Genomic DNA, 72,089 nt, shown 5'->3' on the forward strand with positions numbered 1-72,089 from the left:
AAGTTGAAGAGCATTGAGTAATTGAAAAGGTATCAACTAACTGGTTGTGGATGGTAAGTATTACTTTTTATTTTACAGCACTCACTTCTTACTAACAACATTTCACTTGAGCAATCTGCTAAAATATTTTACCAGTTGATCAGTTAGTTGGAGTAAAAATCTAACTGCAATTTGGTAAACTGTTTTAGTCTTTGCTAATTTGATACCCCAAAGGTCACTGGATAAGCACAGTAAATAATCAAACCTGCCTTAGATGTCACAATTTAAAGGTTTCTTTCTTATCAATTTATAACAAATACATCTAATTTTTCAGTCTGAAATTATAGTCTGTCAGCCATAAATAAGATTCACAAAAGCATCACTGAGGGATAATGCCTTACATACTGAAAACACATATGAAGGGTTCATGCTGTATATGTATTGTATTTCTACTACTATTTCATAAGTTTCTACAACGTTTATTTTATTGGACAAATTGAGACTAGATAGGTTTCCCAAAACCCAAAACTTGCATTTTAAAATTTTGCAATATTTTTAGAATGTGCATACAGCAGAGAACTATCCAACATGAAGGTCAGATTATTACATCTGGTATGGCAAATTTGATAATGCCTCTACACCTGTTTGTCTACATAACTAGAAAAACACATTTTTATACATATATTTCCATATACTCCTGGTGGTTGTAAACAAAGACAAATACACTAAGGAGAAAACAAGCAAGTATAATCTCAATCAATATAAGCATAAAGTCAGATATCTGTTGACAGATAACACATTATATCCACTGTTAACAGATAACATATCCACTTAAAGTATTGCACTAATCACACATATGTATTTTCTCTATTTCAAAGTTATTCATTCTTTACTTTGAAAATTAATAGTCCATCCTAGTACTTGTCTATCAAAACCACATGAGAAGAGATTGCACACTGTATTTTCTGTCTCAGACCAGCATACTGATGTCACCATCTTACTATGACCCTGAAAAACAATAGAGAAAGCTTTAGCCTTATTTTATTTACATTTCTGTCTCAGACCAGCATACTGATGTCACAATCTTACTATGACCCTGAAAAACAATAGAGAGAGCTTTAGCCTTATTTTATTTACATTTCTGTCTCAGACCAGCATACTGATGTCACAATCTTACTATGACCCTGAAAAAAATAGAGAAAGCTTTAGCCTTATTTTATTTACATTTCTGTCTCAGACCAGCATACTGATGTCACCATCTTACTATGACCCTGAAAAAAATAGAGAAAGCTTTAGCCTTATTTTATTTACATTTCTGTCTCAGACCAGCATACTGATGTCACCATCTTACTATGACCCTGAAAAACAATAGAGAGAGCTTTAGCCTTATTTTATTTACATTTCTGTCTCAGACCAGCATACTGATGTCACCATCTTACTATGACCCTGAAAAACAATAGAGAAAGCTTTAGCCTTATTTTATTTACATTTCTGTCTCAGACCAGCATACTGATGTCACCATCTTACTATGACCCTGAAAAAAATAGAGAAAGCTTTAGCCTTATTTTATTTATATTAGTTTTTACTTCTAACTTAACCACCACTTTATTGTTATCCATTCATTTGATGTGTTTGAGATTTTGATTTTGTCATTTTGTAATAGACTTTCCATTTTGAATTTTCCATGGGGAGTTATGTATTTTTGTTAATGACTTTTCCTGAACCTCTGAGTAAATTTTAAAATATGAAAGACAATCACACCTCAAACTACTATCAGAAGTTGAGTATTTTTATTTTAACAAACTGTTCCACTTTTCCATACTTAATGAAAACTGACAGAATGAACAACTTAAGGTGGTATGGGAGTCTAAAATAAAAATGATTGAATTTGTTCATACTTTGCCAAAACGTAGTATCTATTGATATATGTTGAAAAATATAATAAAAATGTTAGGTCACCGTGCATTTTGTCAAGCTTCAGGACAAGACAAAATGACACATTTTGTATAGATTATACAGGTAAAAACACCATTTTGTGATTAAAAGTTAAACAAAATGATAGAATTGTTAAATACTTAAGGAAAAGATAGCTCTCAGACAATGCTTTGAAAATATCAAAAGAAAAGATAGGGCCACCCTACATTTTTTCTGATTAAAATACAAAATAGGAAAATTTCACGTAGAATCCTTCTTGATTTGCAAATTTAAAAAAAAAACAAAAAAAACAAAAAAAAAAACTAATCAACATTTGCAAGTTTATCAATATTTGTAAGTTATATTCTTATAAATTGGTTCTTTTAAATGAAAATTCACAATAAATTTCTGCATTCCTGCATCGAATTTTGCTAACTTGATAGAAAATATGGACCTTTGGTTCTCTGTTTTTTACAATCCAAGATAGAGGAAGACACCATTACCACCTTAATAGTTACAACATTAAATTTTAACCATTTTGAAATATTCCAGTCTGAATGTCTCCAGGAATATTGCTTATTTCTGTCATGTGAAAGATTCTAAATAATAAATTTACATTTGAAATAAAAGGTATGTTGGCAACCTTTGATATACTTTATTGAAAAAGCCAATGCTTATCACATCACATTTTGGTTCAGTGATTTTCATAATTTAGAATCCTAAATGTCCAAATGACTTTAATTTACTATATATCTGCATTAACAGTATAATTTGTCAATCAGTGGTTTCAAAGTAGCATATGTAAATTTTCTTATGAAATTTATTTATTTCATTTTTTATTACATTGGCGAGATGAAACCTATCTTTTTTATTTCCTGACATACAGGAATGATACAATCAGTGTACTAGGAGGGTCCTCTAAACATACTTCTTTGGACTGCTTATGGTTATTATATATCTGGTGTTAAACAATAATGTGTTAAAATTATAAAAAAGAAAATGCTCTTAAGGAGGCTCGCGGTTATAAGATTTTCCGAAAAAAAATAAACTTTAATTTTTCATTACAAATTTTATTCCCTTCCTTAAGTAGTTGTTACTTTTTCATATGATCCAAAATTCATTCTGAAAAATCAATTCGTGTTGGCCCCAGGTGACTTTTAAAATGTTGATATCACTGAAAAAGCTCAAAATTATCTCCCTTTGGTGCAAAAATGCCATTTTTTGGCATTAAAATTGAAATATCTTTGTTAACTCATCGGTGACCTATATTTTTTATTGTTGTTTTCGAATAAGCTGTACATAAACTAAATAATTGTATAATTTAAGCGATTTCTGTAATTTAGTTCTTTTTTTATTTCGATATTACCGATATTTCTGCTATTAGTTCAACAGAAAGAAAGGACATTAACAAAAATGTATGCTTCTTTCGAAGGCAGATAGTGCACATAAATGCAGGGTGACCCCATTTTGTTTATTTCATTTTTCTATTAAGAATAAGTTAAAGTTCGTTTATAGAAAAATATAGGTATATCCTATATTAAATAAAAAAAATGATTTAGACCCGCGAGCCCCCTTAATATAGAAAATTGAGTTTTTTCCTATTGTTTTATCTTAACTAGACATATTTGATTGTAAAATCGATGATTGATCTGACCAACTATCTATTTAGGTGTACTTTAGAAAAAAAATTGGAAATAAATTATAGTGCATTTTATTTCCTCACTAAGTTGATGATTTTTCACTAAATGACATCAAGAGTATCAAGATTCTTTTTTATGATACACATGTCAAACTAAATACCTCAGGTATTTATCTAAATATAGTAACACAATAGTAATCACAACAAACCTGTCTATTACTTCTTGGCAACCTCCCAATTCTGTTACCATGGATATCATACAACCTTATATGTCTATTATCATGAGGTATAGCTATACAATTGTGGCTACCTGATACTGCTAATCTATAAACATATTTAAAAGAAGGTCATAATAATTTTCACAATCAAAACAGTTATTTAATGTCTAATTATAACAATAAGATGTGAGATGATTGCTAAGGAGACACAAATCCTCGAAATACTAAACGACTAGTAATCAATCAACAACAAGTCATTATAACATCTTCATCAATACTGTATAGTGTGCCAAGGGATAACAGAATTTACAAAATTAAAATGAAAACTAAATGTCTACTATGAGCCTTAAAATTATGACAGACAGCAACCAATCACAACCATTTGATTATGTGACTCATTTTTAACAAACACATCATAAGTTGAAATTCTTTTCCTTTTTTATAACTTAACAAGCCTTATTCATGCGTAACCCATATCTAGCTAAAAAGTTGAATTGAAGGTCACATGAAAACAGATTCAATGAGGTTGATTATTCACTTGCAAGTAAAAAAATCATCAACAATGTTTCTTAGTGTATTTTGACAAAATTGAACAAAACTGGCTGCTAAAAGTGAATTATTATTTCTTTTTTTGGCTATTATTAATGAGTGAACAAAAAAAAATCATTAAATGAAGAAAATTTCATAAAATTTATTGATCTACCTGTTTTGGTGTCTAGGGTACCATATTTAGGATAAAAACATGGATCCTGATGACAGTGTTCTAGGCACCAAAACATTGAGATCAATAAATTTGATGCAGCAGTCCCTAAAGTGATACACATATAACCTTCAAAATATTATTCTACTTTAATTCCGATGACTGTGGTTGTAATTTCCTAAGGAAGCATCTTATATTAAAATGTAAAATTATCAACTTTAATTTAAAATGCTCTCTTATGCACAAAAGTTTTCATTTCTATTTTATTTTTCTGACCTTCATTGTTTGTGAGAAGGTCAAATGAAGTTTATTCAAACAAAGCACCTAGTCTGAAATCCAATTAAAAAACCTAAAATGTTTAATTACCTATTTACTGATGAGTCTGTTCTAATGGTTGCTATGGGTGATCTCATATTTTTCAGATCCCATACTTTTACAGTTCTATCATCACTACCAGACACAACATTTTCACTTCCAGCAAAAACAGCACTTGTTACAGGTCTGAAATAGATAATCATTACTGTATAAAAAAGATGTGGTATGATTGTCAATGAGTCTACTTTTCACAAGAGACCATGAGACACAGAAATTAACAACTGCAATAAACTGATGGGCCTTTAACAAAGAACAAAGCCCATACAGCATAGTCAGGTTAAAAAGGCCCTGAAATGACAAATGTTAAACAATTCAAACGAGAACTATACATGTTATTGCCTGAAAGGTATAAATATAAAACTTTACAGTTAAACATACATATTTGTTTAATTATTGCTTATAATTGCTCACGTTACATATAAGACTTTTAAACATCTTACTGTAATGAAATAACATAGATATATATTATACAGAGTCCATCATTTTGTATTATTAAGAAATAAAATAAATCATGATAAAAAAAATGTCAAGCTGGCACAAATATTTTTTGGAAGCTGTGATCAAACAACACTCTTTTTGGGGTTTTACTGGAAAGAAGATTCTTGTAAAATTTGTACAATAGGACTTGACATTATCCTGACAAAGGGTTTTCAAACGTAAATTAACTATAATTCAAGAAATACAGCAACAAAATAAACAACATCCCTTTAAAATGTTTACTTGGAATGCAATGCTGCAACCCACCATACAAAAACATTGTCAAATTCAAGGAGCAAAACAAGGTTCAACTTACATTATTTCAAAATATGATTTAAAGTTAAGAATTCAAACTGAAATTACTAAAAATCCTTTTTCTTTCATGAATTAACCATTTTGGTTATTTAACCTTACCAAAACATTCCTCATGGACCCAAAATTCATGTTATAAATATTTTCCCCATTCTGGGGTTTAATATATTTTCAGCAAACACAATCTAAGGCTAACATACTGTGAGTGTCCCTGGAAGACATTTACAAGAAGATTTGGATCCCTCATATCAAACAATCTGAAGGTTGTGTCCTTTGATGATGTCACAGCCAATCTCTGTGTAGGATGAGCTCTCACATCAGTTAATTCTTGGTCATGACCTAAAACAAAAACAATCAACCATTGCTCAATAATAATACAACTTTATGACGAAAATAACATATATGACACAAAATCAATGTATACAAAGAAACAGAGCTTTTTTTATATTATTTATCTCAAAGTCTCATCAAGGGCTAAACAACAAAGCAAAAACGTTCATCTCACAGCAAGTTAAGACACCCCTTAGCACCAGTTTGACCAGCCAAAATCAGTCATAATTAAGCAAGACAACCACACTTAGGTGTGCAAAAGATATAACATTTAGATAACCATGGGGCACTTCAAAATGTATGTTAGATATCTTGACAGTTTTTTTGTTAAATGAAACCATATATGTTCACATATGGTTACATCTATAAAAAAAAAAGTACTGTTACAGTTTGCCTATAGGGCTACCATGTTACACTTTTGTCACAAAACCCTTTTAAAATTTAACCTTACTGTTAGCTAAATGAAAGCAATTTACCAGTTAATGTTATGATTTGTTCCCCAGTTTCTGCATCAAACAGAATGGCTGATCTATCCCATGATGCAGTTATCACCTGACTTCCTTCTGCCATCCAATCAGCAGCTACTACGACTCCCATGTGACCAGACAATTCCATAGTTGGTGTTCTTAATGTGCTAACCTCCTGAATCTGATCACACATATCTGTAATTCAAAATAATCAATTAAACCAGATTTCTTTAAATGAATAAAGCATATTTTATAAGTACTTTCGAGTTATCTAAATCCTTATGTTCCTAGTTTCAGCCAATACAAATTTTGTTTGCCACCGGCTTTCTTGAGAACTATTCATGTTGAGAAAGTTCCCGAGTCTAACATTATACATTAATTTTACATACTGTTAATTCTGTTTTTTTCAAAATAAAAAGGATAATCAAGAATCTAACAAATGATTAAAATGTGAATTGTTCAAAAGTAAATAAAAAATGATAACACCCTCAATTATTCCTGTCATTATTTGTCCTAAATTTGAGACACAAATATCAGTTGCTTGCTGAAAACTTTAATCTGCTTTAAAATTGTATAACAACATCAAAATCATTCACCATCTTATGATTTTTAATTGTTAAAACAGTATGCAAAAAGGTTATCTTATAAAAAAATACTTGTTTTCATTCAAAACAAATTTTACATTAGAATATTTCAAGTTCTTTTTTTCAATGAATTTAGGTGTTTATAATTGATAAATCTTCAACTTGACAGATGGTATAGAAAATTATAGAGGGTAATCTTTTGACCTCTAAATGTCTGGACTTTTTAGTTTGAAAGAAAGGTTAAGAAATAATCTACAACTTATTAACATAAAAACAGGTTTGGTAAGATGGTCATCTTAAAAATAATAAATTTAAAGAAAATAAAAGACATATAAAGAATATTTTATAAGTACTAAATCGATCACTTATCTAATCTTTAATTTTCTCAGGGTTCAGTTTATAGAGATTTAACAGTAAAATTTGTTACCATCAACAACATCTTCTTTTTCAGATCCATCAATATCATCTTCTCCTGAAGAGTGGGATTTCTGAAAAAGAGGAAATAATTACATTATTAGGTCTAGTACTATGGATTTATTGTGGGATATAAGCTTTAAGTGAATCACTAATTCAAATGCTCAATTAATTACAAATTTTTCGATAGAAATGAATGTCAAATCTGGCTAAACCAAGGAGTCAAATATCCACAAAAAGGCAAATCTATATCAATGTATGAAAATTAAAACCAAAAATAAAATGAATCCACAATATAATGGCTAGAGTTATTCTCCTGATTTAATTTAATCATAAATGATGAATAGAAGAGCAGGAAAATATAATTGACTGATAATTTGCATCACACATATCACTTCAGCTTCTTATTATAACAAAAGACAACAATGTCGTTAGTAATAAATAGCAATTTTGTTCTGGATATTTTTTGTATTGGTGAAAATCAGATTCTTGTATCATTTCTTATTTTTATTGGCTAGTGATTATTTCCTTATATATTTTACACTGCATCTTTTTATAAAAAAAACTTGTAAGGTGTTTTGCAGAACCCAGAGTCGTGTCTGAGATTGCTGCTGTCAGTGTCAAAGTGTAATGTTGAATTAAAAAGTCGTCTATTTATCAGTTAAATACAGAATTTAAAAATAAGCTTCTGTCCAAGTTTCACAGGCAAATATTTACTCATACATCTATATACAATGTATATAAACAGATCATTTCTATAAATTGTGTTTGATCAAGTGTGTATATAGTTCAAAAATGATGTTTTCTCATTCCTTAAATAATTAAACTGAATCTTAAATAAATCTTACAACAACATTCTGAGACAATGGACTGACATGTGCTCCCCATATATGTGCTGTCTGATCTCCTGAACCAGTTAAAGCCAGTTCCTGGTTTGGATGGAATCTCATTGAGTTGACTGACCCCTGGTGACCAATGTATTGCAGTAAACATTGATTGGTACCAATGCACCATATTCTTGCAGTGTTGTCTAAAATATAGATTTATGTATGTTATTATCAATGGGAGATGTATAAAGGTTTACTGGTACCGTATTATTGATAAAGTGTATTTTTCTGAACAAAGATTTTAGTCTGTATGTAATGGGTAATAAGTTGTACCCTTTCTACAACTTTTTTAATATGCATTGTTAAATATGCATCTTGTCATTTGTTATATAGATCCAAAAGAATATAACTGTATTTAAATCATCACATATAGTAAAAAAACAGCATCGTGTTTGCCCTACTGCTTTAAAGATTTTTGTACAACTTTTACCATGAGTAGGGTAAAAATTCAAGGTAATAAAGTGCTACGGAATACCCCCCTTTGTTTTCCATCAGCTATCAGTTATGGATGTTACTACTGTGATAGAAGAAGTATAGGTGCCCATATTTCTAGTACCATTATTGCTCATTGTGGTAAAAAATAATTGATTTGTAAGACAATGACTTTCGTTTCATAAGAGGAAAACTCATTCAAATGAACAGTGGTATCATTTTACAGAATAGGAACAGGAATGCAAGACTTGAAGTAATAATTGCTTTAACTAAAATAAATTAAAGACAAAATATAAGTTCATGAAGCTGGAACTTTTATGTATTATATTAGAAGATAGCAGAAATGATTAATAATCAAAAACTGTTCTAACCATATGTGACAATATTTTTCTTTATTTCCATGGATAATTTTTTTTCTTCAAAATAATCAATGTCAGAGAAATTTTGATAGAAGCCAAGATATAAATCCTTTTTGAACCATGTTTTTTACCTAGTAACCAAATTAACAATAACAAAAGAATTATTTTAGAAACAACAACATCAACATTTAATGTTGTATAAGTGTTGAAAAAAACCTGCTGAAGCTGTTCCAAGGACTGGTTGACTTGACCTTGACACACTGACCTCCCATACACCATCTCTGTGACCTCTATAACTCCTAATAACAGAATAATTAGGGGAAGGATTTCTAAAACTGGAGACTATTTTACTGGTAGAAGCTTTGTAGGTTGTCTTTATCTTCTGTGATATTTGTGTAGCTGAAATTAGAATACAAGACATTCAAAATGAACATTTTTAATATATACATGTATACAATGCTTTAGTGATAAAGTTTTGCTTTTACAACCAAGAAAGATCAAGTAATTGTTACAGTAACATATCATACAAAATCATGCATCTAATTTGTATCACTAATTCTATTCATAAATCAGTCAAATCAGCTTGTGATATTTGAATACAATTCTATGGAATTGTGCCGTGTAGAGATGCTGTCAGCATAGTGCCTCCCCCCCCCCCCCCCCCCACCAGACTCAGGTTCATGCTCTTATGATATACAAAATAATGAATTGTGTGTCTTTTTTGGATATTGAGAAATGTGAACTTTTCAAAGAAAATAACAGCAGCATCTACAAAATAATATTATACCTCTTTTAGGTTTGCTGGCACCAAGATCTGGTGCATCTAGACTATCTGTTAATGTTTTTTCACTTTCAAGTCTTTCTAGAACTTCTATTCTTTCACTCACTGTAAAATAATAGATCAAAATAGTTAGTAATACCTCAACTTTGTTTATAAAGAATATATTTACAAAATTAAAGCTTCATGTTTTAACCCAAACAAGAGCTGTTCAAACAAATGGCAAGTGTAAGAAGTCAATACTTTTCTAGTAAAGCAGCTTGGTTAATGTGACTTCACTTTTAAATTAATATATACTTCAGTTCCTTTTAGACAATTTTAGATTTAATATTTTAATTCCTAGGAAAGAAAATTGGTTGTTTACATTCTCATCATTTGGTAATGGATGAATAATTTTCTCATTGGCAATCATATCATATATATTTTTTTGTTGTAACCTGAATTTATTTTCGTCGTAAACTAAAATACTTTTACAAAACACAATTAAATATACTACTAGAATAAACTTACATGCCTGGTTTTCTGCATACAAACTTTCAAATTCTTTTTCAATCTGACCAAACAAATTGTGAAGTTTTTCTCTACAAATAGAGATTTTAAATGCATTCATATCTGAAGTAAACTGGCATCTCAATATAATAAACCTGTTTCTGTACATTAAATAGCATGTCAGTAAATTTTTAAAGCATGTACGCATGGCCTGGCTAAATCATCATGTAAGGGAAATAACTCCTGTAATGGGTTAATTGATAGTTTCAGTTATGTAAGTATTAAGTAGATCTAATATTGTTGATCATGATACCTGTATTATTACAACATATTTTTTATTTAATCAATACAAATACCTCTATCTACCTACATGTAGTATAGGACTATCAATTATCCCCTACAGGAGTTAATCACCATTTATCTTAAAAACTCTATGGTAAATAGCAAGAAACTGTAGCATGATAATTAAGGATCAATAGGAGATAGCTTTAAGAATTCCAACATTTATCAAGTTTGTGATAATGAAATAATTCACCATACCTTTGTTCTGTAGGTAAGAACCCTTCGCATTCTGACTCATATCTACTCATTCCTGTCACGTCAGTTCTCATTTGATGTCGTCTGTTCCCACGTTCCAGCTTCTGTTTAGCTTTGTTTGCATTATCTCCAGGCATGCTCAGTTCCGGATCATATATCTTTTACAAAGACGTAATCTTTTGTCTTCAATCTATATACTGTAATGAAATTAGTGAATAATGAATTAGTTTTGGTGTCCTATTATTGTCCTAATCATATCCCCTGGAGTGAAATGTGTTGAAAAGTTCTCAATTATATCACGAAAGAAACTCATTCATTTCAAAGGTGAAATTTACAACACAAAAGAGTATGTAAATGACAGATATGTCCTGTTCCAAGGATGAAATTGATCTTTAAAAGCTGAATTCTTCAGAGGGATAATTAAATCATCCTTGCAAAATAAATCTGATACTTAATTCTCAAAGAAACCAATAATTGATATATATCTACTGTGAAAACTTTTCTCCTTTAAACTCAGTAGTAAGTATTGATTTCTTGTTTTGTAACTTGCTTCTTAGAAATAAATCAAGTAGCACTTTTAAAAATAGCATGCACATAGCTTATTTATCATTGAACCAAAAGTTACTAACATGTAAATAAATTACAAATATTTAATTATTTGCACATGTATTACATTTCCATCTCTCACCTGCATGTACTTGTACTCTATGATAGCAAAATATATATCTTTTTATTATCATGGTTATGCCAAATTGAAAAGAAAAAAATAGCTCTATTCTATGAGGTTTAATAGGCTGCAATCGATAAAAGAAACATATAATTATATTGTGTAAGTATGAAATACAAATCTTACAACACTATCAGCATGATCAGGTTACATGTATACATGTAAGTAATTATATAAGTTTATAAACAACCCAGATTTATAATTATATAAGCTGCTATGAGCATGATTTGTACAACATGTATAAGAATACAAATGTTATAACACTAACCCCTGTATAAACATGATAAATGCTTCTACCTACATGACAAAGTATGTAACACATGATTTAAAATAAATAGATGAACTTTTAATTTCCAAGCATCTATAGATATTCAGTCAAAATTACTTAGAATAATATTTTAGACAATGCACTTATTTTTTGCATCTATTTTTCCTACATTTGTCAATTTTGACGATTTTGTTATGCTTGGAAAAATAAATCTTCAGGCAGTGATGAGGTATACTATTTATTGATTTTTTTTTTACAATGTCTTTCAGAGAGATAAGAATTAAACATGTTAAGAATAAACTTTTAGACGTAAACAACAAATTAAGTATACCATGCATTAAACAAATATTAATTATTTATTTTTTCTTCAATAGAAAATTTACATTTCCAGTATTCTCAATATACATGTACAAATACCTGATATAGTTATTAAACAGCAGTACTACTAGTATAATCATGATAATAGAGAAAAAACAAATCAATTTCATTACAGAAAATTATCAGGTTATGCTATTAGTATATTGTATCATGTGTATTAAGCTTCAGCAAATTGCTGATTATTGTAACTAATAAATTAACATTAGTTTTGGACTAATCAGGGAAAATATAATACCATTGATTTTACAAGTAAATGCCAGTGCATGTGTCCATGGAACACTGCATGTTTCCATGGAACACAAATGATGCCCCTGCTTGCATACATGTATCATATAATGTTGTAAAGGGACATAACTGAAGAACAGCAGGGGTGGATCCAGCCATTTTATAAAGGGAGGATTCCTAACCCAGGACAAAGGGGGGTTCCAATTACATGTCCCCATTCAAATCATGAAATGTATTGATCGTCCAAAAGAAGGGGGGTTCCAACCCCAGGAACCCCCCTCTGGATCTGCCCCTGAAAAGTTAAAAGTCACTCAGATGCTACCCAAATTGGCGATGATCTGAGTTTAGTAGTTATACATGTAAGTATTGTATAATATACATGATATACATGATATATAAGCATGATAAGTCTCATAACATTTGGTTGAGGCAAACTTTGGTTAAAGAACGGAAACGAAAAATTAAGCAATTTAACCTTTTGCAAAGGGGCATACATGTAACTCTACAACAGTAAAAGTGACACCACCAAAAAATCATACTTGATCTGTATTACATATATATATATGTGGTAATAAGCATTGTGTATAAGTTTCATAACATTTGGTTGAGGCAAACTAAATCTAGAGAACAGAAACCAACTTTTGGACGTACATTTTACGGAGCTACGGACAAACAGAAGGACAAGGGTAAAAATTAACCTCTGCTAATTACTATGTTCAAAATACATGAAGTGGTAAACAGGTGAAAACAAAATGGTCGAGAGTAACAAAAAATAAATAGGAAACAACTCATGAATAAGTGAAAAGAATGTATCCGATATAAACAGAAACAGAAAATGATACCACTTAGGTCATCAATGTATGTACCATTTGAACACCATGAACACAGGCACTTATTTCTATCCAATAAAGACCCCTCTAAACAGCTTATTACTGGAAAGAAATGTCTTGGCGTTTTACACAAAATATCTAAATGCTGGGCTTTAAAACTTTGCCAGTTGCAGTTTTGTTTGTAACCACAAAATAATTTATTGAGTAATAACTGGCATTTTTGTCATAGAATGATGTACCCATACATGTAGTAATGATAAACATTAATCAGCTAAAACAAATATTCTTCTTCTTCTTGGGTCAACAAGGCTTTAATACTGAAGAATACATACTATTGTGTATCATGAGTATGTGCATAAATAGCATAATGCGTGATTAACAAAAAATTATGCAAATCAATAAAAATATTTAATAACAATTGAAGTGTTTGTATATATATACAGATTGTGAATAAAAATATAACTTTAGTGTTTTGGTTTGAATTTATTTATTTGGGGCTGGAGAGAACAGCTGATGTAAGCTAATCTCTAATGCTGTCAACAGAGGTGGATTCAATAATAATGAGCAATGATCAATACATGATGAGGTAGCCAGTTCCATCGTGCAATTGTCCACGGTGAGTATGTGTCCTTGGAAGTTTGGATATATGTCTGTTTCTCTTATCATATACGTTAGAACAGCTACAAGTGAAGACAAGTACTTTATAATTATAAAACAAAATCAGACCGATTTAAAAACAATGAGAGGAACTTTAACAAGTTTGACCCTCTTGCTGCCAGTTGATTTTCAGGGTTGCATTTCATATTCCAGAAAATGAGACCACTCGACATTTGTGACGTGACATGCCAAACAATTACATCATTCTATACATGTATATGACGTCATGCTGTAATGACCGTTATATTTGACTAAAAGAGAGCCATTATATTGTAGAAATGTATTACACTTTTCAATTTTCAGTCTTGATTTTGAAAGAAATACAGCAATGATGTGAAGCCTAAGGGATGATAGGAGGGGTCCTGATCCTGAAATCCTGGGCTTAAAAACACGAAATCCTGAGGACCTGAAATTGGAAAAAGGAATTCCTGAATCCCGAAGGGTCAATCCCTAAATCCAGAGCTTAAAAACACCCGATCCCTGAGTCCTGATAAAGGTCATATCCCCCTCAAGCTTGCATAAATTAAAACATGGACATATATATGTGTCCCTACAGCCACAATGCCACAGGCGCATACATGTAGTTGGTGTGAACATATGTGTCCCTCCAGCAGCAAGCATGCAACTGTGCAAGAGGGTTAAGGAGTATTAAAAACTTTAAACAAATATTGCAATATTTACACCACAAATTTAAATGCATATTAAGTTTCAACATATCAAATACTTCACTGGATGTGGCATTGTTGCTATCTGACAGTCTGACTTCTGTGTTCATTTTTTTCATTCCCCCTTAAATCAAATGCTGTGTCCAATCAAAAGCTCTGTTGACAAAAACGAACTCAAACAGCCCCAACCTAAATGAACGGCTATAACCATTAGTATGCTTTCAAAATTCTTACTAAAAAGATAAAACTTACGCATAAACAGATAAATAAGTAGATCGAATTTTTTGACATTTTAACTTCCGGTGAGAAAAATAATATAAATTTGGGAACAAGTTCGTATAACCTGGGTTATAATACGATATGGCATGGTATTGGTTGCAAAAATTTGATATTTTTCATTCAAATGCAATATTTTTCATTTAATTGGTATATTTTTTCATTTATATGCAATATTTTTTCATTTATATGCAATATTTTTTCATTTGTATGGTATATTTTTTCATTTATATGCAATATTTTTTCATTTATATGCAATATTTTTTCATTTATATGCAATATTTTTCATTTGTATGGTATATTTTTTCATTTAAATGGTATAATTTTTCATTTATATGCAATATTTTTTATTTTAATGGTATAATTTTTCATTCAAATGGTATAATTTGTCATTCAAATGCAATATTTTTTATTCAATTTGTATAACTTGTCATTGTAATGCAATATTTTTCATTCAATTGGTATAATTGTCGTTTTTTTTATTTATATGCAATAATTTTTATTTATATGCAATAATTGCATTATGGGAAATTGTTTGACGTCACAAGGTCAAATTTGCAACAACGTTTGTGATTGGTCGATATAGTCGGGCAGCCCCTGCTTGACTCACATGTTGAAGTTGGCACGTTCTCTATGAACTCCCCTGGTTTGATTAGCTGTTGATATCTATATATGAGAAGGTAACGTTTTGTATAACTGTTTGCATTCCCCCTTTCTTTCTCAACACGAATGCATGACCAAGAATTAAAAAAACGCGTCGCCCCACTAACTAAATCTTGCGTTCATGCGAGTCCGGCATTGCAGGCTGATACTGTTAGTGTTACTGTTAGGATTATGTACCCTTGTGTTGATTCAATACTAAACATATGGAAAGTTTATAGAAAATCCATAGTCCAAATAATTATGACGTCTGGCAAGGCTATTTTGATTTTTTTTCTTGGACGCCTTCCTGCGACCAAAATAGCCTTGCCAGACGTCATAATTATTTAGACTAGAACATGGATCCACAGCCTTTTCTTTTTAATCTTGTTCCCTCAAATAAGGCAATTTAATAACTGATAGATATCGGAGTATTGCTCGAAATTTCCTCAAAACAAGTTTATTACTGTAGTTATAATAATGGTTAAAACAAATAAAAAATGAGCTCAAATTAAGTACACCTTTTAGGGTGCACTTGACTGGCTCAGCACCACTCCAGATGTTTGGGAATTTACAGGTTGCTTATATTTTTTTGTAAACAATTAATAAACACAAGCAAATTTTCGAAAAGCAAGTGAGTAATCTATGTTTGAAATTTTATAACAAAAATCTCTGTATTGAAGGCTGTGGATTTTCTATAAAATCTTGGTTTATTTGCCACAAAGTACTTGCTTTGTTTATAAAAAATCCGTAAACCAGAACTGGAAGTTGACAGCAGGTTCATCAGATGGAAACACTTGTTGGAAACAGTTGGGGTACATCTAATAACCAATGTAAAAAAGTGCCGAAATATGCACCACAATGGCCGTTTATGGAAAAATTGGAATGTGTTCTAGTTCCCATCTCTGAATCCCCGAATTAGATTTTTTTTCAACGTCCCACTGTAGTTAATAATTACTATATGTCTTTGCATATTTTAAAACATATTTTTCTTCAGGAATTGTTAGCTCTCTAGAACTTTTATTTGTCAGCATATTTTGTTCATATTTATACACATAATGCAAGCTATATACAGTGAAACTTCTCTAAACCGGTCCCTCTTAATACCGGTTCTCCCTTCATACCGGCCAAAACAACAAGTCCCGGCCAGCGTGTATGTAAATAAACGGTCAGGTAACCTTATAAAACCGGCCACCCCTTTAAACCGGATACCGGCCGTCATGTGTGTATTTGTGTAATCAAAATCAATAAAATATCACCTCATAAAACCGGCCCTCTAATTTGTAATCATTAGTCCATATATAATACTTTTGTATAAACAAACAAGTTAATCCGGTCAATTAGACACCTGCATGGCCACTGAGTAGTGTTTACCTGTCAATTTCAAATGAATACCCGAATAAATTATCGAATAAATTATCGGTTGAGAGATTATGATCTTCACCCACGCTAATCAAGGAGGATGACAATTAATTTTCATTAAATGTTTTAGCTTGGCTACTTTATTTGATCATTTCAAAAAGATATTTGTTAGGCAATTTTTGAAAAGTTATAGTCACTTATTCTTTTAATGTTATCTTTAAAACATTTGTTACATTTTTTGAAGAAGTTGTGTTCTGTCAACGTATGGTACCGATGATATGTGTGTGACTATGCCATTTGATTTGATAACATAATATATTGATATTAAAACTGTTTTGTTATAAAGTTGCATTTTATTTGTTATCCCTGCAAAATAAAAAATAATAAAGATACAAATGATGTTTTAATATTTATTTCATAATCAATTTAGAATACAAAGCTTAATTTTCACAATAAAACAAACTTTATGATTGAGGTACAATACATGATAAAAAAAAACAAATCCACACAAATTGAAGGGAAGTAACTCTTATATTGAAGGGAAGTAACTCTTGTTAAACTCAAATTCAATAAACCGGCCACCCCTGAAAACCGGCCGAATCCCGTGGTCCGACGGGCGGCCGGTTTTGAGAAGTTTCACTGTATATTCATAGCCTCTCATACACCTTGTATCATCTTACAGCGAATATAGGTACTATCCAAGCAGGCGTGAGCGATTTTGATCTTACACGGTAACGACAAATCTTTCTTTTGTTCACATAATATCAATGTGACTACTTCAATCTAAACATAATTGCTGTTTTAAGAAATGATTTGATCGTAGCTTGACTAATTAGAGATGTCTCATTATTTTCCCAAAACAAGAGGGATTACTAAAAGCATGTGCAAATACTTGTAAAAGAAGTTGGCCCTCGTCTCATCCGATAGAATGTCAATGTGTGTGTATAATAAGTATAGCTGTTTCAATAATTGGCACTGAAATCTTTTCGATATTTTATCCCTAAAGAAGCCTTGTGTATGGTGTTTGGCTGACCACATACATCCTTATGTACGGTGCATAGTTAAGTTGTTGTACACCGTACACAAAAACTTTATTTTCATACTCGTTTATTACCCAAACAGTTTCAAAGAATGAGTAATCACAGGTAGCTTTATGATTGGTAACCATTACTGTTACCCTGTAATAGGTTTCTTTCAGATAAAACATGTAAATGTCTCAACAACTGTATCGAAATTGAAAGTGGGTGTTGACTTTCACAACTATTTGCGCATGTTATTTGTTCTTATTTGAATATCAAAGTTTTTTTATGAATAGGAAAAAATCGATGCAAAAATTATTTGGGAGCAGGAATTTCAAATGTTGAGAAATGTACATTGAATAATGAAAAAGCAAAACAAAGATTTCCGTTACCTTGTAAGGTCAAAATTGATCATGCCCGCTTGGTTAGTACCTATTTCCAGTGTACTGATGATACACGGTGTCATAGGACAATTTCGAATTTCGGCCAGATTCACTTTTATTTCAAGGAGAAATTGCCCTTTAATTATATGAATGGAAATTTGTTGTTTCCAACTTGTTAGCACTGACTAGAATAATGCTAAGTAACATAAAACTAAGATTAAGTTCAAATTCAGGTGGTGTCACTTTGACTGTTTCTGAGTTATGTCTTTTCCAATTTGCACTTGTTCACCACCTATTTAAGCATGACAATCAATCCATTTTGCCAGTGGAGGATCCATGTCATCAGACACAATCTTGTTTTATTATGCGACCACAAAAATATATTTAGGATCATAATAATGGTATGATGAAGTAATTGTTGTCCATGTTGTCTGCGTCGTTGTCCTTAGACACATTACGTTTCTAGACAATAACCATGATAACTTTAGTTTAAGTGTGGATCTAGATATGATTTTTTTTTAGAAGGTTCAATACCACAAGGTTGGGATTAATTTTGGATGATGGTCCCAACGGTTTTGGAATTCAGACTCAAAGGGGGCCAAAATAAGCATTTTTCTTTAAGTTATTACCATGAACTTAGAAAAATGCATAATATATATAAGATAAACACATAACAAATCAAAAACAAACAAACTGTGCGCATCAATGAATACATTTTATGATTTATAATCACCAGAGCATGAAATGAAGTACTATGCAAGCTTCCAAGTCATGCAAGTAATTCCAAAGTGTCCCATGTAAAAAGCATTATCGCTATTTTAGGAAATTTTCCTTTGATCTTGCTGACTGGTGATTTCCTTTCTCAGCAGGAGTCAAGACAAGTGATATGAACAATGATGGCAAGAAACTAAATTAAATGAGGCACATGGATCCTAATGAAACTGACAATGTCGTCATAGTTACAAATAGCGATCAACAAATTATCATTGCAATTGGTCATCTCAACTGGATTGCTTTTCTCATTTTAGCCATATCATCTCAGGCGAGAAAATCAATCTTGTTGAGATGATCAATGATAATCTGTAAGAACATGTATCTAAATTATATGCCTTTTAAAGCTAACTAAAGCCTTTTCCTATTGATTTAGTATGGTTCATCAAAAATGATTTACTTTAATTAGAAAATGAGTTATTCAGTCCATGTATTCAGTTTCTGCGCAAAGTTGCAAAAATTCTCAAGTGCCTAATTAATATAAAAAGTAAAATATTAAATATTTGGTCAACAAATAACAAACATGTGTTACTAAACTATTAGGAATAAAAAGAGAGGAGACAACTCGCGAAAGCATGTGTAATCACACTGTGTGAGAAATTAACTAAGTTTCCACATCCCATGTCAGAATCTTTCATAATAAAGGTTGCAGTCTTGAAATTGACTGCTCCATAGGCTAACATGCAAAACAGCTGATCTTTGAAAACAAAAAAATAAAAAAATAAAAAATGCTAGCCTAATTTTGCTATATATAAAAAAAAATTCATGTTCATATCATGTATGTACTAATGTGAAATTGTGATTTAATCGAAAAAAAGGGGGTTCTTGCCACGAAGAATAAAAAGTGACGCAATCCTGAAGTCAAAACATTTTTTTCCTACTTTCTGTTTGCTATTTTTACTAGGCCGCACCACTTCCAGTAAACATGATATCCTTCCACTTTCATGGATTGATATCCCCAAAAGATGCAAGTCTATATATATGTTTCAATTCAGCATAAACCTACATGTATAATCAAACAGAAAAAATTGAGTTCAGAAAAAAATTCAGAAAAAAATGCACTATTTTGTTCCCCTCCATGTTTTGACATGCACCCGAAACTGGAGTTGTAATACAAGACTGCTACCTAAAGGTTAATACAGTCAAAAATTAAATACAATACTGACTGCCAATCCTGCCTAAAGTTTTTAAAATCTGACAAAGTCAAAGATGAAGCTTAGTAAGTTACAAAAATTACATCCTTGGTCCCTTGCTATTACACATTGGTGGGTTTTCATATAGCGCTCAAAAGTGACTAAAGCCCTCAAAATCCTAGCTTAGATCCAGATTCACACATGCATGTTTATTTCTCTGAAATGAAAATATTTAAGTTATACCCTTGACTGTTCAGAGTGTAAAATATCACTGATTTATACATAGAAATCTGATAAATTGCAGAATACTATACATGCTGTAGCTACAAATGCAACACCATGGATATTAGCTGTGAAATATTGGCTCATGTGATAGGTTTGATGGCTTAATGACATTCTTCTTTTTTTTGCAGAAGATGGCAACATACCCAGATCATGAACATGATGAAGAACAAGAAGAGTCTATTTTTGAAATTTTTTTCCAAGACTTGGACGAAACGTTATCATATTGTGAAAATATCCCAGATAACCCTCCAAATTGTGACATAGAATACTTTCGCAACAGATTGAAAAGTGCAGTGGATGGCTTAAATTGTTTAGAATTTAATTTAGTTATAAATAGAGCTGATCAGAGCTTAATTGAGAAAATTCAAACCCTATTATCTTGTCTTCAGCCCCTGAGAGAACATTGGAGCACGATAGATTTTTCTATGCCATCTAGTTTCTTGAGCATTGTTGATGGAGCAGGATGTATTTCAGCGACTGATAGGCTGGGAAGGCCTCCTGCTTTTATATGCACCGACCAAGTGGAATATTTGTTTAAAATTGGTTTTAAGATAGGTGAAATAGCCAGAATGTTCTTAGTGCACAGAACAACACTATGGAGACGACTTAAATATGAGGAGAAGAATCTGGTTAGACATACTATGATAAATGATTCAGAATTGATGTCAGTGATGCGAGAAATCGTTAACAGTCAACCACATACTGGTGTGAGTATGATGATTGGCCACTTAAAAGCAAAAGGTATAAGTGTGCAACAGTCACGTGTAAGGAGAACTCTGCGTGATATTGATCCAGGAAGCACCTTGATACGATGGGGCTTAACTGCAGTTCGCAGGAAATACTCAGTTGCAGGGCCTAATGACCTATGGCATATTGATGGACACCATGCGCTGATCCGCTGGAAATTAGTAACACATGGAGGTATTGATGGTTTTTCGCGATTAATAGTGTTCTTAAAATGCTCGAACAACAACTTGGCGGTCACTGTTTTGAACTCGTTTTTGAAAGCAGTTGAATCGTACTCATTACCATCTCGAGTCAGAGGTGATCAAGGAAGTGAAAATGTTTTAGTTGCTAGATATATGGAAGAAAGGCGAGGCTCTGATCGTGGTAGTTTTATAGCAGGAAAATCTGTGCACAATAGCAGAATTGAAAGGCTTTGGAGAGATGTTTATTATGCTGTAATTCAAACATTCTATTCATTGTTTTACTATCTAGAAGGAAATGATCTGCTAGATGTTGATAATCAAAAGGATCTGCTGTGTTTACATTATGTGTTTATACCTCGTATCAACGAAGCACTCTCTCAATTCGTAGTGGCATATAATAGTCATGGGTTAAGAACAGAACGTTGTTGGTCACCACAAAAGATCTGGGTGAACAGCATGATTCAAAAAAACATTCATTCAGCTGAACTGAATAGTGAAAATATTTTAATTGATGGAATTGAGCAGTATGGAATAGACCCTCAAGTTAATGATGTTCAAACACATGGTGAAGATATTGGCTCATTGGACATGCTGAATATGCAACCAGATCATGTAATTGTAGATGTGGATAACTTGTTGAGTCAGGTTGACCCTCTTATTCCAAGTAATGAACATGGAGTTGATGTTTATCTTGCTGCAAGAGAGATTGTACGACATGATGATGTGTAGAATTAGATAAAAATAAAACTCTGTTTTTTTTTATTTTCACTGGTACATGTAGATTATTGTACACTGACCCTGTACTTGCCCATGTTAAGATGATGTTATTCATGTTAAATTATATTTGTGAAGTCAAAATTACTTTAAATGTATAACATACATGTACATTTGAATACATTGTATGAGACAACAAACCTTTACAAAATGTGAAATAAAAAGATAAATACAAAACATAAAATGTACAACAAGAGAGTACACACTGAAACGTCTCACCTGCTTTACTTTTCACTGATATTATGTTGAAAGTCCTAAATATAAAGCTTAACTATAACTATCACACATGATCCAAGAAAATGAGGTCATATAAACCAATCAAGAAATACAGCTGAAGGATGTCTCCGGCTGTGGGAATTTCTCTCTACATTGAAGACCTGTTGGTGACCTGCTGTTGTTTTTTCTATGGTCGGGTTGTTGTCTCTTTGACACATTCCCCATTTCCATTCTCATTTTTAGCTCACCTTTCCTGAAAGGAAATGTGAGCTTTTGCCATTACTTGGCGTCCGTCGTCGTTGTCCGTCGTCGTCCGTTGTCCGTTGTCCGTCGTCGTCGTAAACTATTTCAAAGATCTTCTTCTCTGAAACTACTGAACCAATTCCAACCGATCCTTAGGGTATCTAGAATAAAATTTGTGTTTTATTTTCCATTTCTTCAAAAAACATGGCCGCTATGGCTAAAAATAGAACATAGGGGTAAAATGCAGTTTTTGGCTTATATCTCAAAAACTAAAGCATTTAGAGCAAATCTGACATGGGGTAAAATTGTTCATCAGGTCAAGATTTATCAGCCCTGAAATTTTCAGAGGAATCAAAAAACCCATTGTTGGGTTGCTGCCACTTAATTGGTAATTTTAAGGAAATTTTGCAGTTTTTGGTCATTATCTTGAATATTATTATAGATAAAGAGAAACTGTAAACAGTAAAAATGTTCAGCAAAGTAAGATCTACAAATAAGTCAATTTGACCAAAATTGTCAATTGACCCCTTAAGGAGTTATTGTCCTTTAAAGAAAATTTTACACAATTTGTTCATCATATTTGCTAACTTTAAAAAATCTTCTCCTCTGAAACTACTGAACCAATTTCAACCAAACTTAAGGTAAATGATCATTAGGGTGTCTAGAATAAAGTTTGTGTTTTATTTTCTGTTTCCTCAAAAAAGATGGCCGTCATGGCTAAAAATAGAACATAGGGTAAAATGCAGTTTTTGGCTTATATCTCAAAAACTAAAGCATAAAGAGCAAATCTGACATTGCATGAATTTGTTCATTAGGTCAAGATCTATCAGCCCTGAAATGTTCAGAGGAATCAAACAACCTATTGTTGGGTTGATGCCACTTAATAGGTAATTTTAAGGAAATTTTGCAGTTTTTGCTCATTATCTTGAATATTATTATAGATAAAGAGAAACTGTAAACAGCAAAACTGTTAAGCAAAGTAAGATCTACAAATAAGTCAATATGACCAAAATTGTCAATTGACCTTTAAAGGACTTATTGCCCTTTAAAGACATTTTACTTAATTTGTTTTACTTGTTAGCTTACTTTAAAAAATCTTCTCCTTTGAAACTGCTGAATCAATTTCACCAAACTTAGGCTGAATGAGTTTCAGAGTATCAAGTATAAATTTTATATTTTATTTCCTTGTACGCCAAGAAAGCCTGTATGGCTAAAATAGAACATAGGGGTAAAATGCATTTTTTTGCTTTTGAAGAAGATATGACCAGATTCAAGAATATTTATATAAATTGAAAAGCCAAAATAATCATTGATGAAAGATTTAAGCAAATAATTTAAGGTGAGCGATTCAGGCTCTTGAGAGCCTCTTGTTATGTCGTGTACATGTTACAATCATTCTATACACTAAATATAGTAAGTTGACCTATTGCTTATAAATAGCTTCAAAGAAACAGACTGAACTATGGAAACTAAACAATGAACGATGAAAATGAGGTCAAGGTCACATGAACGATACTTGGCAGACAATTACAGCCTACTATACTTCCATACAACAGACATATTTGACCTATTGCTTATAGTTTTACACCAAAACACCTTGCAATGAACAGTGAAAATGAGGTAAAGGTCAAATAAAACCTGTGAGACCGACACATAGATCATAAAATATTTCTATGCATCAAATATAGTTGACCTATTGCATATACAATTAAATATTACAAAAAGACTAAAACTAAAAAATAATAATTTTTTTTATCTCTGAGCCATGAAAATGAGGTAAAAGTCAGATGACACCTTACAATCATTCCATATAGTAAAAGAAAAAAGACAACAAAAAAATAACAACTGAACCATGAAAATAAGGTCAAGATCAGATTGTCAGTTTTCCTATCGAAGGTCGGTGGTTTTCTCCAGGCACTCCGGCTTCCTCCACCAATAAAAACTGACCGCCACGAAATAGTCCAAAAGGGGTGCTTAAAAAAGGCGTAAAAACACCAAAAAAAAAAAAAAAAAAAAAAGGACAGATGACACTTGCCAGTTGTACATTTTCACCTTTACAGTACTTCCGTACCAGAGAAAAACGAAGACCATTTGTTCAGGACATGTCATAGATCATGACTCTTAAGTTTCAAGATTTTTGAAAATCGGAGGCTCACAATGACCCTGCATGTGTAGCCCTTTTGGCAATCCTTTTTTGGTCTATCTTAAGAGCTTTATAATATTCAAATATATGTATGGTTTAATTTGTTCATATATCAGCTACTTTGTACTTGAGAAATTGGAAAAATATGATTTCCCGTAGGGTTTCTATGTAAACTTTGAACCCTGGCTGTGGCCATTTTTCGTCAGACCAGAACAAAATAAGGATTTATGTAAAGTTTCAAACCATTTTGTCTAGTAGTTTCAGAGACAATCTTTGAAAATTGGCCAAACAGAATCTAAGATTTGCTCTAGCGGACATGTTTTTCATTGGACTAGAACAAAGTAGGGTCATTTGTTAAGGACCTTGCACTGACCATTCATGCGATTTTTACTTAAAATCTGTCAAGAGGTTTCAGAGAATGAAAATGTGAAAACTTTATGACAAATGATGGTCATAACTTGATGGCAATTGGACTTTTACTTAGGTGAGCTAAAAAGTGTTTATGAAAATCTTCAAAATTTATTATAAATTTCCAAAAACATACATGTAAGAATGTGGGTTTTTGCACTTGGACCTATATATACACATAACACATACTTTAATAAAACATTTTAATGAAAATAAACCTGACAGTTATGTTCTCCATAAATTGCAAAACAAAAGTTCATAGTATTATGATAACATTAGATCTAAATATTTTATTTTCAACAACTCATCAGTTTCCCTAACTGTTATACATGTTTTACAAAATAATCAAACTCAGGGCTGTTCCAGAAAATACTATGTCCCCCCCAGGGACGGCACTTTTTTTTTACCCCCACCACCCACAGAAATAAAATTTAATTAGAACAGCACTCCCTTTGCATTTTGGTATTTCAAATACAACCACCCACATAATATTTTAAAAAATTGCCTTCCCTGGGGGGGACATAGTATTTTCTGGAAAAGCCCTCAGATGTCTGTGCAGTTTGAGTCAAACAACAATTTAACATATAAAGCACCCAAGTTTCTTTTTGGAACTTGTTCAAAACTATAACATAATAAAATGTTTGGCAGGGCACAGCTTGACACGACCGCAGAAGTGGAACCCTGAAAATGGGGAGCAAATATGGACACAACATTCGAGTTTCATACAGCTCTGAATTTGGATTGTGATTAAAAAGTTGACACTGCATAGGTTTCTGACACAGAATGAATGGGGTCTAAAAGCTGAAAAGTTTTAAATTGGACATTCACTTTTTATGGTCCATTTTCCAAAATTTAAATACATGGTTAGATTCAGCGTATCAAAGAACCACAAGAACTCAATTTTTGATGAAATCAAATAAAGTTCCAATTTTGGACCCTTTAGACCATAATGTGGACCAATTTGATAATGGGGACCAAATATCAAAAATCTAAATACATGGTTAGATTGAGCATGTCAAAGAACGAACCCCTTATATTCAATTTTGGTTGAAATCAAACAAAAGTTTAATTTGAACCCCTATTTGGACCAACTTGAAAACTGGGCCCATAATAAAAATTCATACATTTTCAGATTCAGCATATCAAACAACCCCAAGAATTATTTTTTTGTTAAAATCAACTAAGTTTAATTTTGGACCCTTTGGATCTTAATGTAGACCAATTTGAAAACAGGACCAAAAATTAAGAATCCAAATACACGATTAGAATAGACATATCAAAGAACCCAAATAATTCAATTTTTGATGAAATCAATAAAAAAAAAAAAAAAGAGTTAACATTTTACCCTTTTGGCCTCTTCCTCCTAAACTGTTAGGACAAAACTCCAAATATCAATCCCAACCTTCCTTTTGTGGTAAAAAAAACATGTGTTTAAATTTCATAGACTTTTATTTACTTATACTTAAGTTATTGTGTGAAAACCAAATGTCTATGGACAACGACAACATGATACCATTTGTATAAGAATTTATATAATCAATATATTTATACAGAAATATTCAAATTTGTATTTGTAACAACCTTTGTACCAGGCAAGACAAAAAATGAAGATGAAGTATGGAAGAGTATTAAAATTAAAGACTCCCATGAATGGTTTATGCCAGTCCAAAGCCTGGTGAGTTTGCAATTCCAAAAGTCATGTTTTTTTTTAATGTATTAAAATCTTCTGAAACTGGAAGCTTCAACTCCATTGAGCATGTGTTTGCTTTTGGAAACAATCCTGAGTCATGAAGAAAAGTAATAGATGGTGATGGATCAAATCCTAATGGAGGTACACAGTCTGCTCCAGTTGCAAATGATAAAACATCACCTAAGGTAATTTCACCATCCTCATCTTCTGAAATAAGACAAATATTAAAACTTTATACAAAATGTTGACTTCAGTTGAGGTTTACTCATGTTTATACAAACCAGGTAAGTAATTGATCGACCAAAACCAACAGCCAAGCTGGTAGTAGATTGATCACAGGGAATGTCCATATAGTCATAATTATACAAAAATCAAAGAGGATAACTGATTCATTAAATGTTATGTAACAAAGTTGAACTTTAGTTGGCTATAAAAGCTAAACAACCTCACTCAATAAACTTTCATATTACTACATGAACAATATTTTTTATGCTTCACATCTCAATGAGGTCCCAATATGAAATCAAAGCCTTAAAGGCTGTAAAAGCAATTGCTGTATACTAGTAGTAGTTAACATTTTTTTAAACATCTTATTGACAGTTTCCTTGTTTTTGCAGTGGCGGATCCAGAATTTTTCATAAAGGGGGGAGCTCCAGTCATGCTTCAGTGATTCCCTATATAATCAACCAAATGTTTCCCACGAAAGGGGGGCCGGACCCCCAGGGTCCCTCCCTGGATCCGCCTATGTTTAGCTAATTGTTTACGTCCACGTACGACTTCGGACCGTGCGTCAAAGTTACTGTGACAGAGTTTTGAACGTGCCCCGATCGCAACTTCTCCTTTCTCGTGAAGAAATTGCAATGTTCTTTTATGCATAGAAAAAAAACACATTAAGCTCCAACTGTCTGTGTCAACTACATTTCACATTCCGTTGTCGGCTAAGTTTTGCAAAGGCATAATTGAGGGTTTGGATGGGGTTAAATGATTATAGAATAATGCCCTTAAAAAATGAAGATTAGAGAATAACGGGCAAAAAAATGAAGATTAGAGAAATGTGTGGTCTAAAAATATAATGAATATTGAATAATTAATAAAAGAAAACGCTAAAAGTTAAGTGTTTACAGAATTTTCCCTTCTTAAAATTTAAAGAAATTTGTAAAAATATAAAAGTGAAAACAAACTCTGTAAACTTTTTTTGGTTTCGTGATAACAGACTATAGGATTCAGTCAATGTGAACTGGTTTCCGATACTTCTATCAAAGAAAACTGGGGAAAAAATTAGAGAATAATGCGTAAAAATATCACTTTTGAAGAATAGACTAATTTTTTGAAGATTAGAGAAAAAAAGGGTAAAAATTAAATGTTTACAGAATAACAGACCACCCCCCCCCCCCCCCCCCCCCCCCCCCCCCCCCCCCATCAAGACCCTCATAATTGACGAAATCGTTTTTCCTCAAAAGTCGTAATTTCACCACGAATTCCAATCAAATGAGACGCAAGGGACATCCTGCAACTTGAAATTCGTCCACCAAAATCAGGGTTTGATATATTTCCGACGTGCAAACAGAGGATTCATTTCAAAATCTCGGCAAATCGGTGATTCACAGATCTATGATGAAAGCGGTCTCACTAATTAGAAACAAAAAGCGTCAACAAGCGACTAAAAAGGCGATTTTTGAAATTAAAAAAATGGCGACAAGGAAATTAAATTAGCGATACCAAAGGGGAAAATAAGCAACAAGAAATCAAATCAAGGGTCAATCGAGTTGAAAATATGTTTGCAATCTTGTAACTTATTTCCATTTTCTTGTCGCCAATTTCATTTCATTGTTGCTTATTTGCCCTTCCTAGTCGCTTGTTGACGCTTCTTGTCTCTAATTAGTGAGACCGTGTTAATCTATTTATATTTTCGTGGGAGTTGATTTGAACAAAATCGTGTTTTGGGGCTATTTTAACGACCCCTAAGATGAAATTGAACAATTAGGTTAGTAAATTCAGTGTCAATGTAATCAAAACGGGAACATGGTGCTTCTTTAACAGTGAATAACCATCGGTTTCTTTACTATAACGTGCGTAATAATTTAAAACAATTTTATGAATGAACCATAGTTTTATGAATGAAAAAGAGAAAATTTACTACATGCAAATAAAAACACGAAACAATCAAAATAAAATCGTATAAGGAATAATTCATTGAAATAATCAATATTAACTCAACAACAAAAATGATTTAAAATTTATATGAAACATAATGAGAACGAAATATCAGGGGTAAAAAACGCACTTTTTCCATGCGGACTTTCAAAATAATTAGAGAAAACAAATGGCAACTTAAATGTTAAAATGCATCTTCATGAAAATATTTTGTAACTTCACAAAACAACGGTTGTTTGTCTATGTTTGTCTTTATGTATGTAAGAAGAAGACAAGTAGGATTTTGTCAGAATATTTAATGAAAAATCTGTTTAAAATTTGGCTTGATCTTGATCTTGATAGGCTTGATTATACGGGATTATACTATGTAATGTAGGTCAAAATGGCTATGTCCCATAAGAATAAAGCAACTTGCCTGGCAATTGCTTTAAAAAAACAAAGTCTGTCTTTACATGGTTTATTATATCACTGGTCCCTAATTTTTTTAAAGATAAAAACAATGACAAGAATGTGTCCTAAGTACAGGGATGCCCTACTCGCATTATCATTTTCCATGTTCAATGGACTGTGAAATTGGTGAAGTTTCAAAGTTGAAGGCACATAATTTCAGTCAAATCAGCAGAGCAGAAAGAATGGTATACTTTTATCTGCAAATTTTTGAAAAAAAGTTGGGATTGACTGTGGACAAGTCAAAAACATCATTTCCTTCGCAACTTGGTTGCCTTCGGTATATTAACATGCATTGTGAGATAGAGGCTGAATTTGGATTTTAATTAAATATTTGACACATAATAGTTTTCTGTCACAGAATAAATGTAGTCAAAGAACTTAAAATTGGTTAAATGATTTGAATTTATTTTCAATTGAAGATTTCATGCTGTTGCGCAATACAATTTGCTGTTGCGCAATACACTGCTGTTGTGCAATACCTGTGTTTAGACTATAGACAAAAAAAAAGCAAAATAAATTGTGAGAAATCCTAAAATTAAAAAAAAAAAATTGCCCACCCCCCCCCCCAAATTTTTTTTCCAAAAAAAGGGTAATTTCGTTAATCTTGAAGAAAAAAAAATCCCCCCCCCTCCCAAATATTTTTTTTTTACCCCCCCCCCCCCCCCCCCCACAAAAAAAAAATGTTAAGAAATTTTATTTTTGTAAAATGTGGTACAATTTCAGAGATATCCATAAACTTTAACACAAGTTAGTCTGAAAACTAGAAAAATACTTGATTTGGGCCCCTTTTTGGCCCTTCATTCCTAAACGGTTTTGGCAAATACCCCCAAAATCAATCCCAACCTTCTACTTGTGGTATTGAACCTTGTGGTACAATTTCAGAGCAATCAAAAATTTATTCACAAGTTATTGTCCGGAAACTAGAAAAATGCTTGTTTTTGGCCCATAATTCCTGAACGGTTGGGATCATTACCCCCAAAAACAATCCCAACCTTCCTTTTGTGGTATTGAACCTTTTGGTTAAGTTTCACAGAGATCCATTCACTTAAACTGAAGTTATTGTCCGGAAACCAATCTGTCTACGGACGACGACAACGACGACGAAGACGTGATAGCAATATACGAACGCAAATTTTTTGCAGTCGTATAAAAATCAAAAGGGAGCACATGTGAATAGAATTAAACAGTTTCTAGTAAGTTGGTGATTTTTTTTTCAAGTTCTTGTCCAAAAACTGGAAAATCACCCCTTTAGTAAAACTCCCAATACTTGGAAAACGTAAATTTGAAATTTGTAAAAAAACAAAAGGGAGCTCAAATCAAAAGATATAACAATTCAATACAGTTTTATGCATAGTGGTTAAAGCGTATTTGAGATAATGTCGGAAATGTTGAAGACGGACGGTAAACGTTATACCATAAGTCTTGTAAAAGGGCATACATGTATAGAAAATATAAGAATGCTATTCAGTCCTTTTGGGTAGTTTTACCCTATATATCCAAACAAACAATATTTACTTTCTTCTGTTTCTGATAATGCTTGGTTTCATAAGTTTCTTTCTAATGACTGTCCCTTACAATATTGCAATGCAGGAAACTCTAATTTTGGTTAAGAATTAAAATATACATGTATTAAAGATCAAGAGCATTCTTATGTTTTAAATTAAGCCTTCATATAGAAAAATTAAAATTCCAGATCAGAATATGTGCTTCCAGAAGTGGTGGTGTTGAATCAAATTTTATGTTTATATAATAAAAAGAAGATGTGAGGCATATATTTTACAAGTACCTTGCAAGTCAATTAAAAAATCTCTCCAATATCCAACAATGTTCTCCTCGTCCCGTCTTCTGTTGCTGCCTGGACTGACATTTTGATATCCATAAACACCACCTCCATCATTTCAGCGGTCAATTTTTCATTTCCTTGACAGACAAACAAATCCTTAAATGCTTTATAATGCTCTTGAATGTACGTTAATACATCAAGTGTCTGTAACCCATCACGCAACCTGTAATTGTATACCAGTTTATTAAACACCAACATATCAACCATGTAAACATATTTAAGATATGCATTGTATTCAGCTGAATTAAACAAAAATAGAACCTATTAGAAGAATAATATTTGTGATAATCTTTAAATGGCAATCTTGAGAATGATAAGTGAAAGACACGACAGACAATTCACCTCATCTCACTATTTGTTTGGTGGAAGAAAATGCATATATCCCTTTTGTGTTGCACTTGAAGATGTTGGGGACATAAATAGACTTCATTTAATTATTTGACCTTAAAGGGAAAATTCACGATTTTTTACTTATGGTTTAAATATGTTCATTATGACATAATATATATATTCACAAAGTTTTATCGCTATATGTGCAGTAATAAAGGAGAAATTCAATATTTAATGAAAAAATATTAACTACTTCCTGTAGGTCGTGACGTTTTCTCCTGGTTTTTGCATGCCGGGATTTAAAAAACAATCATTAAAAGTCTTGGTTTTTAATCATATTTTAACGTAATCGTAAGCGCGCCGATGACTTATGCTTTATCTAATAACCATCCGATAATAAGAAGATAAAACGCACATACGTTCATTTGTACATATTCATGAGATAAATTTTCTATGTTAAACGTATATATTCGAATAACACAAAAAGTTATAAATTGATTTTTAATTAATGTATTTTCGGACTGATAAGGTGAACAAAGTAAAGTACAATAATCTGTAAAGACAATATGTTGGTGTACTCTTATTGACCTTTTACTATCTCTGCTATGACTTGGTTGATACGATGTGTGTATTCACGGTTCTGTAGCAAAACTCGTAGATGGCTTGTTGAAAGGTAAATTGTTATTTGCACTTCGGTATTTAACCACGCCTCTCGGGCACACCTTGCCAGGTGTGACTGTCTATTCGGATCAGTGAATTTTAAAACAAGGGGAGCATCCAATACACATATTTAAAATATATATTCAAGTTGGTGACAAATAAAAATTGATCGCCGTGGAATTATTTAATTATGTTTGGTGCTATTATTTATTTGAATTCAAATAAGTTAATTTACTAAGAAATACACAATTTTTGGTTAAAGACGGGAAACTTAATTCATATGTCCGATTGAAATGATTTACACCTTTTGTCCTTGATTGATGTCTAATAAAAAGGAGAACTTAGAAATTATAAATAGCTTTACCAAAGTATTTTTATTTGTCTTTATTAGGCAAATAAATGAATGAGAACACTTAGATTTAGACTTTTTATAAGCCACGTACAAATTAATAACTGGAACTCACTGAAGATAACTCTATCGAAGCGGAATATAATATGAACGAATAAAGAAAAAATACTTTTGTACTTGAGAAGTCTTAAAACTTTGACAGCAAATTTGAGGTCTTCTTGGAATGGAATCGAAAAATTACGAATAGATATTCTTTATCAAGTGTAAAAAACGTCAACCAAATTTAATCATAATCGGGGACGTCCTTATTAAAGTAGTCTTCGTCTCACAACGTATAATACTCAATAACTATTTGACCAAAGATGTTTAAAAACAAAAGACAACGAATTTAATGTCATCTTTCCCTATTTTTGAATGCAATTATAAGTCTGTTCAACTGGCAAGAATACCCCTAAAGCGGACAAATATCTGACAAGCAGTTTATTCTTTAAATTTGCTGTCATTGAATATCAAGAAAGAAAATAAATCCCGAAAATGATTTGAAACTTTAATACTCAATAGCTTTCCTAGAAAATATTCACATCCCTCGGGAATTATTAGTGTACGTCCAGTTGCATATGTCGGAACAGTTGTGGTGATGACGAATTTCTTTCTTTATTCGAGAGCAATCTAATTGATATATAAATCTGTGATTTTACTATGTTCATAACTTCGATGAACCAAAGCAAGTTATAGATCGACCTGTATTTAAATCAAATTGGTCCTCTTCTTCTTCTTCTTCTTTTGGTATACAATAGTCTATCGAATTGGATGATTACATACTGTTGGTATACGTGGACTAGTCTATTTACAAAACTTTTACCCCAATTTGCACAAAATGTATGTTTCTTTCTTATGTTCAATGTATACATGTATATATTTTAAATTGCGCTGTAGTTCCGAAACTTTCTATCCGGGCGTATAAACGAATCGTCGACAAGTGCGCACATTTTTTTAATCAACATTTCTGGAATGATCCAACTATGTCCTTTACTATTGACAACGAGTAAATATTACATTGTCCCAGAGACATATAATACAATTATATGTCTCTGATTTCCCCCAAATTAACCCTTGGAAAAAATACGTATATTTGTATATCTTCAATTTTTTTTTTTTTTTTTTTGGTATCATTTTTTTTTTTTTTTTATAAATAATATTCTTTACACCAGAAATTTTATTTATAAACAAGCGTATGAGTTAAGTAATGACTAGTACATTATATCACTTTCGGACACGCAAGACAGAGATGTATATTATACATGCACCTGATAGTTCAAAATGGAAAGTTATAAGTTATCGGCCGTGTACACTGATCAATACCTACAGAAGTGAAACGATGCATGAACTTGCAGGCCCGACAGGAAATCGCTTGAATACCTGGTCGTGTCACCTTACACCCCTCACAATACCTTTGGGAGTAATACCTTAAGCCATGCGGGTGATCAGTGGAGCGAAGATCCTAATTTATTTGAATAAAGTATATTACTTTAAAGAATTATGAACGAATTAGATTTTCGAAAACAATTTTCACGGAACTCTTATTTATGATTTGAACTTTGACTTTTTAACAATTCCAATATTAACAGTTTAAAAATAACAGACTATATGGTTATTAAAAATATAAGAACATTTCCGAATCAAGTTAGTTAGTCAGATAAAACAACCGTACGATTGACAAGATATCGACACGTAATTACGACAACATCGGTTACTGTAGTTCTGTTTCTTTATGGTTTATAGACATATCGTGATTTTATTTGGACAAGATAACAAAATGGAGGGACGCAAAGAACTGATACTCTAAATTTAAAATCGATGGTGATCTCTTATCTAGCGGAATAAAACTTTAATATTTATAAATTTGAGCATTTTTATACAGAATGGACATAATATGAATTTTTGATTTTTTTGCGAAGTTTCCCTTTAAAGTCAAAGGTCAAGGTCACTAATTTTTTTAAATTAGGTGATATATACTCACATACAAAATACCAAAAGCCTATAGCCTAGACAAATTTTTGAATGTATTTGACTTCGAGGTCAAAGGTTACTGTGATTCGTTACTGACTCTAGTTAGCAACACATGTCCTCGACATGATGCACCCATGTACCAAATTATAGATATCTACTTCAAAAGAGAAACAAGAATGTGTCCCCAGTACACGGATGCCCCATCCGCACTATCATTTTCTATGTTCAGTGTACCGTTAAAATGGGGGATAATTGCTAATTTTGCATTAAAATTAGAAAGATCATATCATAAGGACTTCAACTTCATCAAAAACTACCTCGACCAAAAACTTTAACCAAAACTTTAACCTGAAGTGGGACAAACGGACGGATGCACAAACGAACGAATGAACAAATGCACAGACCAGAAAACATGGGGCATAAAAAGTCATGACATGGATAAAATTTTGTATGAGGAATTCACACTTAAATAATATGTCTTCATTCTTTGAAAGAGAGACATCTATATTAACTGTTCACAAAAGAATTACACATTATATCCTGCAACAAGACTTTAATGTTGTTGAAAAAACCTAAGTTAAAAGTTTCATAATAGCTATATAGTTTACAAACATCTTCAGGTCACCATTTCCATTTTCAGCAGGGTCTTTTAGATGAAACAGGTTATCAGGTTAAGGATGCTTTGTAATACATTCAAGTTCAACAGAAATGATTGCATGTGAAAAACTTCTCATTGATGACTTTTAAAAAGAGTTTATACTTAATACCCTCCACTTTTCATGTCATTGCATGTATTGATGACATTTTCCTTTAAGGAGATATTAATCTATAATTTACCCACTCAGTCCAGAGTATTTCATTTTCTGTTGAATGGAAGTGTCAGTCCTGTCTCTCTAATACCATACAATACTTAGGAAGATGATGTATGAGTGCCAATGACATAACCAACTGATAACTCTTCATCCAAATAACAATTTAAAAAAGTAAACCGTTAGAGGTCAATGTACACCCTTCAACACGGAACAATAACCTATAAAGGGCCCCAGTTTTCCAATCAAAAATAAAATATTACTCACTGGTGAAGAGGAGTACTGGTTCTTTCCAGGACCAAAAATCTGACAATATCCATGATTAATTTATCTTTTTGTTGCATGTTCAATATAGGCCTGAAACATCCCGCTGTTATCAACAGGGTTGACATTGCATTCATTTGTTTGTTCAAGTCTTGCAAACTTGATGCATCTTTTAACTAAAAAAGAAAAACAGGTTATTAAAACTCTATCAACAATCTAAGTGTCAGGTGACATTTAGCACATAGGTATATAGCCAGCAAGAACTACATATATATATATTTAGAAAATAGAATTATCTGCTAATTTGTTTAAATTGGGTTAAAACAGGCATTCTGTGAGTATTGCATGACATTATACAGTCAGTTGAAAATTCATTTTATTGGAACAATATGCGATCATGATCTATAACTTGTAACAGTGTAAAGTATATAACAAGCATCAAGTCAAATTCTTCAAGCTTGAAGAATAAAAAAGTTTAAACTATCCAACGACCATAACTGTGCTCAACATCTCATCAAACCAGAACAACATTTGATCTTGATCTGTAACCAATAATCAAATCAATATCTTCAAGCTAATTAACAAAACTAGAGGCTCTAATGAGCCTGTGTCGCTCACCTTGGTCTATGTGAATATTAAACAAAGGAAGCAGATGAATTCATGGCAAAATTGCATTTTGGTGATGGTGATGTGTTTGTACATCTTACTTTACTGAACATTCTTGCTGCTTACAATTATCTCTATCTATAATGAACTTGGCCCAAGTAGTTTCAGTGGAAAATGTTATTAAAAATTTACAAATTTTATGAAAATTGTTAAAAATTGACTATAAAGGACAGTAAGTCCTTATGGGGTCAATTGACCATGTTGGTCAAATGTTGCCTTATTTCTAGCCTTCGAGGTCTTACTTAGCTGTACATTATTGCTGTTTACAGTTTATCTCTATCTATAATAATATTCAAGATTATAACAAAAAACGGCAAAATTTCCTTAAATGACCAATTCAGGGGCAGCAACCCAACAACCGGTTGTCCGATCCATCTGAAAATTTCAGGGAGATAGATCTTAACCTAATTAACAATTTAATCTCGTCAGATTTGCTCTAAATGCTTTGGTTTTTGAGTTATAAGCCAAAAACTGCATTCTACCCCTATTTTCTATAACAATTCTTATTATCAATCCAATACTTTCTAAATACTACCTTTTGAACTTCTCCTCTCAAGTCACCATCTGCTATATCTTCAATATTCCTTTCTCCAGCTTGTCCTACCAACGCATTGTACATAACTGGAGAAAGGAATTTTGGTGATGGTCCTCCGTGTACAATGGATAGGGAAAAGAATAATCCAACATCTCTGTACAGATTGTCTTCTAGGGCTACAATAAAACAAAACTAAATATTTTGCTAAAATGTGATAAAAGATTTAAGATATATTAAATTTAACATTTAGAGGCCTTAATAGACATGATAGATGTCAAAGAATAAATTTTACTATTCATAACTATATATTATCAATCCCTGATTCAGTGATATAATATATATCATGTTTGTTTTGTGTTTCACAGACCTTCCAGAAATCAGAACCAAAATGAGGGAAACAAGAATGTGTCCCTAATACATGGATGCACCATCTGCATTATAATTTTCTGTCTAGTGGACCGTGAAAATGGGGTAAAAACTCTTATTTGGCATTAACATTTGAAAGATAATATCATAAGGTACAAGTATACTAAGTTTCCTCAACTTCATCAAAAACTAACTCAACCAAAAACTTTAACCTGAAGCCGGACAGACAGACGGAAGAACAAATGAACGAACAGACCAGAAAACATAATGCCCATAAATGAGGCATAAAAATGGTCCTTCCCTTTAAAACCGTAACAAGTGTCTAGATCCCCAAAGTGTCCCCTATTGTAAATGGTGTGAGGGTTATTGTGAGAGATGGGTCAAGATCCCTAATGCACCAGCTCTAGATGAGGAACCCCAAGTAATGTGTACAAGAAATCTCTGTGTATTGATATTGGACATGTTTCTATTTTTTACAAATGATTGAGCTTAACCATTTGTGGTGATAAGGAAAGTAGAGGGACATAGAATAAATGTGTAAAAACTATGGAGCTATTAAAAGTTCAAAGAACTTATTGTGTTAAAACAGGGATTTTTGACCACAAGGAGCCGCATCACAAAAGAATACTCTGGGTTTGCTAATTTACAGAAAAAGTAATCTCACTTCGTACCCTGAAAATTTAACCACAAATAAGAAATTCTCAGCTTCAAAACGAGCCATCATATATATCCAAGTTAACGATATGGACTGAGCAACAGAAGAAAACGTTACCATTACGGCCTATGGAGAAACAATTGCAAACCTTCACCCAGATGACTGATAATTAAACATGACAAAATACCTCTCCATCCCTATAAAGTGGGAGACATAAAAATGTAACTGTATAGAGAATACATGAAATTCCTTTTTTAATCTTTCACCAAGATGAGACAATATAAATTCACCTGATGTACTATAGGCCAAAATTCTTCTGTTTTCAGGACCTTCAAAAATGTGCAGGTATTGGATCTTTTTCATCAGCATTCTCAAGAACTCTCTTTTTGGTCCACCTTCATCTACGGCACCTTCTGCGATTCCTACATCGTCCGTAAACTTCACACTTATCTTGCTTTTAGCACAGAAGGATTTCCTTTTGATGGCTCTCCGAGCACCATCTAAAACAAGGTTTCTGTTGATATTGAATTTCGTTATCTTCTCCAGGTCAACCTGTGACTGTAACTTTATTAATAACTCTGGCAAACTGATATCACTAAAATGAACAAAAAAGTATCACCAATGAAAGGGATAACCAGATGCTCCGCAGGGCGCAGCTTTATACGACTGCACAGTTCGAACCCTGAACATTGGGGCAAGTATGGACACAACATTCAAGCTTGATACAGCTCTGAATTTGGATTCTGATTAAATAGTTGACACAACAGAGGTTTCTGACACATAATGAATGTGGTCTAAGAACTTAAACTTAAAAACTTTAAATTGGACATTACCTATTATGGTCCAATATCCAAAATCAAAATACATGGTTAGATTCAGCATATCAAAGGACCCCAAGAATTCAATTTTTCACGAAATCAAATAAAGTTCAATTTTGGACCCTTTAGACCTCAATGTGGACCAGTTTGATAACCGGGCCCAAACATCAAAAATCTAAATACATGGTTAGATTAAGCATATATCAAAGAACCCCATATATACAGTTTTTGTTGAAATCAAACAAAGATTAATTTTGGACCCCAATTTGGACCAACTTGAAAATTTGGCCTAAAATCAAAAATTTAATACATGTTTAGGTTCAGCATATCAAAGAACCCCAGGGATTCAATTTTTGTTGATATCAAACAAAGTTAAATTTTGGACCACAATTTGAACCAACTTGAAAACTGGGCCCATAATAGAAAATCTAAGTACATTTTTAGATTCAGCATATATCAAATAACCCCAAGGATTCATTTTTTGTTAAAATCAAACTTAGTTTAATTTTGGACCCGTTGGACCTTAATGTAGACCAATTTGAAAACAGGACCAAAAATTAAGAATCTACATACACAGTTAGATTAGGCATATCAAAGAACACCAATTATTTAATTTTTGATGAAATCAAACAAAGTTTAATTTTGGACCCTTTGGGCCCTTTATTCCTAAACTGTTGGGACCAAAACTCCCAAAGTCAATCCCAACCTTCCTTTTGTGGTCATAAACCTTGTGTTTAAATTTCATAGATTTCTATTTACTTATACTAAAGTTATTGTGCGAAAACCAAGATAAATGCTTATTTGGGCCCCTTTTTGGCCCCTAATTCCTAAACTGTTGGGACCAAAACTCCCAAACTCATCCCAACCTTTCTTTTGTGGTCATAAACCTTGTATCAAAATTTCATAGATTTCTATTTACTTAAACTTAAATTATAGTGCGAAAATAAAAAAATATGCTTATTTGGGCCCTTTTTAGCCCCCAATTCCTAAACTGTTGGGACCAAAACTCCCAAAATCAATCCCAATTTTAGTGCAATTTAAGTATACATAAATAAACATGAAATCTTCAAATACGTACCCATCCATTGGTATGGTTTTGTCACCTTCATCATCGGAGTCATCAACTGTTACTATTTCAGTTTCAAACAGCTGGACATATGACCTAAGTAATAAATAAATCTTGGTTTGATTAACCTATTATTCATTCTGTTTTCCTTTTTACTCAATGCTATTTTTTATGTCTGTAATGTTTATATGAAGTTAGACATTTATGACACAACTTACGTTGAAACCTCCAGGTTAGGTACTTGTCACCAATACGGATATTCAATTGAAAAAATACATATAAAGTATGCTGGATTTTTGTATCAAATCTTTGACAAAAATATAAATAATCAACTATCACTTAGTTTGTCTTGTTCTTAATATTGTCTGAGTGTTCAACTGCGAAACACATGACTTTGCCTAGATGATAATCTACTATCTAGGATGCATGCAAATACAAGGTTAGATGAATCTACCATGTATAGTTATAACACTTCACATACACAAATTTTTCTTACGATTGCTTACGAATCTCAAAACTTTACCAGATTCATAAAACTTTCACAAGCTGCTGATAGGGCATTAAACCTTAACCAATCAATCAAACCTAAATCTTAAATCAATATCAAATACATTTGCAAAGTACTCGAATATATCCCAAAACAATCGGAAATGTATATTCATATACATCAAGAAAGTATTTAAATTTATTCCTAAACTTGTGGCCAACCAATTATAAACTATACTCAATCATTTGTAATTGATTCATAAAGCAATCGTATTCAATTACACACAAAAGACTTTTCACCATTCTTTAAGAATAGTGTTTGTGTTGTTACATTAAGTTAACAATGCTTTACAAATGACTAACACTGGATGGCGAGCTATTTACGAATGAAGTTATCTAAAAACAATCAGCCATTTGTTGAAAATTATTTGACATGTCAAATCAGGGATCAGCAGAATGTATAAGAGTTGTTTTAAGAGTTAAATTCCAATGCTTGCTGTGAATGACAAAAAATTTGTAGATTTGTGAGCATTTATAAGAAAAAAATTCTGTATGTGAATTGGTATTACTAAGAAAGATGTGAACTTTGAAGTAAACTTAAATGTAAGTCAGTCAACAGTCAGGGGTATGACTCAAACAAGTGATTTCATTATCGCTTATTTCAGTGATTTTCAAATTTCAGTAATCACTTATTTAAGTGATTTTGGTGTTTTCTTTGATCTTCAAATGCTGATTTCACTAATTTTCCATAAAATGGCAATTTTTTCTGTAATTTGTCTACATAGATCAAATATCTTAATCTTGATATATCAATTTCATCAGTGCGCTGGGGCAGTAAGTTAGTGTGCTGAAGCTTTTAAAAGAACCCTTGGGAATTTTTCTGTAATCAAATTTTCATTAACTACTCTATCAATAACATAAAAGTCAACACATTTATGTAACCTGATTTGTTTTCTTTATAATTAGAATGATTTACTTCAAGGTTTTGACCTTATCTACAGATTATTCCAGTTTAAGCATAATCCAAATAAATTGTTAAAACTGACATACTAATTTAGCAAAAGAGCATTTTTGTATGTATTCAGTTGTTTTTTCAATAGAATAGTTGTTTTTTAAACCCAATGTAGATCTAGCTTGTGGATAAATTATCAAGAAAATGTTATAATCACTTTCATAAGTGATTTAATGTTTACATCTCAAATCACTTATTTCAGTGATTTTAAAAAGTCTGTTTCTAATTTTGTAAACATTTTTCATTTTTCAATAGCGAAATCACTTTTAAAGGTGATCCTGAAATCACTTGTTTAAGAAGTAGCCCTGACTGGTCAAGTAAAAAATATAGGTAACAGTGATTCATTATATCAAGAAATTGTGTCCAGATTATCTACAAATAAAATACCTGTAAGTTGAAGGACATGCCAGAGCATCATTACCAGTAGATGACCGCAAGCTTAATCGAGATCTACGCTCTCTACGTTCTAAGCACGATGGATGAAATGTTATCTATAAAACAGGGTAATCCGTCTTAAAATTAACCAATTTCAAATTGTAAAACAATTGCAGAGTATTCTTGGTCAGCACATATAGCATTTCAACGTATCATACATGCATGTTATTTTAATTCATTTTGATTTTTTAACAAATGTATACTGCTTGTCATCTAAATCAGGTTTCACTTTCTAAGACCTACTGCTCACTATTTACAGATTCAGTTAATACTGCCATTTTTCTGAAATGAAATCTCCCTAGCCACTTTTGTTTTCTTTTTGACATTTCTTTAATAATAGTTTCGGCAGGCATTGAAATATCTGAATTGTCCATTACTAAAGATTACAGAAACTCAGTTCAGAACTGATACTGGTAGATTTAAATCAAAATTGATCACCTGTGGCGTAAAGAGCTATTTAGAACAAGAGATTGAAATAAATTTGGGGCCTTTCTTTTAATGCAATAACAAATTTTCAGTACTTGTTGTATGTAAAATGCAAATTTTGTAATAGTGCCTCCTAGAACATGTAGAATACTCTGTAACTAGTTTAATCAAAGTCCATTGAAATATATTAAATCCACAGTGCTCACAAGGATGAAACAAACTGAAAATTTTGAAGTTCTGTTTGCATATGACAATCAATCTAGGATCTTAAAAAAGCAATAACATTTGAGGTCATGATAAAGACTTATAATGTAATGAGTTTGTTAAAAAGATGCATGACACACATTTCATAATAAAACCTTTTCACATCCATTCTAATGGAATAGCTAAGTTACATGTAAATACTAACTGTCGGTGTGCCTGTATCTTCCGGATCACCTTCCACTATATCTTGACTTTGCACAGTTTTGGTGATGTCTGTTTGTGGTTTCTACAATATTCATAAAACTATATTATCCTAGTTCAATAAATTCCTTCAGGATTATTATCCTACAGGAGTGTGTCAAAAATACACACCAGAAACATACACTTCAAAATATTGAAGTAATATTTAGCACTAAATTCATAGAATACTGCATATAATAATTTATTAGTTTAAACATATTTAATTATACTGGATTGGGAAACAAGTTTTTCATCTTATATTAATCCCTTTCCACTTGCAGGTGCTAGTGCTGCTTGTAGCGGCATTACCCTGCTCTTTTTTTCGAAATCTACAAGGGTGTCTTTTACGTGCAAGAGATATGACTCTCTCTGAACACTAATTCAATTTATTGCATACAACATGTACAAAGAGCTGTTCGGGAAGTAGTTTCATACTGTACACTTAAAACTTATAGCACATCATGGAATGCTGTTTGCAATTGGATTTACATTAAACATAAACACTGTCATTGAAGCAAATGCCATTTTTTTTTTTAAATAAAGCATATGTTGTGGAGCCCAACAATAACCATATTGTATATTTCCATGAGTGTTTATTCATTTCATCACAAAAAAACAACAACAAAAAGTCTAAAACTTAAATCATAAATACTAACTGCGGATGAGCCTGTATTTTCCTGGTCACTGTTCATACTTGCATTTGTGTCTGCTTGGGGTATCTGCATATTAACACATGAAAAAAGAAGTGTACATTTAATTGCAATTCAACTCGGAATATCATGTTTACCATTAAAATAGCTTTCATATGCTTTTGACTTTGATACAATAGTTTACATGCAAAAATAAGCAAATAAATGCATATTGACCCCTTTATTTTGTTCTGTACCCCACTGCTAAGACCTATTGTTTGTTATTTTTTCATTTTTTGTTGTGAGGACTTTTTAAAGCTCTAGTAGATGAGCTCAACATTAATTTAGTGCTTATAAAACTGTGTAATGGTTTTCAAGATACAAGCAAAAACATGTGAAATTCTGACAGTTTTGCCCCTGATGATTTCATTGTAGCCCTAAATCAACTGAACAATTTGCAATTTTTTGGATCTAGCTAATGTACCGTTTTCCAGAGTCATAAGCAAAAATATGCGAAGAATACAAAACTTGAAGTATTTAAAGTGAGATACATCATGTACATCATGTACATGTACAATAAAACTGACAATTTTGCCCCTGCTAACTTTTTTGTAGATCTTAATGAGCTGAACAATTTGCAATTTTCATTTTGCAGTTTTCAAGTGCACAAAAGAGAAAAATTAAATAAAAGGCCATACCACCTGGACTGGTTAATATCAGATTGACTTTAAAATGTCTGTATGGGTAGATCTTATTATGTACTTATCAATTTAATCTTATACTAGAATTTTGATATCTGTAACAGTTTTTAAGTAAATACATGCAAAACCCAGGTGTTGGATGCCATGGTCTATTTTTAGCCATGGCAGTCATGTTTTTGACGAATCAAAATTTTCCTTACAATTTTAAATAGAAACCCTGATAATGTTTTTGCCAAGTTTGGTCCCAATCTGTTCAGTTATTATCAGAGTGGGAGAAGATTTTTATTTAAATTTATGACAAGGACGGACGCTCAGTGACAACAATAGCTCACATGGCCCTATGTTGTTTGCTCATTTTCAGACAATTTGGATACTCAATATTTTTTCTTTCCCTTTCCTAGACATCCCCCCTCATAATTTTAATGCAAAGGTGTCATTTTTCTTCTGAAAAGTGTTAATATGGTAAATGTCACAACCATAAACAAACTAAAAAATCATTTTTAAAAATGCATGAATTTAGCTAACAAAGTGTGGTCATGAAAATATGTTTTATAAAAGAATGAACGTCAGCGAGTCGATCGATCTATATAAAAAAAAATTGTTGTAGGGGCAAAAGATATAAAATTTATTTCATGAAAAGCTTAACGTTAACATCATCATGATGGTCCATTTATCTGAATGTGTCACAAGATTGCTATTTAGTGTTACATGCACAATTGTTAATTACAAACTAGACTGTACTGTCTTCAAGGGAACCTGTATGTCGCCTGCATTTTATTGATAGCATTAATATTGCACACATTATTTATGTCCGCAGTCCACCATGTGTAATTTCAAAGTTTTTGATAAACAGGATGTAGTTGAGTGACAGTGCAATGAAAAACAATTCTAAAGGATAAAGCATAGAGACGCAAAATATCAAATGTCTGTACTGCATGTAGTTGTAAGAAAACTGCAATGAAATTTTGCATACATATTTGACCAGCATGCCTTAAATATCAAAGTTTTTGGTATTAAATAGGAATTAAGCAAAGCCATGAAAATGCTTTACGCGTCATAGTACTTCCAGATAAAGCATTCTCCAAAATATTAAAAGTCTGCTGCAATGAAAATGTGTGACAACATTGCGGTGCATGTGGCAAAGGTTTTGGAAAGATGGATTTTGTCAAAGTGACCCCTATATAAAAAACAGGCGACATAAAAATATATTATATGTATCAGTATATACATGAAGTGCACTTGGATAAGAATATTAATCTATAGGTACATAGAGTGAGTATGATAGGATTACCAAGCATTTCATACCTGTTGTGTGTCGAGTACGAATACAATTTTCTGCCACTGTACAAATATTGTTTTTATCCTGTATTTATAAAATGTACAAATTATTTTTTCATACAAAACAGAATTACAGAAAGACATTCTTAAAAAAAATGATTCCATATGAACAGTGAACACATCATATAGGAAAGCATGAATCATGTAAAATTGAAATGGGTCAAAGACAGAAAGGGCCAGTTTTTGTTAAAACAAGAAGAAGAGCTACAAACCTCACTCTGAAATCACATCTCATTGATGTGAGAGCCCATACAGAAGCTGCATACCAAATATGAAGAGCCTGCGATTTTTAGTTCCTGAGATAAATATTAAAAATACAGTATTTCCCTGCGACCAACATTCACATATTATAATTCAGCTGATTTTTCAACTCGCAAAATCCAGCCAAAAATCATTAATCTAACTTGAAGGTAAAAGACCATCATCCTACATGTAGCAAGAGCAGATTTTATGACCTTCATGTGATCTATCCACATGCAAAATAATAAAAGCCTAAATCACAAATTTTAGGTACATGCTAGACATGATTTTGTTTTGAGTGGCAGCTGTAGACTGATTACTATAGTGCGACCACCACTAAGAAACGTTTGATTTATTGTCGATTAAAACTACATGTGTTATATCCTGTGTTCTATGGTTTTGAGCTCTAAAATGTTATGATGCTGCATAATTACCTGTAAAGAGTGTGTCTTGCCGAATACTGGAAGTTCCTCGTCTGTCATGTCTGTGTCATCTAATTTGTTTTGATCCATCATGTCCTTATCATTTTCAAACTAAAAATGAATTCATACTTGTAAAACAACTAGCTATCAATATTTTTGCAGTAATATACTATGTCACTAATTAGAAAACTTTTTATGTGTGTTAACGAACATTGTAAAAATCTGCACCTAAAATAAGAACATTACATTAAATTATATTTCTTTCCTTTAAATGGATATTGCAACTCCCTCAAGACTCATAATACATTTTGATGAGGGGGGGCAAGGGGTATAACTGTTATGCTGTTATGGGCCAATTTGAATCTTTGTTATCTGTTATTCTGAAGAAAAAAAATGCTGTTATCTGTTATTGACTATTTCTGTTGCTGTTATAGGACTTTTACTTTTTTTGTTATCTGTTATTGTGAGAATGTATTTTTTGTTAACTTTTATTGGACCCCCTCTTGCCCCCCCCCTCTTTGATGTTATTAATTCTTTAATAAATATTTTGCCGCCCATATTTTGTCATACAACTATAAGTAGGTGTTTTACTGTTTACTTTCTCAGGTAACAGTTAACTTTGTGATCAATGCTTATGTGTAGTTGTCCTTCATGTATAGTTATACAATATTAAACTGTATTTGTCATATAAGTAACATTATACTTTTAACATAAACAAAAATAACAACAACAATAAAATAACTGAGTGGAACACACACATATCTAAATATACACAAGTAAAACTAACTAAGAGTTCCCTGTCCTCAGTTCTTAAAAGACTGTTGTTAAAAACATAATAAAGGAACCTGTTTTTTCTGACACTTGGTTTATATTTGACGGATTTAGTAGGACTACTAGTTTTTCAGTATCAGATAGATTTGGAAACATAGCATTATCTATTGCCATGGCATTAAAAGGTTTTATATGTAAAGCATTATTGATTTGACAGTGGAGGAGAAAGTGATTTTCATCTAAGGTTTTACAAGTTGGACACGACGTAACGTTCTATTGTTTTGAGGTATGTTTAGATTATCTGCCCTTCAATGATCAAATTATGGTAACTAATTCTAACTTTTTGTAAATAAATGTCTAGTTTGTTTCAAAAATTTGGATGAAGATAAAATTTTTGGTCTTGTTTGACTTTAATATTTTTGTATAAAAGAAAGAGTTTGTTATTTTCCTTTAAACTGTTCATGTTATTTTCCAGTAATTCTGAATTAAAGTTGCATGTAATATTCTTAATCAAAGTCTGTAGTTTTTCACTTGTTCCATATTTTCACAGGAGACTATTTTTTGTATATCAATATTCATTTCTTGCGTTGAATCTACCAGAATTTTTCTAATTCCATTTTTTTGGAAATATTGTACAATGAATGATAAAATACAATGTACAAACCTCAGGGCCCTCGACGAGAACATAAAGCTTCCCTTGACCAATCAGAGCCTTCAGCCCTATTCCATCAAATTTGAATGTTGATGGTACATTTGGTTTGGATAATTTTTTGTGTGAGCACGATAAAAAAATGATCTTGGTGGGATCTTTGTCAGTGCTGTCAAATATGTCAAGTAGTTTGTTTTTAATAGTGTCCTCTGTATCCTCCGAACTTATGTTAATTAATCCTTCTTCTAGGATAATATCTGCACACAGAATGCCTGGCAATTTTATATTTCCAATAAAAACAACTTTATATGACTTTTCAAATAACTTCTTCTTCTTTTTCATTTGTTGTCTAATGTCTTTTCTGGAGGCAGCTCCCTGTATTGGTGAGAAATGTGTCCTTGGGTGTGAAGTGGCTTTTGACGACTTAAACACAGAAGTAATCTGCTGAGCCAATCCACTTGTACTTGGCCTGTTGCCAATGATATCTCTTGCTTGTCCTATATTAAGTAAATATTATCATAGTAAAATTAAAAAGATAAAATTAAAGCAGTTGGCGATTATCATGACAAAATTTTAAACTAAACAATTATTTGGAAAGATATTACTTCAGGTACATGTATCCCAACTTAAAGACACAGATGAAGACGGTATCATACCATAATTTTTCAACACATTTTTTGGCCGTCATGTACTCAACTAAAAGTACTGAAGTTTAAATTAGGTATCAAAAATCCTTTCACCCTTTTTATCATCTGTTTCAACCCTTATTTTCCAAAACAGTAGAAAGCTCAAAATCACTCACAGTCGTCGTATAGTACTCAGATATCTTATTTTCAAAGTTCCTAAAGAACAATCAACTAATACTTTTAAATCCTTCGATAGTATTGCAAAAAAAATTCATGAGAATTTGCTCAAAATATATAGGTTTAAAAAGAGCCTGTTCGAGACATAATTCATTGAACTTTTTTTTCATCAATCTGCAACAAAAGTGGGCAACTGATCTTTGCCAAGCTATTAGGTTTTTTGTTGAGTTTCATCAATACAAAGAGCTCAGCACCTGTACATCCTGTAGTTCTGTTGTACAAAAAAATAATTGATTTTTCTACCAACCATGAATGTACATACCAGCACATTCTGCTGTTGTTACAACAATATATCTTCTTGTTCCCCAACCTCCATCTGGAGAAGAAAACCCTCTTGTATCAGCTGCAACAGCTTTCAACACCCCTCCTACATGGTACCTCAAACCCACTGCTGAAGGAAACTGTGATTTGAGTGTCTCCCTCTCCAAAACATCTTCTTTAAGTGGCAATAAGACCTCAGCATCATAACAAAGTTCACTATGTGAAACCTTTATATGACCTGACATCATATAAACCTAAAAACAGAAATATGGAAACCAATTATTGATCAGAGCCTGAATCGTTCACCTAAAATATCATGACAATTGCCACCAAATATTTGAAATTTGGGAACACAACTGGACTATTTTAACTCACTTGTGCATATAATACTGGTTTCCATTGGCATTGATTTTGAATATTTTTTCTAATACATGTATATCCCTATCCTCTCCTCTCTATTTATATTTCACAGGCACTTGGGTTCCCAGCCAGATATACAGGGAAGTAAGAATAGTCCATTTTTATAAAAATTAGCAACCACGGGCCTGTGTTACAATGTATCTGAGTGCCCAAGAAACCCATAATGGCATTTATAACAAGAAGTAATTGTAACAAGATGCTGTTACGAACTTACGAAGTCTCCCAAACAAAGCTCCCTTAATTTGCAATTCCTATGGTCACATATTCATTTGATTTGTTTTATTGTCCCATACAAGAACATATATATGGTCTAGGTACAAAGATCTTGATCGTTTACAATTTATCAAACATGAGGGGGCGGGGGTGACCCTCACAGACTTTACCTATATTTCATTTGAATTGCATTGTTATCCCATGCAAGAATATGGTTAAGGGGTGGGGATCTTGACCATTTACAATTTAACAAACATAAGGGGATGGGGGTGCTCCCCATAGACATCCCCTACATGTAATATTTCGTTTTATTTGTTTTATTGTCACATACAAGAATAAATGGTTTAGGGGTGGGGATCTCAACCATTTAAAATATGTTCAAACATGATGGGGTAGGGGTGACCCCGATGGCAATCTCCAATTTTTAATGTATTATCAATTGAATATTCAATTAATAAATTAAGATGAAAGTTGTAGTGCAAGATGACTGAATTCAGTCATGACTTTGGTATACAGATAACTGGGACAAATAGATTTTCATCAAAAATTAGTCACAATTTAACAGTTTGAATAAAACGTAAATTCTCATTTATTTTGTTTTTGAACATGCTAAATAAAATATTGTTGTACTGTTTTCTCTGGCTTCTTGCATATATGTTACTGCATGGTCCTATTTAAAAAAAAAATAGTATATCCAGCTTCAGATTACACAAATGGAAGCAAGTACCCATTGTGCCTTATATATTAAAAAAGGGACTGAAATCCTCAGACTAAAAAAATAGTATATGTACATTTGCAATCGTGTACTTCTCACAAAATAGCTGAAAATACTTAAAGACAACGATTTGCATCAACAGGAGTCAAATTCTTCTAAGATATGGGGAGAAACCTCAGTTATCTAAATTTTAAGGAGGTGTTATTAAGCAGATTCTTGCATACTCTCCCTATTTGACAAAATCAGAATATTGACAAGTTGAAACAGAATGTGTTATAAACAATTCACCAATTGAAAGTTACAGACAATGGTATACAATAAAATGTCCAGTATTAGACAGGCGTTAAAAATGACACTTTTCTGTCAAACAAAGAGCCATAAATCCTGTTCTTGGGCTTCTGCATTTTAAGCAAAAGTATCCATACCGAGGTGCCATAAAGAGAGAAAATCAATGGATGGAGAACAAAACACCAACAAGATGGTGACACATTCAACATACAATTTGGAATATTTACTTGTATATTAAAGGACTAATTCCCCCCTCCCCTTCCCCATTTTCCTAATGTAAATATAAATTTAATCCATTCAAAATATAAAACAAGTGAAACTACAAGCTACTGCTCACTGATGATACCCCCGCCGCAAGTGGATAATATTAATAGTGTAAAAATATGCAAGTGTTCGGTAAACAGGAAGTTGTTGAGTGATGAATCTGAAAACACATCACACAGTATAGCTGACTTATATAAACCCTGAAACCAAATTTCAGAAATCATTGTATTGTAGTTCCTGAAAAAATGTGATGAAAATTTTCAACTTGGCTATCAAAGACATGTGTAAAATCATACAAGTATTCGGTAAACAGGAAGTTGTTGAGTGATGAATCTGAAAACACATCAAACGGTATAGCTGTATTACATAAACCCTGAAACAGAATTTCAGAAATCATTGTATTGTAGTTCCTGAGTAAAAATGCAAAAATATTCATGGGACGGACTGATGGATGGACAGACAGAGTTAAAACAGTATACCCCCCCCCTTTTTTAAAGCGGGGTATAATCCTAATCAGTGCTAACAAGTTGGAAACGACAAATTTTCAATCATATAAAGGGCAATTTCTCCTTGAAATAAAAGTGAATCTGGCTGAAATTCAAAATTGTCCTATGAGAGGCTATGAATAATATATAGCTCGTGTATAAATATGAACAAAATATGCTGACAAATAAAAGTTCTAGAGAGCTAACAATTCCTGAAGAAAAATATGTTTTGAAATATGCAAAGACATATAGTAATTATTAACCACAGTGGGGCGTTGAAAAAAAATCTACTTCGGGGATTCAGAGATGGGAACTAGAACACATTCCAATTTTTCCATAAACGGCCATTGTGGTGCATATTTCGGCACTTTTTTACATTGGTTATTAGATGTACCCCAACTGTTTCCAACAAGTGTTTCCATCTGATGAACCTGCTGTCAACTTCCAGTTCTGGTTTGCGGATTTTTTATAAACAAAGCGAGCACTTTGTGGCAAATAAACCAAGATTTCTATAGAAAATCCACAAAATTTCAAACATAGATTACTCACTTGCTTTTCTAAAATGTGCTTGTGTTTATCAAGGATTTATATAGTAGGACTACTATATAAATCCTTGTGTTTATTAATTGTTTACAAAAAAATATAAGCAACCTGTAAATTCCCAAACATCTGGAGTGGTGCTGAGCCAGTCAAGTGCACCCTAAAAGGTGTACTTAATTTGAGCTCATTTTTTATTTGTTTTAACCATTATTATAACTACAGTAATAAACTTGTTTTGAGGAAATTTCGAGCAATACTCCGATATCTATCAGTTATTAAATTGCCTTATTTGAGGGAACAAGATTAAAAAGAAAAGGCTGTGGATCCATGTTCTAGTCTAAATAATTATGACGTCTGGCAAGGCTATTTTGGTCGCAGGAAGGCGTCCAAGAAAAAAAATCAAAATAGCCTTGCCAGACGTCATAATTATTTGGACTATGGATTTTCTATAAACTTTCCATATGTTTAGTATTGAATCAACACAAGGGTACATAATCCTAACAGTAACACTAACAGTATCAGCCTGCAATGCCGGACTCGCATGAACGCAAGATTTAGTTAGTGGGGCGACGCGTTTTTTTAATTCTTGGTCATGCATTCGTGTTGAGAAAGAAAGGGGGAATGCAAACAGTTATACAAAACGTTACCTTCTCATATATAGATATCAACAGCTAATCAAACCAGGGGAGTTCATAGAGAACGTGCCAACTTCAACATGTGAGTCAAGCAGGGGCTGCCCGACTATATCGACCAATCACAAACGTTGTTGCAAATTTGACCTTGTGACGTCAAACAATTTCCCATAATGCAATTATTGCATATAAATAAAAATTATTGCATATAAATAAAAAAACGACAATTATACCAATTGAATGAAAAATATTGCATTACAATGACAAGTTATACAAATTGAATAAAAAATATTGCATTTGAATGACAAATTATACCATTTGAATGAAAAATTATACCATTAAAATAAAAAATATTGCATATAAATGAAAAATTATACCATTTAAATGAAAAAATATACCATACAAATGAAAAATATTGCATATAAATGAAAAAATATTGCATATAAATGAAAAAATATTGCATATAAATGAAAAAATATACCATACAAATGAAAAAATATTGCATATAAATGAAAAAATATTGCATATAAATGAAAAAATATACCAATTAAATGAAAAATATTGCATTTGAATGAAAAATATCAAATTTTTGCAACCAATACCATGCCATAATACGAATATGAATAATTTCCCCTGTAAATAATCTTGTAGACCCAAATTCATTGTATTGACAAACTCTACTGTTTTACTTAGAACTAATTTTTACAAGTTTCTTTTTTTATTCGTATCCTTTACCATTCTTAGATTTTAAGTACATATTCTAGTCCATAAATTTAACCCATTACCAGAGAAAACCATTACTAATACGGATTAGTAGTTCCTTTCTCTATATCTAAACAACTGATAAGATATTATTTTTATCCATTTTAAAATTTTAAGATGTATAGTGTACATACAACAACAGAGGGTCCGCCCCTCCCTCAACAGAGCATACATGTGACTTCAATCTATTGTTTAGATAATGGAGACATCATTTCTATTGTTTTGTGTTTTAAAAAATTGGTCGTTGAAAAATTTACCCCTCATATTTAAAAGCCATCAGGGTCCATCAGGCACTGCACTACAGACTTATCATATTCCCATATTTCGTGATTTGCCCAAGTGTCATAAGAGCTCAGCATCAGAGCGGGAAATTAATGGATAGTAACACTACTGGAAACACCACTTCTTTTTTTCATATACAACTGTAGTCCAAGATTACTCTGACGTCCGACGGTTTTTTTTGCCAGACAAGCTGTCCCATGGCCCCAGCTTGTCTGGAAAAAAAAGCCGTCGGACGTCAGAGTAATCTCGGACTACTACAACTGGTTGATGGTTACTTTCTGGCGCACACCTGGTCAAGTAACAGTATTGTTGACTCATTTTTAATAATTGAAAATCTAAGTTTTCTAATTTCGTTATAATTTTTCGATATAATTATGACCATATATTATATCAAAGACATTGTACAAAAATGTATTATATGCCTCGCCATCCTCCTCTCAACGGTCGTACCCGCCGTCGCAACCCGGCGGAAACAATACCCATGTCTTGCTTTACGCGACTTTCGCCGTCGCTCACCACAGCACTTGTCTCAATTTTTTTTCCCTATATACCAAAAAAAGTGTTATATTATGATATATAGGATTTTTGTTTTTAGACAAGTGCCTGTGTCGCTCACCTATTTCTATGTGCATCTGCAACAATACACGCTCTGCAATATTGTGAATAAGATTATAATTCATGACAAAAATCTCTATTGTGTTGATCTCGTATTGCTAATCTTGTTTTCTGTGTACAGTTTATATCTTTCTTCTTTAGTATTCTACCAATGAATAATGAAACTGAATGATGGCATGGTCAAATAAACCTACCAGACAGACTTGTACACCTTCCAAACATTCCATACATCAAATATAGTGACGCTATTACGTATACATGTATAATACGGAAAACATGTGTTCTTTTCTGAAGATTATGGACCGTATTGTAACCTATAGATCTCTACATGTTGAGATTCATTTGGTAGTACGGTAATATTTCAGACTCAGCAGTCATCATATTTTGGTTGTCCACTATTGAATATCTGTTTCATAGATGACTTATTCCTAAAATGTTCTGTGTCAAGAATATGGCAGTTGTTAACAAATAGTCCGTTTCTATGTATTATATTTAAATTTGGCGTTTGATTCTGTTGCAGGTCTGTGTTTCTGTTGTTATGATGTTTTGCTCTTATGGATGATGTGTTTCCCTCGGTTTTGGTTTGTGATCCGGATTTGTTTTCATGCAATCGAATTATGACAATCGAAAAGCGCTATACTACTGTTGCATTTATTTACCAAAGGTATATCCAGTCTTAAGAAATCTTGAAGAAAATTGAAAAATATAATAGAGGGTTTGGATGGGGTCAAATGATTAAAGAATAATGCCATTAAAAATGAAGATTAGAGAATAACGGGCCAAAAAAATGAAGATTAGAGAAATGCGTGCATGGTCCAATTTTTTGAAGGTAAGAGAAAAAAGGGGTTAATTTTTCGAAGATAAGAGAAAAAAAGGATGAAAATTAAATGTTTACAGACCCCCATCCAGACCCCCATAAAAGAGGGACGAAAGATACCAAATGGACAGTCAAACTCGTAAATCTAAAACAAACTGACAACGCCATGGCTAAAAATGAAAAAGACAAACAGAAAAACAACAGTACACATGACACAACATAGAAAACTAAAGAATAAACAACACGAACCCCTTCAAAAACTAGGGGTGATCTCAGGTGCTCCGGAAGGGTAAGCAGATCCTGCTCCACATGTGGCACCCGTCGTGTTGCTTATGTGATTACAAATCCGGTAAATAGTCTTATTCGGTAGGTCAAATTCATGAAAGGGAAGGGGATTGTAGTTACGACGTAAGGAACATATCCGATATCATTTGTGAAACGGTTATTCCATAACGGTCAACCAACTCGTGATGGCGTCCATAAAATTTACGAAGGGATGATTTCAACTTCACCATTTGGAACTCTTGGTTTAATAGCTTCCTTGTGAGCAGAAACCCTCTATCAAGAAAATCATGATAGGAAATGCAAGCACGGGAATATCGTATCAATTGGGAGATATATACCCCGTATGCAGGTGCTGCCGGAATGTTGCTACTTAATAATGGAAAGTTCACAATTGGAAAGCTGAAATCATCTCTTTTGTCGTAAAGTTTTGTCTTCAACCGACCCTCATTGTCAATTTCTAGATGTAAGTCAAGATATGAAGCCGACTTAACTGTATCTGTAGTATCCTTTATCTCCAATTCGATGGGATAGATGCGATCCACATAGTCACCAAATTTTGAATTGTTTAGTGAAAGAACGTCATCTATATAGCGGAAAGTAGAGTTAAAGGATATTGCTAACTTCTTATCTTTCTTCCTAAGAAGTTCCTGCATGAAGTCAGCCTCATAATAATAAAGAAACAAGTCAGCAAGTAGAGGGACACAGTTTGTTCCCATTGGAATGCCGACAGTCTGTTGAAAAACACGTCCTCCGAACGTAACAAATATGTTGTCAATCAAGAAATCAAACATCTTGATAATATCGGTTTCAGAGAATTTTTTGTTTGAATCAGAATGATTCTTTACAAAGTATGATTTATCCCTCCCCAAGACAAGATACTTGTATCTACGTTGGCCATTCTGTTTTATGAAGCAAAGTAATACCAACTCTTTTAATTTGTCTTTTAGTTTGGAATGTGGAATACTTGTGTAAAGAGTAGAAAAGTCAAATGTTTTAATACTGTTACAAGATGAAAGAGAGTTAGATTGTATGTACTCTAAAAGATCTTTGGAATTTTTAAGTATCCACATCTGATTCACGCCACCTCTAGAATAGGCAGTTTCACAATAACTTTGAAGCCCGTCTTTGATTGCTGATAAAATGGATGTTCATAATTTAGAAAGGGGTTTCGTGGAGCACTTGGAAGACCCAGCAATATACCGTTGTTTGTAAGGACACTTATGTAGTTTAGGTATCCAATACAGTGATGGAAGATCCAGTTCTTCATCTTTGGTTGAAATACCAAAGGAACAAAGAACAGACCTATGGTTATCCAGGATTTCCTCTTTGGTAAGTGTCGTGAGGGTATATGTTGGGTTTCCAAGTGAATTGTCTATACCTAATTCGTTTATCAAGCAATTAATGTAATGACTTTTACAGATAAAAACGATGTTATTTGGGGCTTTGTCTGCGGGGACAACAACATATTCATCATGGAGGTCAGATAGGTGTTTAGCAACATTTGGATCTTTGAAGATTGACGTAGCATGGGCATTGATGGACCCATTCAGTTTCTTAATTCTGATTTGTATTAACGACCTCACTGCCTTAATCCATTCGGAAAGAGTGTCTACGTCTTCCTTCTCGCGCTTAGCCCATTCCCTGGCATAATCCTCGACTGAATCCATCAAAATTTTAAAGTTGTGTTTCCAATTGATGGATTTAGGCTCACGATATTTCGGACCTTTCGATAACACGTTTCGTAGAGAAGTGTTATTAACAATGTTAAGGTCACCGGTAATAACGTGGCCAGCAGGATTATATGTGAATTGGGAACTAGCACAAGTGCAATCAGGAGGTTTAGACTTGAAGTCGTCAATATCGAGATCCTGCAAAACGCGTTTGTAATTGAAAATTTTAGTTGCAATAGGTTTGGTATAGGTATAAGAAATTATTGGTACAGACTGGTCTTTGAAATAAGGAGGTATTTTCGATTGAACTAATTTATGATGAAGGATATTGCCTAGGTTGACGCCATCGAGACCTTTGTTGGCAAAGGAAAGATTTAGAAAAGAACTTTTCTCTTTTTCATCTTTTCCAATGCGAACTGGCTTGAAAAGTCTGTGACTAGCAATATCCGAAATTATAGCTTGTAGTTTGTATTGGTTTGAATGAGGGTTTGTAACAGTGGATTCCAAACATAAATTGAACAGAGAATGAAGTTTTGAAAGGGGTAATGAATAAAGTTTCGTGCGAATGTGATGAATACCTAACGGTTTTTGTATGCATGGCAGCAAGTCATTAATAGAGACATCATGCAGAGAGGGTGATGTATAAAGACGATGGCCATGACTACGTCTGCGTCGAGGAGTCGAGTTGAAAATATTCATCACATTCACCGAGTTACACGAAGGACTAGATAGAATACCTCTACCATCAATTTTGTCATTGCAGCCATACGGTGTTGCAGTTCCCAATTGTCTAATCCAGTAGTCTTCTTTTTGTCTACGGAGAGTCGTTGAAAGATTAGGATTGTTCGAGCTATGGTATATTTTTTCAATAATTCGAACTGTCATAGAAACGATGGAATGATCGGGCTGATTGAAATGCTGGTATAGAATGTCGTTAGCATTGAGGTTAATGTCTGATCTATGACCGCACATACGTTTGTTTAGCCTTCCTTTCGTTTCACCGACGTATACCAAGCCGCAAAGGTTGCACTCTAATCCGTAGACAACATTTATCGATTTACAATTCAGATCATCGTAACTTCTGGTAAAATATGACTTCTTGGTCAAATTGCTAGTGAATTCAGCATCTGTAATTAAAATAGCACAAGTTTTGCAGCCTTTGGTCTCACATTTTGAAATGCGACAGTGTTGTACTGTGTCATCAAAAACCAAAATGTCTTTAAGGAGAACTGAACAAGGCTGTATATGTGTAATATTGCTGTTGTCACTAGGACGATGATCTGAATGAGTCGTGTTTGGGTTATTTGTCATGTCTGGTGATGAGGGGACACCTGCCGTATCAGACGACACCGTGTCCATGGTGACGTCTGTTTCGGACCTTTTTATACTGGGCGACGTCCGAGCCAGTTTCCTGTTAGTTCTTCGTAAGTTCATGCAATTGTAGTTTTGCTACTGGGCGGATGATGTCCTCGGGGACAAAATGTCCACCAGCAGAGACATCGACCCAGTGGTAATAAAAGAGGGACGAAAGATACCAAAGGGACAGTCAAACTCGTAAATCTAAAACAAACTGACAACGCCATGGCTAAAATGAAAAAGACAAACAGAAAAACAATAGTACACATGACACAACATAGAAAACTAAAGAATAAACAACACGAACCCCTTCAAAAACTAGGGGTGATCTCAGGTGCTCCGGAAGGGTAAGCAGATCCTGCTCCACATGCGGCACCCGTCGTGTTGCTTATGTGATTACAAATCCGGTAAATAGTCTAATTCGGTAGGTCAAATTCATGAAAGGGAAGATGATTGTAGTTACGACGTAAGGAACATATCCGATATCATTTGTGAAACGGTTATTCCATAACGGTCAACCAACTCGTGATGGCGTCCGTAAAATTTACGAAGGGATGATTTCAACTTCACCATTTGGAACTCTTGGTTTAATAGCTTCCTTGTGAGCAGAAACCCTCTATCAAGAAAATCATGATAGGAAATGCAAGCACGGGAATATCGTATCAATTGGGAGATATATACCCCGTATGCAGGTGCTGCTGGAATGTTGCTACTTAAAAATGGAAAGTTCACAATTGGAAAGCTGAAATCATCTCTTTTGTCGTAAAGTTTTGTCTTCAACCGACCCTCATTGTCAATTTCTAGATGTAAGTCAAGATATGAAGCCGACTTAACTGTATCTGTAGTATCCTTTATCTCCAATTCGATGGGATAGATGCGATCCACATAGTCATCAAATTTTGAATTGTTTAGTGAAAGAACGTCATATATAGCGGAAAGTAGAGTTAAAGGATATTGCTAACTTCTTATCTTTCTTCCTAAGAAGTTCCTTCATGAAGTCAGCCTCATAATAATAAAGAAACAAGTCAGCAAGTAGAGGGGCACAGTTTGTTCCCATTGGAATGCCGACAGTCTGTTGAAAAACACGTCCTCCGAACGTAACAAATATGTTGTCAATCAAGAAATCAAGCATCTTGATAATTTCGGTTTCAGAAAATTTTTTGTTTGAATCAGAATGATTCTTTACAAAGTATGATTTATCCCTCCCCAAGACAAGATTCTTGTATCTACGTTGGCCATTCTTTTTTATGAAGCAAAGTAATACCAACTCTTTTAAATTGTCTTTTAGTTTGGAATGTGGAATACTTAAGATCCGTCATTTTTTTTATGGTTTTTAGCGCGATCGCCGTTAAAACATTCATTTTAAAATTTAAAACTAGTGGTCGAAAGGTTATAACCTTGATCATTAGTGACACTAAAAATTCATTTTTTAATTTAGCCATGCTAAGAAATTGCCTCCGTTGAAATTCTGCAAATATACCATATAGCAAATTACATGGATGGTTAATAGGGGGTCTCATTGGGGGGTTCCGATCCCGGATCCCGCTTACTGTTTTGTTAGATTCCCGTATCCCGCTTACACTATGTGCGTGAGCAATTCTCATTTTTTGTAATTTCCCGGGTCCCGCAAGACCTCATTTCCCGTTTTCACGACACAATAATATGACTTTCACGTTTCACGCTTACGAAAAATCCCGCATCACGCTTAGACCCCACTTAATATTGACCATTTGGTATTTGGTCGTGTTCTTAGCGAGACGTACATAAAGGTCATAAATTAATTTGTTGAAAGAAATTAAATTTGTATCTACTAATGGGTGCCGTAGGAGGTCCACCGGAATTTTTAGCTAGGATTTCTTGGCATGGTTTAAAATATTCGCATGCGCTTAGCCTCGGACTCAGTAATTCGGGTTTCCTGGTACCCGTTTGATTACCATTTACAACACTGGGTCGATGCCACTGCTGGTGGACGTTTCATCCCCGAGGGTATCATCAGCCCAGTAGTCAGCCCTAATTACAGTGTTGGCATAAATATCAATTATATGGTCATTTTTATAAATTCCCTGTTACAAAACGTAGAATTTTTCGAAAACTAAGGATTTTCTTATCCCAGTAATAAAGTACGTTAGCCATATTTGGCACAACTTTTTTTAATTTTGGGTCCTCAATGCTCTTAAACTTTGTAATTGTTTTTGGCTTTATAACTATTTTGATATGAGCGTCACTGATGAGTCTTATGCAGAAGAAACGCGCGTATGGCGTATTAAATTATAATCGAGGTACCTTTGATTCACACATATATATATCTAGATTTCGCGCCTTTTCTCTTGTCGAGACAAATTTATTGATCAGATCGACACTTATGTTTTGCATACTCTCTCTGATTTTACATTTATATATTTGTCGATTTTCTGCCATTTTTTGGAGATCCAGAGACCATGATTTACATGACCAGAGTTGTCACAATTTATTTATATTAAACTGATTAGTACAAGTTCTCATCCCAAAATGCTTTTTGTTTTATTGATTTATTTTTAAGACAATTTTTTATGTTCGTATGAGTATAACAAAGATGAATATAAACTATCGATTTACTCTCTGTCGGTAAGCCCTCGGTATTCATATATTAAAACATGAAAATATTTATATCAATTGTTTAAATACTTTAATTGATCTTTAATATTTAAGTTTGAATTCTTTTTTCATTACAGTCACGTCCACATCCCTGAAATAAAAAAAAATCTTTGATATCTTTGATGTTATATTTGTTATATTTGTTTTTCTCATCGGATTTCGTCTAATGCTTAGTTCGTTTCTGTGTGTGTTACATTTTAATGTTGTGTCGTTGTTCTCCTCTTATATTAAATGCATTTCACTCAGTTTTAGTTTGTTACCCGGATTTGTTTTTTTCTATCGATTTATGAGTTTCGAACAGCGGTAGACTACTGTTGCCATTATAAATTCAAACGTGCATTATCGGTCCGTTTTCAAATTTTGAAAATTACTTAAAATTTCTATTTTTTAAACATTCGATAACAGCTAGAATCATCGCTCATCGTTAAAGCGATTTGACTGTTAATGGTTTTCATGTGTTCGTTAATTTTTTTTAATTTCCTATAAATGTAAAACAATTTTTCATACATTAAGATCTAAATCATGTATAAAAACATTGTGAGATACATTAAATTCAAAATTATAATTTTGAGAACTATACTTACAACTTGTTTCTTACAAAGGTATAGTGTTTTCCTGTTGCATGAATAATCATTCCAAGTACTGTTGTATGTATGAGAATTTAATATGCTCAGACAATTTTCATTTTTCCCACCATCACTAGGTTCTCCTTTCATCCAGTTAACATAAGTAAAGGGAGAATTATCGGCTGTCCATTGCCACTTTCCGTCTTTCGTATAAATTCCGCCAAGCCATAATAGATTATTGTCTTTCAGCTTCATTTCTGAAACGATATTGCATAAATAATTCACGTTTAGTTACATTTTAAAATCCTATCTTTAATTACCATGGAATCTTCATCCATTCTCTGTTCGTTTGGTTTGTGTTACATCTTTTTTCTTCAAAATGTTCCATTGTTTACCCCTTTACTTTCCTTTTTTGAATATTAATGATATCCTATGCAAGAGGGGCGAAAGATACTAAATGGACATTAAAACTCACAGATCGAAAATGAACTGACAACACCATGGCTATAAAAAAAACCAATCAGACAAATAATATTACACAAGAAAACTAAAGACTAAGCAACACGAACCCCACCGAAACTTGGGTTGTTCTCATGTGCTCTTGGAAGGGTATGCAGATCCTGCTACACATGTGTTAGCTGTCGATTTGCACATTCGATTGGTCCGTCACATTCGTAATGAGAACATAAGAAACATATCCTGTATCGTCTGTGAAACAAATATTTCATATGACAGTCAACCAACTTGTGAGGGCGTCCTTAAAGGAGTAGGGAAAATAAAAGTCCGGGAATATCGTGTCAATTGAGAGATGCAATCTTCGTATGCAGGCGCTGCTGTAATGTTGCTACATAGAAATGGAAAGTTCACAATTTAGAAGCTGAAATCATCTTTTTTTGTCGTAAAATTTTAAAGTTTTTTTAAACTCATTATCAATTTTTAGGAAGTCAAGATATGAGACAGAACTAACTGTATCGGCCGTTTACTTATCTCTAGTTAGATGGGATAGATGCGTTCAACATAGTCAACAAAGTAGTAGGTTCAGTGAGACCACTTTTTGGCCCCAAAATATAGCAGTTTTACAAAATTGTTAAAATGTAAACTTATAGTTATTTATTGGACAGTAGTATGCTTCTGCTACATAAATATGCGCAATTTTTGACAATACAATGCACATATAACGGGTACTAGCACCATTAAGTCATGCTAAAATACTGAAATCTTCACAATTCTAGCATTTAAGTTAAATTTTAGACGGTTTCCGTGTAAAACGAAAGTGGCCGCATTCGTGTTCATCCTTAATATTTATATGTAAGTTGTATTTGATGATGATACATACCATATTTAAACACTGATGCGGCCACTTTCATTTTTGACAAAAAACACCTGAAAAGTGACATTTTTCGACATATTAGGTAGATTTTTAATATTTGAGCTTGAATCGGATCGTTTTCAATTACAAAAATAGTTTAAATCATTCACACAAACTAATCGAATCAATTGAAACAGACACTGAAGTGTTTAAAAAATGGTCAACATCTTTCGTTAGATAAACCTGAAATTTGAGGCAAAAATCTGCCCTTACCTACTCCTTTTGAATTATTTGGTTAGAGAAAAACATCAATATAGCGGAAAGTAAAAAGTAAAGTTAACCCAAGCTATATTGCTGACTTCTGGGCTTTCTTCCTACGAAGCTCCTGTATGAAGTCAGCTTATCAAGCTGGCTGTTTTTATACTAACTTAAAGTATCAACGGATAAAACTGCAAAAAGACAATACATGCACAATTTTAAAGCAGATGCCTAATCAAATTGGACATTCCTCTTTGGAAATTTAAGTGTTGTGGGTGTTTCTATATTATTGAAGTAAAAAGTGAAATTAAACAATTGAAGAATTTTTGTTCCCAAAAAATATCAAACCATTTAACTTCTCTGTCATTTCCCAATGTTTCCGTCAAACTAATTAAACCTTATATGCAGATATATAGAAAATTAGTCAAACTGGGTTCATGAAAAAGAATGACAAAAGTAATGCCACAAACGTTTCAACATATTTTTTTAGGTTTGAAGCCGGTGAGCATGTTCTCAAGCTTTAAGAAAATCACATATTGTCTACTCCAGGATTTGGACCCGAGATTTCTGAGTTTCACGTACGTTTTTTAACCGACTAAGCTAAAGAAGTACTTGATAGCTCACAACTGGCGAAGTAGACTCTATTCAAGGTAAGTAGTACCGGTCCGTCATATAGTTGATAATCAATAGGGAAAATGCTGCGTGTGTATTCTTATTAGACTATACGCTTAATAAACCGTTACTATAGATATACCATGATAGAAAGTTTGCATTTACAGCAGACGCGAGATTCGTCTACAAATGACTAATCAGTACGCTCGAATAAAAAAAAACAGTTAAAAGACTAAATAAGGAACGAAGTTGAAGAGCATTGAGGACCAAAAAAATATTTGCCTAAATACAGCTAAGGTAATTTATTCCTTTCTTGATGTGGTTTGGTTGTTTCTTTTTGTATAAAATGGCACATTTGTAAATCTTTTATCATATTTATTATTTAGAATAGTGTTATTTTACAATTAAAGCAGAAGTAAAAAACTGCGTTATGTACCTTGTGTTTTTAAAGATATCCATGTGTTCTCAGCAGCGTCGTCAATCTTCGCCAATGTACTTCCATGTTTCTGACAATTTCGCTTGAGAATGAAAATTTAAATTACAATTATTGAATGATTCACAGTAAATTGCTATTATTTTTTTTTATATTGCAATAATATACCCTTATTTTGGTTGATTATAAGATGCTTAAGCGAGTTGGCAAACAAACTGCTGCTTTGCAGACTTAAAAATAACAGTTGTTTTGTATATTCATCGTCAAAATGATAAAACATCATATTTACCTGTGCCTCTAACCAGACAACTTTATCTGAGCTGAAGAAGTAGCAGTGATTTCTGTATCTCCTCCATCCTTTCTGACACCGGCCTGTTTTTGTGACTGTACTAGTGCCGACTGTGTTGAAAAAAAGACACAAAGTATACAATTATTCATGTATTCATGTATTTAGTAGATGTGTTCAAAAACAATCAGAACATTGACACAAACGTGAACGGGCTGAGCCATCGAAAATGAAATTATTCTGAGTAGTATACTACTTAGTGTATTATAGAAATATATATATTTTTTAGCAAAACACCCAATATTGGTTACGATTTTTGACTATAACAAGAGTTTACACAAACTGTCATCTACTAGACATCGTCATAGAAGCTGTTTGTTTCTAATGTATGTTATTAATATTTTTAAAAGATAATCAATAATATGCTTTAACTAGACTGATGCTATTGTCTTCAATGTATACTAGAACACACCCGTGATATCGCGGGTCCGTCACTGAATTAAAGTATACAACTATGCGCAAGCCTTATTTTAGTATTAGTATTGTCATCTGATAAAGTCATGACGATTATAAGATACACAGTTTTCTCTGCTTTCAAATCTTTCTGTTTGAACCAGTCGAACTGGAACTTATCAATTTTTGGTAATATTAATTATTTGGAAAACAAAAGGTCCTGGAATGGAGTATTTTTTAATCAACAGCATTGTCCTATATTTGTTATAAATAAAGTTGAATTCTTTGATTCGCTGTTTTACGTCATGCCCGCTAACAAATTGAAAATTGTACCTATACGCCTTATTTTTAGTCCAAATTTACAATAGGTAACAATTTGACAATTTAGTAGTGTCAACCCTGTGATAATGACCCGTGTATATAGCATATTAATCCTGAATACACCGTTTGGTGGTGCGCCTGTCAGATGCGGAACGTACAGATGAGGTAATAGGTAAGAGGTGAATATTCTATTGGTATCGGTATCGGACTCGACCCGGAACTTCTTAATTATTGGCAATATTAATTACGTGGAAAACAAAGGGGCCTGGAGTGGTGTAATTTTTAATCTACACCTTTGTACTATATTAGTTATATATAAAGTTGAATTCTTTGATTCGTCGTTTTTACGTGATGACGGCTGACAAATTCGACCTCGTAATTTTAGTATTGTAGATTCTAAAGAAAAGTACATTCATCACAGAACAAACACATGTATCTACATACTTTTAAAGCTTTCTTCTAATCTAGTAATTTGATAATCAAGTTGTTTCATATTGTTTCTCATGGTTTTAATAATGTTTTTCTCTTTGGCTCCAAGACATGTCGGTTTTCCATCTACATTGAGTAAGACGATGGACAAAGCCATTATATACAAAATGGTCAGCATTGTTATCATAGAAAAAAGTTACCGCTGAAATAACAAACAAAAGAACATTTTCAATTAGATGAAAGTTAATGGGACTAAATAATGATTAACTATTGTGTTTTATATTTATTTTGAGGTTGGTATTACACATCGAACTAAAACTTCATATGCGCATCTATCATTACTATTTGTGTCCGGCTGATATTTAAAAAAAAATGCAGATTAGTACGACAGGTTGTGTATGTAAGACATCATAGTCAATATATTCTTTCTTCCTTACTTTCATAGTATACATTGACATTGTTCGAAATGTTTTTCGATTACAGGTATAAACTTTTTTCTTTTCGTTTCTTTTTTACATATGTATTTTTTACGAATTTGTGAATATCAAATTCTACCAACAGTTCGGACATTCTTCAATTCTGTAATGCCGCAATTCTAATACGGATTCACGACTTTTATTTTTTAGATTCTTAATTTTAAAAGTTTCAAGATAATCAAAAAGCTTTAAAGTATCAATGACATATAGAAAAGCTAAGTTCAACCGAAACCAGAAGATCTGATATCAACAACAAATGTTCAAATTGATAAAAAAAAATATGTTGATAACAGAAAAACGAATTGGTTTAATAAAGAGTAATGTAATCGAATATGATTATAAATTGACTGTATTTTGGAATTCTAGAAAAAAAATGATGAAAAAGTCTTCTTACATCAAATAAAACAGGATCATTATATTATTTTGCAATCTCAGTGTGTAATTGATGAATGAAAAATCTAATTCAAACCTTTTTCTTTCTGTCTCTGATGTGATCAGGTACTAACAAGGGCAGGAGTTTCCTACTTATTATTGCGTGTATAATAACATTAGAATATCAGTTTCAAAATCTATAATGACTTTGTCACAGATTTTATATGCAACTTTTAATATCACGACAATATGTACACTTCTGGGTTCCTCGAAATAGATCTAGACATTTTTTCAATATTCATAAATAAGCGTGAAATATTTCCTATCAGAAATTAAGTGAATTCGGAATTTGGAAAATGCTGATCAACATCGTCACAAAAAATATACCGATATTTCGGCATCTCATGAGTCTGACACTTCAAAAATCAAAAATCTTATTGATCCGACATCTCAACCTCGATCATTAGACACCCAATTGATCATGAAACTTCAATATTCCGACACATTATTGGATCGTCCGACATATAAGAAAAATATTTAACCTTTTTATATCACGATAATCGTTTTCGGATGCCTTTCAGTAGCACGGACACGACTATTTATTTACTTTATACCTTAAATTATTTTTATGCATCACTTTTTTTTTTATTAACTATGTATTTGCATTGTATCACAGATCAAATTTATTCGTTCATTGTGTGTTAATTTTATGTCACTATGTTGTTGTTTTTTATTGAGTTAAGCCTTCCGATTAATATTTTATAGTGGGTCTTTCTATGTAGTGATGTTTTACTACTTTTTAAGAAATGAGAGAAGGTTTAGTACCATTAAAACGTTTAATCCCGCTGCAATTGTTTGCACCTATCCAAAGTCAGGAATCTGAAGTTCAGTGGTTGTCGTCTGTTTATGTGGTTCATAAGTGTTTCTCGTTTCTCGTTTTTATATAGATTAGACCGTTGGGTTTCCCGTTTGAATGGTTTTACACACGTAGTTTTGGGGGCCCTTTGTAGCTTGCTGTTCGGTGTGAGCCAAAGCTCCGTGTTGAAATTGTACCTTGACCTATAATAGTTTACTTTTATAAATTGTTACTTGAATAAACTCATCATAGATACTACGATTAAATTTTGTATTTACACCAGACGCGTGTTTCGTCTACAAAAACATTACCAGTGGTGAAGAGTTGTCTCAGTGGCACTCATACCACATCTTTCTATATCCTGTATGCTAGTTATCGTGGTTATATTATGTATGCAAAAAAGCATTACTAAATCATGATGTCAAAAAGATATTAGAACATTGTTCATATTTTTTTTTTATCAAAATGTAGACTAAAATAAAGTTCTATATGGAACAAAAGTTACATTTACACCTTATATCCTCTATAAAGACTAACCAAATTTTATTGAGATTCTTAGTCGTTAACGCGCGAATCTGGCACAATGTACGGGGCGCCGAATGGGACTCTTGTGGTTTTGTACAAAATTCAATTCTGTCATAACAAAATCATTTTTGTCTTACAAAACTATGTGCTACAGACTTGTTTTGTGAGAACTTCAATTTTGTGATGACAAAATTCATTTGTGTAGACAAAATTCATTTTTGTCATAACAAAATTCATTTTTGTAGACAAAATTCATATTTGTCATGACAAAAGTCAATTTTGTCTTAAAGGTATGCAAATATAAACATATTTGCATACAAAATTGACTTTTGTTACCTGATATGGAAATTAAATCACAAAAGTCAATTGTTTACGGTAAGATTCAATTTTGTGAGACAAAATTGACTTTTGTGAGACAAAATTGACTTTTGTGAGACAAAATTGACTTTTGTGAGACAAAATTCAATTTTGTTAATTTTGTTGAGACAAAAGTCAATCTTGTAAATTTTGTTGAGACAAAAGTCAATTTTGTTAATTTTGTTGAGACAAAAGTCAATTTTGTCATTTTTGTTGAGACAAAAGTCAATTTTGTTAATTTTGTTGAGACAAAAGTCAATTTTGTAAATTTTGTTGAGACAAAAGTCAATTTTGTTAATTTTGTTGAGACAAAAGTCAATTTTGTTGAGACAAAAGTCAATTTTGTCAATTTTGTTGAGACAAAAGTCATTTTTGTGACGACAAAATTCATTTTTGTGATGACAAAATTGACTTTCGTGAGACAAAATTGACTTTCGTGAGACAAAATTGACTTTCGTGAGACAAAAATCAATTTTGTTGAGACAAAATTCAATTTTGTTAATTTTGTTGAGACAAAATTCAATTTTGTTAATTTTGTTGAGACAAAATTCAATTTTGTTAATTTTGTTGAGACAAAATTCAATTTTGTTAATTTTGTTGAGACAAAATTCAATTTTGTCAATTTTGTTGAGACAAAATTCAATTTTGTTAATTTTGTTGAGACAAAATTCAATTTTGTCAATTTTGTTGAGACAAAATTCAATTTTGTCAATTTTGTTGAGACAAAAGTCAATTTTGTTGAGACAAAAGTCAATTTTGTGTAACAAAAGTCAATTTTGTGTAACAAAAGTCAATTTTGTGTAACAAAAGTAATTTTTGTGTAACAAAAGTCAATTTTGTGTAACAAATGTCAATTTTGTGTAACAAAAGTCGATTTTGTATGCAAATTAGTTCACAGAAACCAAACTAAACTAATCTAAATACAAAATTGACTTTTGTCGCTCAATTTTCAAATTAGGTAACAAAAGTCAAGTCTGTGTAACAAAAATGAATTTTGTCATGACAAAAGTGACTTTTGTCCGCTGATAGATAATTTTGTATGACAAAATTTCAAATTTGTAGTATGATACAAATTTTGTTAAACTGAACTCATTTTTGTTGAACAAAAGTCACTTTTGTCCGTACAAAATTGAATTTTGAGTACAAAACCACAAGAGTCCCATTCGGCGCCCCGTACAATGTTCGCTATTTTTTTTAAATGTGTTTTGGTTTGGCCTTTAAACTGCCATTGATATGAAAGACCGCTTATTTGTTTGGTGTAAACAGTCATGACTAAGGATATAAAGAACTAAATGGTGGCCCCGTTGCCGGCAATGCTATTTTTAGCAATTATCTCCTAATAAGGCGTTTTCATTAAACTAATTATGGAAAATCTGTTGTTGTCTAATTGAAGCTCTATATCTATTTGTGATTTTACCGCACTCAAATATATATGGTCCCATGGCTTTTCTTGGTGAATTTTGGGGTTTTTCACGATAACTGACGATTTCGCAGAAAATTTTCCCTAATTTTGAGCAACATAAAAAAAATATTTTCGGCATTTCATACTATACATTTTAGGACAAATTTGTGCTTGCATGAAACTTCATTCATAATGCTTTCCAGAAGAAAAATTTATAAAAGATATAACAACCAATCACAGAGAGCCATCTATTTTTATCTCTATGTCATGTTCCCTTCATAAAATGGCTGCGCCCATGTAATTTTATTTGGTACATTGTAACCTATACGGTAATAAACAATTTTTGAAATTTGATTTTTTTTGCCGCATTAGTTACTTGAACATGGCTTGACTTCATTCTACTATGCAAAATATTTCATTGTTAACTGTATAATACACAGGAATTAATTTCTGGAGCCTACCCCTGTTTAAAAATTGGTAAAAAATTACACTGATTTTTATAGACATTACGGTACTGTTTGTTGCAGGTGTAATATTTTGCCTCTTTGTTAGTATTGCCTTTTCGAAGTAATCATGTGCTTCTGATATTGATCAACAGAAAATTTAATTTGAGTGACACTGTACTGAAAAACAAATAAAAAATTCGGACCAGTTCAATATGAAATAAATTCACTATTTTGAAACGGACTATAGCTTTATAAATCGGATACATGTGCACATTTTAGCTTCTTTTCGTAAAAAACATCTTCTGGTGGTCTATATTAGCTATACAAGTAGTATGGTAAATGTTTTGAATGATGCGAAATCGTTAAGCGTATGCAAATACCCTTGGAGCCGTTTTTACCAAAAAAGGGGGAGGGTTAAATCCGAAGATTTCTGTGTCATGTGATGTGACAAGATCAAACAAGTATCGCCAAAAGTTAGGCCTATGTATGGCTATCAAGCCTGTAAGACAAATTTTGGATAAAAACAGAAAAGACACACCAAGGCGATGAAATCCTGTACCTACCCGTATTTTGAAAGCAAATAAGAAACAGACTATAGCATGAAAACGGAATTATTCACACAAATCACAACACTAGTAAAGCGTTTTTGATGTCTAAATCTTTCTGTAAATACAATTTTTGACATATTTTGAGACCATTATAGGATATAAAGAACTAAATGGTGGCCCCGTTGCCGGCAATGCTATTTTTAGCAATTATCTCCTAATAAGGCGTTTTCATTAAACTAATTATGGAAAATCTGTTGTTGTCTAATTGAAGCTCTATATCTATTTGTGATTTTACCGCACTCAAATATATATGGTCCCATGGCTTTTCTTGGTGAATTTTGGGGTTTTTCACGATAACTGACGATTTCGCAGAAAATTTTCCCTAATTTTGAGCAACATAAAAAAAATATTTTCGGCATTTCATACTATACATTTTAGGACAAATTTGTGCTTGCATGAAACTTCATTCATAATGCTTTCCAGAAGAAAAATTTATAAAAGATATAACAACCAATCACAGAGAGCCATCTATTTTTATCTCTATGTCATGTTCCCTTCATAAAATGGCTGCGCCCATGTAATTTTATTTGGTACATTGTAACCTATACGGTAATAAACAATTTTTGAAATTTGATTTTTTTTGCCGCATTAGTTACTTGAACATGGCTTGACTTCATTCTACTATGCAAAATATTTCATTGTTAACTGTATAATACACAGGAATTAATTTCTGGAGCCTACCCCTGTTTAAAAATTGGTAAAAAATTACACTGATTTTTATAGACATTACGGTACTGTTTGTTGCAGGTGTAATATTTTGCCTCTTTGTTAGTATTGCCTTTTCGAAGTAATCATGTGCTTCTGATATTGATCAACAGAAAATTTAATTTGAGTGACACTGTACTGAAAAACAAATAAAAAATTCGGACCAGTTCAATATGAAATAAATTCACTATTTTGAAACGGACTATAGCTTTATAAATCGGATACATGTGCACATTTTAGCTTCTTTTCGTAAAAAACATCTTCTGGTGGTCTATATTAGCTATACAAGTAGTATGGTAAATGTTTTGAATGATGCGAAATCGTTAAGCGTATGCAAATACCCTTGGAGCCGTTTTTACCAAAAAAGGGGGAGGGTTAAATCCGAAGATTTCTGTGTCATGTGATGTGACAAGATCAAACAAGTATCGCCAAAAGTTAGGCCTATGTATGGCTATCAAGCCTGTAAGACAAATTTTGGATAAAAACAGAAAAGACACACCAAGGCGATGAAATCCTGTACCTACCCGTATTTTGAAAGCAAATAAGAAACAGACTATAGCATGAAAACGGAATTATTCACACAAATCACAACACTAGTAAAGCGTTTTTGATGTCTAAATCTTTCTGTAAATACAATTTTTGACATATTTTGAGACCATTATAGGATATAAAGAACTAAATGGTGGCCCCGTTGCCGGCAATGCTATTTTTAGCAATTATCTCCTAATAAGGCGTTTTCATTAAACTAATTATGGAAAATCTGTTGTTGTCTAATTGAAGCTCTATATCTATTTGTGATTTTACCGCACTCAAATATATATGGTCCCATGGCTTTTCTTGGTGAATTTTGGGGTTTTTCACGATAACTGACGATTTCGCAGAAAATTTTCCCTAATTTTGAGCAACATAAAAAAAATATTTTCGGCATTTCATACTATACATTTTAGGACAAATTTGTGCTTGCATGAAACTTCATTCATAATGCTTTCCAGAAGAAAAATTTATAAAAGATATAACAACCAATCACAGAGAGCCATCTATTTTTATCTCTATGTCATGTTCCCTTCATAAAATGGCTGCGCCCATGTAATTTTATTTGGTACATTGTAACCTATACGGTAATAAACAATTTT

At 32.5% G+C, this 72,089-nt stretch overlaps 3 protein-coding genes across 6 annotated transcripts; 1 reads left to right on the forward strand and 2 right to left on the reverse strand.

The window, feature by feature from the left end:
- Window positions 1-646: 646 nt before the first annotated feature.
- On the reverse strand, window positions 647-14,958 carry LOC134708408 (WD repeat-containing protein 37-like). 3 transcript variants are annotated; one of them, XM_063568908.1, is made up of 12 exons: window positions 14,894-14,958; window positions 10,895-11,088; window positions 10,376-10,446; window positions 9,875-9,973; window positions 9,304-9,486; window positions 8,258-8,439; window positions 7,423-7,483; window positions 6,421-6,606; window positions 5,815-5,953; window positions 4,817-4,951; window positions 3,742-3,856; window positions 647-987 (listed from the first exon to the last, which is right to left on the reverse strand). In XM_063568908.1, exons 2-12 carry the CDS (start codon window positions 11,026-11,028, stop codon window positions 862-864), a joined length of 1,431 nt encoding a protein of 476 aa, XP_063424978.1. In that variant the 5' UTR covers window positions 11,029-11,088; window positions 14,894-14,958; the 3' UTR covers window positions 647-861. The 3 variants fall into 3 exon arrangements, with proteins under 3 accessions (XP_063424978.1, XP_063424979.1, XP_063424980.1); XM_063568909.1 differs by lacking the exon at window positions 14,894-14,958 and adding an exon at window positions 14,701-14,756; XM_063568910.1 differs by lacking the exon at window positions 647-987 and adding an exon at window positions 1,448-1,513.
- Window positions 14,959-15,449: 491 nt separating this feature from the next.
- On the forward strand, window positions 15,450-22,200 carry LOC134708409 (uncharacterized). Its single transcript, XM_063568911.1, has 2 exons — window positions 15,450-15,597; window positions 20,638-22,200. The coding sequence occupies exon 2, from the start codon at window positions 20,641-20,643 to the stop codon at window positions 22,165-22,167; it is 1,527 nt and encodes a 508-aa protein (XP_063424981.1). The 5' UTR covers window positions 15,450-15,597; window positions 20,638-20,640; the 3' UTR covers window positions 22,168-22,200.
- A 3,211-nt stretch (window positions 22,201-25,411) lies between these two features.
- On the reverse strand, window positions 25,412-52,420 carry LOC134708411 (uncharacterized). 2 transcript variants are annotated; one of them, XM_063568913.1, is made up of 13 exons: window positions 52,137-52,420; window positions 48,566-48,818; window positions 47,456-47,937; window positions 46,033-46,131; window positions 43,347-43,409; window positions 42,656-42,736; window positions 41,773-41,876; window positions 39,900-39,983; window positions 38,294-38,598; window positions 36,983-37,158; window positions 35,785-35,957; window positions 31,303-31,522; window positions 25,412-27,116 (listed from the first exon to the last, which is right to left on the reverse strand). In XM_063568913.1, exons 2-12 carry the CDS (start codon window positions 48,810-48,812, stop codon window positions 31,315-31,317), a joined length of 2,022 nt encoding a protein of 673 aa, XP_063424983.1. In that variant the 5' UTR covers window positions 48,813-48,818; window positions 52,137-52,420; the 3' UTR covers window positions 25,412-27,116; window positions 31,303-31,314. The 2 variants fall into 2 exon arrangements, with proteins under 2 accessions (XP_063424983.1, XP_063424982.1); XM_063568912.1 differs by having other exon boundaries at window positions 25,412-27,119; window positions 52,137-52,417.
- Window positions 52,421-72,089: the final 19,669 nt, after the last annotated feature.

The sequence above is a fragment of the Mytilus trossulus genome, chromosome 2, assembly GCF_036588685.1.
Source record: "Mytilus trossulus isolate FHL-02 chromosome 2, PNRI_Mtr1.1.1.hap1, whole genome shotgun sequence".
NCBI lineage: Eukaryota > Metazoa > Mollusca > Bivalvia > Mytilida > Mytilidae > Mytilus > Mytilus trossulus.

Bases quoted from the DNA above. Each gene is read 5' to 3' on its own strand.
- LOC134708408 (XM_063568908.1), bottom strand. From the start codon at position 11,028: ATGCCTGGAGATAATGCAAACAAAGCTAAACAGAAGCTGGAACGTGGG. The intron at 10,447-10,894 runs GTATGGTGAATT...CTCTATTTGTAG, and splicing joins TTCTTACCTACAGAACAAAG to AGAAAAACTTCACAATTTGT. The intron at 988-3,741 runs GTTTGTTGTGAT...ATTGTTTTTCAG, and splicing joins TGCCAAGAAGTAATAGACAG to GGTCATAGTAAGATGGTGAC.
- LOC134708409 (XM_063568911.1), top strand. From the start codon at position 20,641: ATGGCAACATACCCAGATCATGAACATGATGAAGAACAAGAAGAGTCT.
- LOC134708411 (XM_063568913.1), bottom strand. From the start codon at position 48,812: ATGATGTCAGGTCATATAAAGGTTTCACATAGTGAACTTTGTTATGAT. The intron at 46,132-47,455 runs GTTTGTACATTG...ATTCATTTTTAG, and splicing joins TTCTCGTCGAGGGCCCTGAG to TTTGAAAATGATAAGGACAT. The intron at 41,877-42,655 runs GTTAGTATTTAC...CCTGTTTTATAG, and splicing joins AAGATACAGGCACACCGACA to ATAACATTTCATCCATCGTG.